Here is a 72,089-nt window from a genome sequence, read left to right as displayed (position 1 = left end):
GAGAAAAACACAATCATTTTAACAAATGTGTTTATAAATATGCTGATTTTTGAGGAGGCCTTCTGACTGGGAACGATCAGAGCATCCACACCAGCAACAACACATTTTAAAATGTATGTTTACAGGATATTATTTCCATAATTTTTTTCACTTCATAATTATTTGCCAATATTTGGCATATAGTATCTCAGAAATAACTTTTTTTTTGTTCTACACACTGCCACAGCTGAACACCCCATCCAAACGCTTCAGTGAAATTTGATTAGTATTCACCATTTTTAATGCACATCATAGTTTTAATGTTGGCATGCCATTTAATGTACATTATTATTATAGTTTTTATGTGGCAGCCTGTGGCTCCTAGTTTGAGAAGCACTGTTGTACGGATTTCTCTTAGTTAGAATACACTCCTGTTTTTAAATGTGATTGTGACTCCTAAATGTTTGCCAGCATGGTCTGAAGATGATCTGAGCCAATTTTGGTGAGAATCAGACAAACCAACTAGGACGAGTTTGAAAAAGTAGGTTTTTAAAAATCTAAAAATAGTGAAATAACTAAACCTTGTGATCCTTCTGTGCCATATAGTCCAAAAGATATAAGCATAAACATGAGTGGAAATTTGGACAAGTGGTGGCACTAGAGAATTTGAATTACAGACTCCAAATTTGCTATGGTGACTTTTCTCACTGTCCTCTATCAGTGTGCCAAATTTCACAACTTTCCCGCAAGCGGTACTATGGGCTGCCATAGACTCAAGAGCTTTTGTGTGTGTGTGTGTGTGTGTGTGCGTTGTGTTTTCTGTGGAGTTCTGTCATTTGTGAAGTTATGTTATTTCTTATTTATATGTTTAATCAAATGGTAACCTTAAACTAGAGCTACAAATGTTGTAAGTAGCATTTATGAAGAAATGTTTGAGGTTTAGCAGCCCAATAGTGTAGTGTTTCTTTAAGAGAGGAGTGTGCTGTGAGTACATGTGACCGGTGTCTATTAGTGAAAAGGAAGCATGAACTTCATTTAGTTTGTAATTACTTTTTTAACCCGGTGTGCAGTCACTTGGTAAGCTCTCTTAATTTCAAATGGTTTCTTGTCTGTTACGATGTACGCTTCATGTTGTTTGCTGTCACCATGCTATGTTGTTGTATCATTTTATGTTCATTGCACATTAAAGATAACATTATGGTTTGGTAGATCTAAGCAGTTTAGTTAACTGATAAAGATAATGCTATGTTCAAATGTTATAATTGGACGGGGTGGCGAAGCCATGGGACATAAAGTCAACATTTAGAATTATAACATTGTTAAATCATGTGTATTTGTTTCCGTTTTTAGTTTTGTAAATGTTTGATAAAGTATGAATTGCGGATCAGTATTTAACGAACTTCCTGGTTTGCTGCGGGTCATTTTGGAAGCTGTAGTTTTCTCCTTTTTGATAAGACTATGCATAGGTTCTTTGTAGGATTTGAGTATGGTGAATAATGTTTGAAGTGTGAAGCTTGCACATGAAAATTATGAAATGATGATTATGATATTATATTTTGATTAATGTTATTTATTGTTATTGGGCTATTGAGGTAAAGAACAGAGGCTGTTTGTAGTATGCACTTGAAAAGTGAAATGTTGTATTTCTTATTGTTTCAGGTTTATTACCTGGTTGCTTGGTTATCCTTGTGAAAAAAATAAACAAACAAATGTGGAATACAGAGTAATATCCTTTTGTACACTGGGTTGCCCTTTCCGTGGGAAGAAAAACGGAACAGTAATAAACCAAACGGTTCAAGTGCGGTAAGCCAAGTCTGCTACCGCCCTATCAGCATTGACCAGGAAAGGAATAGGTTGATTAGACCCTCTGTGTTAGTTGCTAGGAAAGGAAGATGGATTTGACAGAATTAATGGCCCTAAAAGGAAAGCGCTCAACAGCACAGTGCTCTTTCAGCAAGAGAGCCAACAGGCTGTCCCTCACTGTAGACCTCCTAGAACAAAAGGGTTCTTATCGACGAGATTAGAGCACTTAATGTAGACTTTGGAAAGGTGCACGACGCTGGACACGAATATGTTGACGCTCTAAGAGAAGTAAGAAGTGAGTAAGAAAAAGTAAGTAAAGAAGCGGCTCATGTGGAGGAGAAGATGGCAATGTGCCTTGTCACTTATACAGAAACGCTCCGGCTCGCTAAGGAGACATTGTGGTCCAAATTTGCTTATATCGACCTTGAGTTGTATGCCAACGGAGCAGAGGAGAAATGTACTGAAGTGGAAAACACTGATGTGAAGTTGTCACAGGAAGACTTTCAAGTCCTGAGAGAGGGTCTGGTAGAGAGAATAAAAATGTTTGAGCAGAAGGTGCTTGAAAGGGAAGGTCTTGTCTCTGGAGCCAAGACAACAGTGTATAAGCAGCAGTTATATAAACTGGTAAATAGATTGCATGACTGGGTGCGGAGTTGGCAAAAGTTGAAGCAGAAAGAAGAGGTCGAAGAGGTTGAAGATGTAGGTACTGATGGAGGGCATTGTGAGTTTGGTGAGGGGCTTTTAGAGCTGGCACACAGTCCCAAATTCCCAGTGTAATAATTCCCAGTGTATCCAGTACTGAAGCATCTGCATTTTCATATGCACCACCACAAAGCATCCCTGGCCTGCATCCTGGGACTTACTGCTTCAGACCACAGATTCTTGAAAGAACACGTCTGCCCAAGTTTCCGGGAGACATGACCGACTACTATCAGTGGAAGGCTGAGTGGAAAGAGCTGGAACAACTGGGAAACCCACAGATGATGGCTGGTGTTACAAGGTTCCACCTGCTGGCCAGTCTTGGTGACAGGTTGAAGAAAGATCTAGTTTTAAATAGCTGTGCATCGACGGATGAAATGTTCATGCGCCTCCACAACCGCTTCGGGAACAAGGCGAAAATCGTCCTGAAGATATCTGAGGAGGTTCAGGGCCTATCCACTGTAAAGAGAGATAATCCTAGGAAAGCAATTGAGCTGATCCAAGCAGTAGAGCGAGTCCTTAGTAACCTTGTGATTCTGGGAGAAGAGGAGGTTATAAAGAATCGTTGGGTAGCGCAGTCCCTTGAAAGCAAGCTGCCAAGCTTTCTGAAGGAGAAATGGATTGCGCACAAGATTAAGCCTGTGAATGGGTTTGCTCCACATAACCACTTTGACTGCTTATTGCATTTCCTGAAAAAGCAGGAGGCAATTCTGGAGGAGTTGGATCAGCTGGAGGTAAGCCCTAGAGAGGGAAGCTCTTCAGTGAAAGGCCCAGCAGATAAATCAGAAAAGGGAGTTAAGAAAGTATTCTCCAAAGCTACCTCAGTGCAATGCCTGTGCTGATGAGACACACGCTGGCAGGTTGATTGCCTGCAAAGCCTTTAGGGACATGGATCTCCAGAGGAGAAAGATCCATCTGAAGACCCATGGGACATGCAATCGGTGCCTGTGTTTCCACCTAAAGGATGGCTGTTGCAACCTGAAGTTCCTCTGCAGTAAAATGGACTGTCGCAAAGAAGAGCCTCACCACTATTTGCTCTGTCCCAAGTCCATCGCTCAAGAAAAAGACGCTGGCAGCGAGGCGCAAGGTACCAAAAAGGTGGAGACAAAAGGCCTCGGGCTGACCACTAAGCAAGAAGAGCTCCTGGCGAAAGTCACTCCGGAATTAAGAGCAGAACTTAGGAAGGCATTTTCCAACAAAGCCTCAACCATGATCTGCACTGCTGGTGGTGGACTGAAAGAGTACCCAGTTATAATGATGTTACTGGAAGTGACCACTAACTCAGGCCAGCTGATAGGCACTCTTATTGACCTTGCCTCTGACACTAATTATATAACAAACAATGCTGCCCAGCGCAGCTGGACTGATTGGTGAGCGCATCAAGTTAATGGTCCATGGAATTGGAGGGATGAGAACGACAGTCACAACCAAGAGATACTCCCTGCGACTAAGAGTGAAGACCATCAAGGGGATGGTAATGGAGCACAAACTGATCTGCTATGGCCTGGAGAGTATTGCGGAGATAAGCCAACCTGTTACTCCGCAACAACTGGAAAGGATCTTTCCTGATGTCGCTGCAGAGGAGCTTGCCCGCCCTGAGAATATCGATCTTCTGATCAGTCACAGGGAAGGTCGTTTAGTTCCACAGCCGTTCAAGTTGGAGGGAGATCTAGTCCTCTGGGACGGCCCATTGGGCAAAACTGTTGGTGGTACTCACCCTGATCTCTTTGAGGTGGTCGACTTAACGCTGCACCAGTCTGAAACTCACTTTGCAAGGTCTATGAGGACATCCTCAAGGGTGTATAAGGTTGTGGACATCAAAGACCTGTGTGGGGACCCTACGAGGATGGAAGAAGTGACCCTTAGCAGCACCACTGCCACGAATAAGGAGGTGTTTGAGTGGTTTAAGTGGGATAGTATTGGAGCAGCGTGTGACCCGAAATGTGGAAGCTGTAAGTGCAGCAAGTGCCCTCCGGGTGGCAAAGAGATGACCCTTGGAGAAGAAAGGGACTTAGAAAAGATAAAGGACTGTCTCTCTTACGTGCTAGCAGACAAACACAGTGACTCCTTATACTGGGATGCGGCCTACCCATGGAAAGTAAGTCCAGCGATTCTGCCAGATAATCGCCAAGCAGTGGAAGCAACTTTCTGGAACACTGAGGTTTGGCTGGCAAGAGAACCTGTGTGGGAAGCAGCGTATGGGGAGCAGATCCGTGATGGTATCAAGAGGAGCAGCTATCGAGCTCACGAAGGAAAAGAACAAGGCATGGAACGGCCCAGTCTGGTATATCAGCCATCTGGTTGCCTCGAATCCTCATTCCAGCTCAATGCCAGTGAGGATAGTCTGGAATAGTAGCCAGGAGTTTAAAGGGTTGAGCTTGAACAACCTCCTTCATAAAGGCACTGATGTCCTCAACTCGATCCGAAGTGTCCTGCTGAAATTCAGGAGCAGATTGTATGCTGCTCTTGGCGATGTTAAGAAAATGTATAATTCAGTGTGGTTGAAGGACGAGGAGGTCCCTCTCCATCATTTCCTCTGGAGGGATAAACCCGAAGACGAAATCAGTGTGTTTGTTGTCATCAGAGTCAACATTGGCGACAAGCCTGCTGGATGCATCACTCAGGTTGCCATGAGAGAGACGGCAAATTTGCCTCAGTTTACATCTATGGTTGAAGAGCGTCGGATCCTGACAGAGGACTGCTGTGTGGACGATATCTTGACGTTGCATGATGATCTCCAAACTCTGATTAAGATGACCAAAGGAGTGGAAGAGATCCTAAAAGCAGGTGGCTTTTCCCTCAAGCCCTGGGTCCTGACAGGCCAAAGTGGGAGGAGTGGAAAACCCACTGACTCTAGCAACGTCAGGTTAACAGAACCCAAGACCCTGATACTCCCCAACCAGATGCGGGATGAGGAGAATAAGGCATTGGGATTGGGATATGAACTAGAATCTGATAAACTCCGTGTGTTGACGTCGGTGAACTTCTCAAGGAGACGAGGAAAGATGAGGACCGGTCTGGATCTACGAGAGGATGAGATAAGAGGTAGAAAGAGAGTCCTTTCAGGAAGCAGGAAGAAACCATCCCTCCAAGGACACTTGGGACGATCCTCTTTCTTCACGTCTTCACGAGGCTGCAATAAAACTCTTTGAGCCATTTGTAAGGCTTGGCCAACTTAGATTCGACAGGAGTCTCACACCCCTTGGAGCCATAGGTTGCCCAATGGGGATCACGTTTTCAGATGGTAGTGAAGCTTCCTACAGAGCCGTTCTTTATCTATGGTGGGAGACAGAAGATGGAATTGTGGTGAAGCTGATTGAATCAAAGGCCAAGCTCACCCCTCTAGACCAGAAAGGTGATGTCATTAAAGCAGAGCTGTGCGGGGCTGTCTTTGCATCCCGCCTGAAGACATACTTCGAGAAGCACTGCTACATTAAGATTGATCGGTGGATTAATTTTGTCGATAGTCAGACAATCCTGGGAGCCATCCAGAAGGATAGCTATGGCTATCAGACATTTTTTGCAAACCGGATTGGAGAAATCCAAAAGGGTGGATCTGTAGATAGCTGGAGGTGGGTCGAAGGAAGACAGAACATCGCCAACCTCATCACAAGGGGGGCATCCCCTGAGGAGCTTGCTGAAGGATCAGTCTGGCAGGAAGGCCCAGAATTTTTGAAGTTGCTTGAATTAGATTGGCCTGGTAAACTGCCAGAGAGATCAACCCCCTTGTTGCTGAAGAGATCGGGGGACTTCGGAGGAAGGCGTTCTCGGCAGTGGTTATAGTAGGAGCCTAGCCCAGGAAATGGTAAGGCTCAACCAGTGTTGCGCTTGTGCGCCTTGTGGACCCCCGAAGGTTCAGTCCACTGGCACGGTTATGCGGGACCATCGCCTGGGTGAGACAAGCAGTAGAAATCTGTTTGGGAAACAGCCAGGCCTCAGTCCGGCCAAAGTGGGAGGCAAGACCATACCTGTCTGTGGGAAAAAGATCAACAGCTTTCAAAGATCTAGTTCTTGCAGCTCAAGAGGGTGTCGAGTTTCGGGATACAACCCTGGATCGCCTGGTTGTTCAGAAGGAGGAAAAGGCAGGACTCTTGTTCTGTGGAGGGAGAATTCAATGCTGGAATGAGGATAGAGTGGCTGTACCGCTAATCCCGTGCCAGTCGTGGCTAGAAACCCTACTGGCTAGGGAAGGCCTCTACCCTTCTACGGACAAGAAGGAAAGCCTGGATCATGCAGGGATGAAGGACAGTTAAGAAGGTCTTGAACAACTGTGTCACCTGCAGAAAGCAAAGAGCCAAGATGTGCCAGCAAGTAATGAGTGATCTCCCTCAAGAGCGTACCGGAAGAGCAAGCCCATTTAAGTATACAATACTTGACCTTTTTGGCCCCTTCGAGGTGAAAGATGCTGTTAAAAGAAGAACAAGCAAGAAGGTCTGGGGTATTGTTTTCTGTTGTATGGCCTTGAGAGTTGTCCATGTGGACCTCACTGATGACCAGTTGGCAGAAAGCTTCCTCCAAGCATACTCTCGTTTTGTTGCTCTGAGGGGGCATCCAAGGATATTATGGTCTGACAGAGGCACCAACTTTGTTGGTGCTAAGCCGGCTTTGTGTGAGCTGCATAAACATCTGGCTTGCCTTCAGGCTGTGTCTATAGAAGATGTAGCTGCTAAGAACGAGACTGAGTGGAAATGGAATTTTCACCCTGCAGATGCACCCCACAGGAATGGAGCTGCTGAGGCTGCTGTGAAGCTTTTGAAGAGGGCGCTCATGAGCCTCGGAGAAGCTACAAAGTCTCTCACATGGGGGGAGCTTCAAACTCTGTTTTATCAGGCAGCCAACCTGACAAACGAACGCCCAATCGATGCCAGAGCTCAAGAACAGGAGGATTCGGTTGAGTACTTAACACCCAACTCCCTTATACTGGGTCGAGCATCGCTTGGAGGAGATACTAGTGGGCTTGACCTAGAGTCCCCATCCCTGGCGTCGTTTAAGGGCTATTCAAATCAGTGTGGACCGGTTCTGGGCAAAGTGGAGGGAGTTAGCTGGCCCAAATCTGTTCATTCGACATAAGTGGCACCGAACAGTAAGGAATGTCAAAATTGGTGACCTCTTCTGGATTGCTGACCCAAATGTTTTGAGAGGTCAGTTTCGTCTGGGCCGGGTTCTGACAGTTTATCCTGACAGTAAAGGGATTGTCAGGGATGCTGATATCGCAACATGTGCTGGCTTCCCTGTTTCCTTGGTTCTTCACTGTCCATGATCGTTATCAGAAGAGACTTAAGAAGACTGATGGTTCTTCTCCCGGTGGAGGATGAAACTTATCAACCATGACACCCGCCTTTTACCAAACCCCTCTCTGTCATAGCTCTTACTCCTGTTGGCTGGTTGGTGTTGGCTGGTTGGTGTAAGCCTAGCGCTGCCACCATGCCAATCATATGGCACATACATGAAAAAGTAAGAGCATTCACATCCCATATATTGTATACCCGGGCAGTATATTATATACCTGTCCACGGAATGTGATTGTCTTGGACATTGGACTAAGTTGCTCTTCCATCTGTCGTACCTTTAATTAGACACTTATACATGGACGTTGTAGGAGAAAAAAAAAAAAAAAGTGGGGGTCCTTTGAGTGATTTTGGTAAGTTCTAGATCATAAGATCAGGAACGTAAGTGGGAGGTGTTGTGTTTTCTGTGGAGTTCTGTCATTTGTGAAGTTATGTTATTTCTTATTTATATGTTTAATCAAATGGTAACCTTAAACTAGAGCTACAAATGTTGTAAGTAGCATTTATGAAGAAATGTTTGAGGTTTAGCAGCCCAATAGTGTAGTGTTTCTTTAAGAGAGGAGTGTGCTGTGAGTACATGTGACCGGTGTCTATTAGTGAAAAGGAAGCATGAACTTCATTTGGTAAGCTCTCTTTTAAATTCAAATGGTTTCTTGTCTGTTATGATGTACACTTCATGTTGTTTGCTGTCACCATGCTATGTTGTTGTATCATGTTATGTTCATTGCACATTAAAGATAACATTATGGTTTGGTAGATCTAAGCAGTTTAGTTAACTGATAAAGATAATGCTATGTTCAAATGTTATAATTGGACGGGGTGGCGAAGCCATGGGACATAAAGTCAACATTTAGACTTATAACATTGTTAAATCATGTGTTTATTTGTTTCCGTTTTTAGTTTTGTAAATGTTTGATAAAGTATGAATTGCGGATCAGTATTAAACGAACTTCCTGGTTTGCTGCGGGTCATTTTGGAAGCTGTAGTTTTCTGCTTTTTGATAAGACTGTATGCATAGGTTATTTGTAGGATTTGAGTATGGTGAATAATGTTTGAAGTGTGAAGCTTGTACATGAAAATTAAGAAATGATGATTATGATATTATTATATTTTGATTAATGTTATTTATTGTTATTGGGCTATTGAGGTAAAGAACAGAGGCTGTTTGTAGTATGCACTTGAAAAGTGAAACGTTGTATTTCTTATTGTTTCAGGTTTATTACCTGGTTGCTTGGTTATCCTTGTGAAAAAATTATACAAACAAATGTGGAATACAGAGTAATATCTAGGGATGTGCACGGATAGTCGAACATTCGAATATTCGTTCTGCTCTAATTATTCGATAAATAAAAATGATATTCGAATTTCGCAAAAAAAAGAAGTTCACAATAAAACCTAATTTGGTCACTTTCTGTGATTCTCCACGGCATATTTGAAGGTGTATGCAAGCAAAAATTAATAATGAATGATTAAGGGGCCATTCACATATCGCGCCTAATAAGGCGTGGAAAAGGCTATGCGCTCCGCTTTCTCCTTCTTTCCAAAGCGCTCGGGCAGAAGCGCTCCTGAGGCGACGCGTTCTCTCCATGAAGACGCGGAAATTTCAACAAAGGATAAATGGATTTGCAGCACAAAAAAAATCGCTTTCAGTAGCTCTCCTACTAAATTTATTTCAAAATGGCAATCCATATACAGCTATGATCAGCTGTTCCTTCATCTTGGCTGAGCTTTCAACGTTGTTACAGGAAAGGATGAAGCTGAATGTTTAGTTCTTGTCACATGACCTGCGCTGCGCTTGCGGCATTCTGAAAGTTGAGATGTTTTTAACTCGATGCTGTGCGGACACGCCTGGAAAAAACGGGACCGCGTCGCATCGCGACCGCGTCGCTTCCATTATGAGCGTGCATACCGCGCGCCTACATTGGAAATAACGAACTTGAGCATGCAAAAGACGCGATATGTGAACGCCCCCTAAAAGAACTGCGGTCTTCTAGTAGGCTACTTCAAATATGCCGTGGAGAATCACAGAAAGTGATCCAAGAACATTGTTGCAGCATCTCTCAAGCAACGAATAAACACCGCTAACTTGGAGAATGCAGTGAAAACTCCTCTTCTCGCGTCTGCCCTAGACCCTCGGCACAAACATCTCAGGTTTCTCGATGAAAACATGAGAGAAGTAAGAAAAAAAAAACTTTTTTGAACATTATCAGAACATTTTCCTTGATGCGAGTGGTGCGGATGCAGTCGCCACAATGAAGAAGATGCAATGCCCACTCGTCGGTAAAGGCTGAGCCAGTTCTCCAGCGATGATTACAGAGAGTCCAGCCGAGACGAGTGGGAACCGTTCTTGCTGGAGCCATGTATTCCACCAGATGAGGATCCCATTCAGTGGTGAAACGAAAACACGAAGCGCTTCACAAAACATATTCGCTTAGCACACCGTTATTTGTGAGTCCCGCCAAGGTCTGTGCCGTCAGAGCACGTTTTCTCCGTGGCCGGCCTTATTGTTAACAGGAGCCGACTTTCCCCCGATCATGTTTACATGCCTGTATTTTTTAACAAGAACATTTGAAACAATAGAAAAAAAAGCAAAAAAGATTTGCTGACAGTTTAAAAGTTAAGTGTAAGCTACATTCTGTACAATAGCCAAATTGCTGCAGGCTGCTTTACGTTTTTTCTTTGTTCACTTTTTTTTTTTTTGCTTTTAATCTGTACTTTTGTTTGTTTGCACGCATTTTTAAAGGTTTTCAGCTACAAAACACGATGTGTAATGTTCAAGCTTATTGTGTGTAAGCTTGTTCAAAATGACGAAAACAAATGTTGCTGAAAAATAACGTCTGACTCATTAAACTTAATTTAAATAAACGAATATTCGAATATTCGTTTTTTGTGAGCTCAAATATTCGAATGTGATATTTGTGGAAAACGCCCATCCCTAGTAATATCCTTTTGTACACTGGGTTGCCCTTTCCGTGGGAAGAAAAATGGAACAGTGTGTGTGTGTGTTGATGTACCTGTTGATGGCTCTGGCCTGGACAGTGGTGAAGGCGAACTTCTCGATGAAGAAAACTCTGTGTGTGGAGAAACACAAACATGATTTAAACTCCTACACTCTCACTCCTTCACATTCATATGTTCTACATTCATATGTCTTTCCAGTTGATTTTCAATATGAACAGGACAGAAACTCACTGGCCCAGTCCAATGAATGGGAAGATGGCCACGTAATAGGCCACACAGACGATAAAGATGAGCCAGAGAGAGACGGGAAAGTCCTTGACGTCCGTCAGCTTGATGACTTCCCCTACATCACACACACTTCTGTAAAACAGTGTTTGACGGGACAGATGGCCGCCAGACACATAAACGTCTGCTCTGGATCATCTCACCAGTTTTGCCCTGCTCCTTCTTGAGGATCTTCTCTGCTCTTCTGTCCAGGAAGCCCAGAATCAGAGCACACATGAGGGAGAACAGACACGTGGACGCCGCTGAGAAACACCAGACAGCGTTAACTCAGTAGCTCTGTCACAGCACGATTCAAATGATAAAATAAAAACCTTGCAACTTATATTCAGGAATATCACAGGAATGTGTTTCAGCACGCAGGCCTCCACCCGGGTTAAAAACATGCTTATCTGACATTAAAGCTGAAATATGAGCTGACACACCAGAGAGGAACAGAAACATTCAGTGATTTAGTTCACAAAAGACTCAGAAAGACTGAGCCAGGCAAAGGAAAGCAGAAGTGAAACACGAGCCGTCGAGAAGCACATCAGAGCAGGATAACATCTCACTTCACAACAACATACTCAAACGAGCTCAAAACGAGAAAAGATACCGAATGTAGAGACTGAGCACTGCATGAAGATCGGTTTACAGACACTGAACTCACAAACAACAACAACTTCTAGCTTGCAAGCAACTAGAGACATCTATGTTCAATGAGGAAAGCCTTAAATATATTTCTAGGATTTTGTTTATGGATCTGTCTGATTTCTAGGGTTAGATAACACTGTTTGGAAATCCTCTGAGGGTTTGTAAGGAGTCTTGAAGGGCTCTCACCGATCATGAGTGTTATCCCGAGCGTGGTGTGTCCCGTTGAGCCCAGCATCGCCTCGATGCGGCCGTAAACCCAACCGATGACGTTCATGTTGACCGTGCTGCCCTGAACACACAGAGCATCCGCACTAATTATTGCTATTTATATTTGGTTTTCAAGGACTAAAATCAGAGATCACAATATCATTATAACCTTTCACATTGTAATAAATAAACTAATAAAACAAAATGGTACAAATAAAGCGAGCACTGACTGTGGCAACCTTAACATGTGAAAGGATACTACGCCAAAGGTATCGCTTTCCTTATTTCATGAATATATGATTAACCTAAAGAGTGAACGCTTCTTCATTCACTTGACTAAAGTCATGAGCTATATCATGTTCATGGACACGAGATAAAACTTGGTTCACTAGAACGAGACAACATTTAAACACTATTTTAAGAAATTTCCAATGCCAAAATATTGGTCTTTTAATCAAAAAAAGCAAAATGCTGAGCTCCACAAAACAACGTAGTTAACTAATCTAGAGCCATAAGTAACAATTATTTTGATAATCAAGTAATCTTCTGATAACTTTGATAAGCAAGTAATCACATTTTTTTTAGTAATTAAAATAGACCTAAGTAAAAAACAGGCTTAAGTATGACTACATTTATATATATTAAACTAACGATGAGGCAATAATAATTGGTTCAAATAAAGTGTCAAAACCAAGTATTCATATGGCTTTAATTGAGCAACACTGTTAAAATACATAAAGTAATGTGCTTATACATAATATGAACATAACTGACTTATGTGCATTAGGTATTATATCAAATACAGAGCAAGTGTTTAAACATTTATATCGAAATCACAATGTACAACAAATCGCATATAGAAATATTCTCCTTAGGTTTACGCTATACATCTAGTGAGATAACACAGTCTTTATCAAAAACAAAAATTAACACTGATTTCAAACAAGTACTTTTCAAGTACCTTTTCATAAATATGTTTTCAGGGGTTTTCCAGGACTTATATTTCATTTCAGGAAGTCAAATGCAAGCACTTTAAGCCCCTTGTATGAAGCCTGCTTTATTTTTGTTCAAATTAATGCAGCCTTGATGAACAGAAGAGACTTCTTTCAAAAACATTTAAATGGTAAAACCAACCCCAAACCTTTGAACTGCAGTATATTTTATGACATCAAATGCAGTTTCATGGAATGTGAAAGATCTCTTTTCTCCCAGCATTGTACATCAATGGTCATTTTTGGACAGAAGAATGAATCTTCACATTAACTCATCTGAATGACAATGACTCTACAGTGAATATAACTGAATTCACATCACACATCAACATTCAGATCATCTCCTTAAATCAAATTTTCAAAAGTGGTCTGAACAGGTGATGAATGCAGTCTTTACAGCTCTCATGTGACTATCATGTTCTCCATTATCACACACACACACAGATGGTTGCTCTCTTACCACTCTGGCCATGCTGAGCTGCAGGCCGAACACCAGATTGAGCTCTTTTCCCTTGAACCAGTTCACTGCATACGTGTTCTGAGCCACAGCCAGCGACTCTCCGCCGATACTGAACAGATCATGCATGTTTACACACAGACAGAGAAATACTAAATGCATTTAAATCACTGGACGGTGCTCACCCAAACACAAATCGGCCCAGATTCATCAGCCAGAAGTGATTGGCCAGAGCTCCAGCAGCAAATATGATCTGTGAAACAAGTCATGATCATACATAGCCATACTGATGATTTATTACCACTGGAAGGAAGCTTGTTCCCAACACAGAATAAAACACAAGAAAGGGTTTAAAAAACGAATTAACAGTTCACATCTTGCAATCATATTTTTTTCCCTTCATTTGGAAAAATAACAATACAGGTAATCATACATTCTTCTGAGAATTCTGAGTTTCCGTCTCACAATTTGTGATTTAAGGAAAATAATATAACTGCATTTTTTTACTTGCAATTCTGAGTTTACATATTGCAATTTTTTTTTCTTCACTATATCACACAATTTTTAATTTTTTTTTGTATTAGCTATATATATATATATATATATATATATATATATATATATTTATTTATTTATTTTTTTTTCAAGTTTATATCTTGCATTTGCATACTGTAAATACAATAATTGCAAGTATACATCATACAATTCTGAGTCTTTTTACATCTTAAAATGTATCTATTTTTTTCACCATGCAATAAAAGAATAATTACGGTTACTGTGATTTACTTTTATCTTGCAATTTTGACTTATTTCCCCCACAGGATTCTGAGTTAACATCTTGCTATTTCATTCCATATTCTGCTGATAAATTAAATTACAATCTAAAATGTTTTTTGTTTAGACCACACGATTCTGATTTTTTTCCACGTAATTGCCAGTTTATATCTCATTTATAAAATAAAACAAGGAATTGTGACTGTCACGATTAAAAAAAAAGGCAGAATCACTAAAAAAAAAGTTGCAAATACCTTTTTTCAATTATCATCCTGTGGTGGAAACAAGCTTCTACAGCACTGATTACACTGCGGTGTGTAATAACCTACCTGCCCTAATAACACAAACATTGAGAAGATGATCGTCCCCAGCCTAGAAAGAACAGATGAATGTGTAATCAGCTCAGTGAACACACTTTACTAAAGCAAACATGTGCTGTGATAGAGTCGAGGCATGATACTGTCACTGGAGAACAGCGGTGCAGTCACGTACTGTATATATGAACCTGTTCTTCACTTCTGTGCTCAAATGTGATTTAAGTGTGTGTTGAACTGGACCCACCTGATGCCAAACACCCGGTCCAGCAGAAAGCCCCCCAGGAAGCACAGCACAACATTAGGCCATGAGTACCACGCATACAGCTGCATGAACGAGGCTGTGTTCAGACCCATATCCTGAGACACACCAAACACACCCAGATCAGATCAGACCACAGTTAATAATCACATTCAAACACACTGCACATGTGTCCCAGCAGCACAGAAGCAGTCATCAGTGTCACAGACGTATATTTGTAGAAATAGACAACAATACATTGTATGAGTCACAATTATACATTTCTCTTTTATGCCAAAAAAAAATTAATTATATATATATATATATATATATATATATATATATATATACAGACACTAACAGTAGATAGACATTTATTATATAAACAAAAACTTTTATTTTGGATGCGATTAATCACTTTATAAGTGATTTACTATATATATATATATATATATATATATATATATATATATATATATATATATATAGTAAATGAAACTAACATTACCTATTCTATTTATTTTGGTCCAATTTATTTATTTATTTACTTATATAACTGGCAATGTGTACTGAATCCACACACACCTGTATGACTTGAGTCTGGAGAGCTGCGGGGTTATCATAACAAAAGTAGCTACCTGAAATACAACAAAATAAGAAAACAAAAAGATAATGATCAGAAAGAGAAAACAGAATGAGCACAATGGTAAATTAAGATGCTAAGTTTCACTTTCACTGAAATCTGACACCACTGATCCCAAACTCACAAAACACGGTAAAAGCACGGTAAGTTACTCTTTTTGATGTGACTATAATGCTAATATTTGCACATGTTTAATCTGTCGCGTGAATATAACGCTGTCCTGGTGTGTCTGAAAGATCGCGCTGGTCTCGTGACTCGTGAGGAACACGGTAACGTTACCGAAGCCCAGGAAGCACATGAAGACCAGGACCAGGATCCGGTGCAGCAGGTGAGTCGGGTCACACAGCGGGCTCAGGTGCGGAGACACGCCTTCATCATTTTCTTCTTCATCATCCAGCAGACCCTCATACTCCCGTCGGTCTGCCATGTTCACTGATCGCGGTCATGTGACAGATCTGCGGCGCGTCACGTGATCAGGAGAAGAAAAAGGTCATACATTTCTGGAAAAAAAACGCATAGGAAAAATAATAATAATAATAATAATACTCAGAAAAAAAAACTTAAAATGAAAAATTTACACAGGGTAAAGGGAATAGCTTGCTATTCATTTTAAAACTTACTTCAAAAACTAAGTTTGAGAGTTTTAGAATTCATTCATTATTCATTAATGAATATTTAGGATGACAACATAAAAACTGAAAAAAAAAAAAAAAACATTTACATACTGCTACATTGTTAAATGAAGAACTATGGGATGGGTCGTGTAATCGGTTTTTAATTTATAAGAACCGTCCGAACAAAGTGATTCACTCGAATGAATCAGACATTCGAACCGATTCTCTAGAATGAATCTTTCCAGAACTGCTTCTGAGAGAGCGAGCCGTTTTATGACGAACCGGTTCACTAGAATCTATCGTAGCCTACCTTTAAATGCTAAATCTGCGGAAAAGGTGATTTAGTATTTAGCAGCGCTTTACGAGAGATAGTCGACTGTGTGGTTGGTTGATTTGCTGTTTCTGCTGGAAGGTTATACGAATAATGAGACATTAATATCAGCGACTGTTGATATTTGATCACTGTTGATCATTAAGCGCTGAAAAAATAATATCAGAGTATCAGCTTTAATGCACTCATAAAAATAACTAGAGCATTCAAATGGCAAGCCTTTCAAAGAAGACAGAAGTACTCAAAGTGCATAACTTACAATGTGCGAAGGATGCAGTAAAACAACACATCTCTGGCCATAACTCTGAAATCAGGAATATCATACATGATAATAATTGATCAAATAGTTGTAATCTGGCTCAGATGAAGACAGCAATCCTGTGTTTGTGCTCTTGTTTTTCTGTTGATTAAGGAATAATACAAGACTTCACCTCACAAATGGTTGTCAAAAGCAAATACATCATAATGTAAAGGCTATCATATCATATTGTGCAGTGCTCAAGCAGAACATTAGATATGATAAAGAGTGATGTAATACTCAAGCAAAAATGCAGGTACTAAGTAAAAGTAAATGTGATTTCTTTTAAATAATCTTGCCAATGCAAAGTGAATTAAATTGCATAAAATGTTTTCTCAGGCAGATATACAAAGGTTTTAAAACATCCAGATGCAACAATTATCAAAGTGGAGAACAAAAATGCATTGTTAGTTTAATAAAATATTAAATAAAATAAGTCAATAATATAATTTTTTATTATAGTGGAACACAAAAAGTAAATCTTTAAAGGGATAGTTCACCCAAAATAAACACAATTCTGTCATCGTGTTCACTCCCTGATGTTCTTTCTTCTGTTGAACACACTGAAGACATTTTGAAGGATGATGCTAACCAACAGTTGCTGGCCCCCAGTGGACTTTCAAAGTATTTATTTGTTTGTTCATTCATTTTTTCCATTCTATTTAAGTCAATGAAAGAGCCATTGAGTGGTTTTGTCCCATGAGAAGTCCATCAGCGTACACATGGATCAATTGGTTATTACATATCTAGAAAATATGAGATTAAATTTTTTTAGATGTATAGATGAAGTACTGTAGTTTTCAACTTTCAACAACAACATCAGCTTTTCCTTTGACTACTTCAGTATACTCATTGTTACGTTCTCCTCCCAGTCTAGGGGTCAGGAGGGGAAGTAAAAAAGAAAAAGATGATATTTTAAAAAAAAAGGTAACGTTAAATAAAATTACGTGGAGGATACACTTCGGCCTCAGGCTTCAGAGTGAGAGCAAAAAGAAAATAAGCAGATTCAAGTACAAGAGAAAGTATTTATTTCTGTTATAAATTGAAATGGTTAACAAAGGATGGGAATAGATCTTCAGGAGAGAGCAGGGCCTAAAATAACAAAGAAAACCAGAGGCTAAATAAGGTTTAAGAGAGCTATCTGCCCTGTACAAAAACAGAGATGAAAATCAACAACAAAAACTTCCCTGAGCTCCCTCTCTAACCAAAAACAGGAGAAAAAGAATGTATAAAATAAAAAGGCACGCTCTCCCTACTTTTCCCAGATAACCCCAAAATGGGCAAAGCTTAGACTACCTACAATACCTTTTAGTTACCCACAGGTAAAGAAGTCAACACTAGAAAGCGTCCACTCGTCCACTGAGTCCACTCTCAACTCAAGGATAGACACAGGACTTCTCCAAAATACACAAAACACACAATCTCAGTCTGAGGCTGGGGGAGAAGTGTTCCTCTCCATAGGCTTCTCTGAGTGCTGTATTAATACTCTTCGGCTCAGACTCAGGCATACTCCCAGCGAGGTGCAGCTGATGGTAATTAACCTGAGTGAGAGTGAGTGAGAGAAACAGGGCAGACAAGCATTTTCTTACCACAGATTATAAAAAAAAAAACCCTGGGACGTAACACTCATCAATATCGGCTTCCATCACAGTGTGTCTTTTATAAGTTCCTAACAAAATCCAGACACTTAAAGACCTCCAGCAGGTGACTTCACTGAAGAGGGGAGGCAGATGTCATAATATCAGTTGTTCATCTGTAGATCTTCTTCCCGTGGTCTGTAGCGGTCGTTCCTGGAGGCTGGGCCAGATCTTGTTTGTTCAGATGTTGAGTGTGATCCGCACTCATCTGGAAAGCACAAGCTCATAAACAACAATTATTAGACGATTATAATTAGGCGACTTTAATCACTCAGCATCTGTGAAGTGGAGAACGACAACATGCACCAGTCCTGTTTAAGACTCTCATCAACAGACCACTGTTGAGGGACACTTTTACTGTTTTATAAAGTAAGCAGCACTGCACAGCAGTTCATGTGCTGGTCGTCCCCTAATTAGGAACCGAAGTAGATAAATATCACGCATGCTTTTTAAAATGGTATGTGACATATAAGCGTGCACATCAACCCGATCACTTTATTCAACATTCATGTAAACAGTACATTCATATTCATCAATCAGAATGAATTCATTCCGATAGAAGCAAAAAGCGTCCATGTAAATGTACCTAGTGTTTCTGAAGAAAAACTTGTTGCTTTGTGCAGAACTCAGAACTCTGTGGGCTGTTTGGGTGGTTGTTAGGGTGTTGCTAAGTGGTTATACTGTATACTGCACAATATTTGTGTCCCTGGAGCACAAAACCAGTCTGAAGTCTCTGGGGTATATTTAGACAACAATACATTATATGGGTCAAAATGATCCATTTCTCTTTTATGGCAAAAATCATTAGGATATTAAGTAAATATCATGTACCATGAAGATATTTTGTAAATTTCCTACCGTAAATATATCAAAACGTATTTTTTGATTAGTAATAAGCATTGCTAAGAACCTCATTTGGACAACTTTAAAGATGATTTTCTCAATATTTAGATTTTTTAGCTCCCTCAGATTCCAGATTTCGAAGCAAGTGACTCCCTTTATTAATGGGTGATCATGAATCATTGACTCACTAGATTCATATGAATGAAATGTCATGAATGAAAATTTGAATTTGACCCTTATGACTGGTTTTGTGGTCCAGGGTCACATATTTCTTATAATAAGGTTTATTTATTTATTTTTTTAAGTGGCTAGTGAAGGAGAAGAATCATCATGTGTTAGTTTAATATCCTTAAGATACTATTATAGTTAATATTTTTTAGCATTTTTAATTAGTTTTTAATATTTTATTAACAGTTTACTGTTTTTATTAGGCATGCAACAATGTATCGGCCAATAATCGGTTAAAAGCAACTATCTGCACAATTGGCAATCAGCCAATGATCATCAGGCTTTGTGCCTGTCACGTCTGATAAGAAACAAAGTCTCAGCTTTCACATCCTGTACATTTTATCACAAAAACCGAATAAATAGCAATTACAAGCACTTAAATGTGGCATGACAGATCATTGTAACAGCTTAAACTAGTGCAGAATAAACATGAATGAAGCTGTTAAACTAAACAAATGAACAAATGAAATGATTTATGTCTCGTGTAATGGATGAATCACGGTTTCAACTGAAAGACATCAATAAAACAGTTTGTGATCATTATGTCACTAAACATCATATTCACCTCTGGAAAGTTCATCATTGTTCACAGTTTGTTAGACAGCTACAAAAAACACTAGAGGGAGTTGAGTTCCTATTAATTATACATGCATGTTTAAATAAATCTCTCATGAAGACAAGTTTATTTGAAAACTACCTTGTGTGCAGTTGTAAAAAACATTTTTGAGTATGATTATCTGAATATAATAGTGCTGTTCTAACTTCTTAATGAGAGGCTCCTTGTATACCTTACAGCATTAGTTGGGAGAAATATTTTATTAAATATTTTTCTAAAGAAAATCAAACTACGGGTAGTTTTTTTTTAGTAGATCAAGTTAAACCAAATGAAAAATGGCAGCCAGATGCCCTCACGCCACCATACTGACCCTGTGATGAACTTATTATGACCCTGTGATAACCCTGTGATGACCCTGTAATTACTCTGTGATGACCCGCTGTGACTCTGTGATGACCCTCTGTGACCCTGTGATGACTCTGTGATGACCTTCTGTGACAACCCTGAGATGACTCTGGTGATGACCCCGTGATAACCCTGTGATGAACCTGTAATAACCCTGTGATGACCCTGTGATAACCCTGTGATGACTCTGGTGATGACCCTGTGATAACCCTGTGATGACCCTGCGATGACTCTGTGATGACTCTGTGATGACCCTGTGACTCTGTGATGACCCTCTGTGACTCTGTGATGACCCTCTGTGACCCTGTTATGACCCTGTGACTCTGTGATGACCCTGTGATGACCCTCTGTGACCATGTGATGACTCTGTGATGACCCTGTGACGCTGTGGTAACCCTGTGATGAACCTGTGATGACCCTGTGATGACCCTGTGATAACCCTGTGATGACTCTGGTGATGACCCTGTGATGACTCTGTGATGACTCTGTGATGACCTTGTGATAACTCTGTGGTGACTCTGTGATGACCCTGTGATGACTCTGTGATAACCCTGTGATGACTCTGGTGATGACCCTGTGATGACTCTGGTGATGATCCTGTAATGAACTTGTGATGACTCTGGTGATGACCTTGTGCTAACCCTGTGATGACCCTGCAGGGCCGGCTCTAGGTTATTTGGTGCCCAAGGCGAGAGAGCCCAACTCCCGCTGTCAGATGTTTTCGCGCCACTCCCAGTTGCTGAACAGCTGAGTTTGACAGCTGCCTGTCAGAGTGACTCAGTCGTTTTTTAGGATTGTAAATCTAATAAAAGAAAAGGACAAATACAAGCAGTGTGTGGACAGTGCACAGTAAAAGTGTACAGCGTGTGCGCAGCTTTCATAATACGATACATACATTTAATTATTTTTTTTTTTTAAATTCTGCAATTTTGCGCCCCGTCCAGCAGATGGCGCCCCAGGCGGCCGCCTGTGTCGCCTGTCGGCAAAGCCGGCCCTGTGATAACTCTGTGGTGACTCTGTGATGACACTGTGATGACTCTGTGATAACCCTGTGATGACTCTGGTGATGACCCTGTGATGACCCTGTGATGACTCTGTGATGACCATGTGATGACTCTGTGATGACCCTGTGATGACCCTATGATGACCCTATGTTCGTTCGTCATCTGGCTCTGCTCGGTGTTCATCTTCAGTTCTCTCTTCACAGCAGTTCAGTCAGTGTACTGTTTGAGTAAATGAATTACTCCGGGATATTAGTTTATTCTGAGGGAGTGTCAGTCAGGTTAAAAAAGTTAACAGCTTAAGTCATTTGTGGATTTATGCTTATAGGAGACGCGAAACGTTTCAAACGATACAGTTCGATTTGGTGAACTGGTTCAACCGATTCACTAAGAAGAACCGGTTAAATCGAATGATTCTTTCGCGAATCGGACATCATTGTAACTAATTACTGTTTTAAAGTAGGATGACCAACACTGATGATGACCCTGTGATGACTCTTTGATGACCCTGTGATGACCCTGTGATGACTCTGTGATGACCCTGTGATGACCCTGGGATGACTCTGTGATGACCCTGTGATGACCCTGTGATGACTCTGTGATGACCCTGGGATGACTCTGTGATGACTCTGTGATGACTCTGTGATGACCCTGTGATGACTCTGTGATGATCCTCTGATGACCCTGTGATGACTCTGTGATGACCCTGTGATGACTCTGTGATGACCCTGTGATGACTCTGTGATGACTCTGTGACCCTGTGATGACTCTGTGATGACCCTGTGACGCTGTGGTAACCCTGTGATGAACCTGTGATGACCCTGTGATAACTCTAGTGATGACCCTGTGATGACTCTGTGATGACCCTGTGATGACTCTGTGATGACCCTGTGATAACTCTGTGGTGACTCTGTGATGACACTGTGATGACTCTGTGATAACCCTGTGATGACTCTGGTGATGACCCTGTGATGACCCTGTGATGACTCTGTGATGACCATGTGATGACTCTGTGATGACCCTGTGATGACCCTATGATGACCCTGTGATGACTCTGTGATGACCCTGCGATGACTCTGTGATGACCCTGTGACTCTGCGATGACCCTCTGTGACTCTGTGATGACCCTCTGTGACCCTGTGATGACCCTGTGATGACCCTCTGTGACCATGTGATGACTCTGTGATGACCCTGTGACGCTGTGGTAACCCTGTGATGAACCTGTGATAACCCCGTGATGACCCTGTGATGACTCTGTGATGACTCTGTGATGACCCTGTGATGACTCTGTGATGACTCTGTGATAACTCTGTGGTGACTCTGTGATGACCCTGTGATAACCCTGTGATGACTCTGTGATAACCCTGTGATGACTCTGGTGATGACCCTGTGATGACTCTGGTGATGATCCTGTGATGAACTTGTGATGACTCTGGTGATGACCTTGTGCTAACCCTGTGATGACCCTGCAGGGCCGGCTCTAGGTTATTTGGTGCCCAAGGCGAGAGAGCCCAACTCTCGCTGTCAGATGTTTTCGCGCCACTCCCAGTTGCTGAACAGCTGAGTTTGACAGCTGCCTGTCAGAGTGACACAGTCGTTTTTTAGGATTGTAAATCTAGTAAAAGAAAAGGACAAATACAAGCAGTGTGTGGACAGTGCACAGTAAAAGTGTACAGCGTGTGCGCAGCTTTCATAATACGATACATACATTTAATTAACTTTTTTTTTTTTTAATTCTGCAATTTTGCGCCCCATCCAGCAGATGGCGCCCCAGGCGGCCGCCTGTGTCGCCTGTCAGCAAAGCCGGCCCTGTGACCCTGTTATGACCCTGTGATGACCCTGTGATGACCAGTGTTGGGAGTATTGGTGTTTAAGTATAACGGCGTTAATAACGGAGTTTAATTTTCAGTAACAGAGTAATCTAATTAATTACTTTTCCCATATTTGCAACGCCGTTATCTTTACTGAGAATGTAAAATGCCGCGTTACTACAATTTGGTTGAATAAAGCGCGAGGTGTCATGCTTTTGGCTACACACATCAGCTGCCTTGAGAGAGCAGGAGTGGGGATGATGACGCCGTTGCAAATCCGATGATGATTGGCTGGGTGGGCAGTGCCCTGCTTACGCTGTCTCACTGCACACTAGTGATGGGAAGTTCGGTTCTTTTCCGCAAACCGGTTCTTTCGGACGGTTCGATTCAATAAACCGGTTGAAAAAAACGATGCAACCGGTTATTGACTCGAGAACGAGAATCAGTTCATTGGTTCTCAAATCGGACGTGTCCAACAGAAATGATTCTTGGTTCAGTGTACTGGTGATCCGAAAACCGATGCAAACGATTCTTCGCAGTGTGCGTGTTCGTTCGTCATCTGGCTCTGCTCGGTGTTCATCTTCAGTTCTCTCTTCACAGCAGTTCAGTCAGTGTACTGTTTGAGTAAATGAATTACTCCGGGATATTAGTTTATTCTGAGGGAGTGTCAGTCACGTTAAAAAAGTTAACAGCTTAAGTCATTTGTGGATTTATGCTTATAGGAGACGCGAAACGTTTCAAACGATACAGTTCGATTTGGTGAACTGGTTCAACCGATTCACTAAGAAGAACCGGTTAAATCGAATGATTCTTTCGCGAATCGGACATCATTGTAACTAATTACTGTTTTAAAGTAGGATGACCAACACTGGTGATGACCCTGTGATGACCCTGTGATGACTCTGTGATGACTCTGTGATGACCCTGTGATGACCCTGGGATGACTCTGTGATGACCCTGTGATGACCCTGTGATGACTCTGTGATGACCCTGTGATGACTCTGTGATGACTCTGTGATGACCCTGTGATGACTCTGTGATGACCCTGTGATGACTCTGTGATGACCCTTTGATGACTCTGTGATGACCCTGGGATGACTCTGTGATGACTCTGTGATGACCCTGTGATGACTCTGTGATGACCCTGTGATGACTCTGTGATGATCCTCTGATGACCCTGTGATGACTCTGTGATGACTCTGTGATGACCCTGTGATGACCCTGTGATGACTCTGTGATGACTCTGTGATGACCCTGTGATGACTCTGTGACTCTGTGATGACCCTCTGTTACTCTGTGATGACCCTGTGATGACTCTGTGATGACTCTGTGATGACCCTGTGATGACCCTGTGATGACCCTGTGATGACTCTGTGATGACCCTGTGATGACTCTGTGATGACTCTGTGATGACTCTGTAACGGACATGCAGTTCATCGATTCATTGGTTCTGAACTAATGAATCACGGTTCGTTGAATCTAAAACAATGCAGGCATATAAACCCAACTCTCTCTAAACTAAATGCCTGGCCTGGCCCCAGCCTGGCTGGATTTAAATTATTTACGACACTCTGGACGAGAAATTCCACAGTCACGTGAGCAGCCTCAAAGGAGAAACGAAACACATTCCACAACACACACACATAAGCACACACAAACCTTTCTTTACGCTCTTTATGTAAGTCCTTAATAATATGTATTTTGAATAGGTTTGTGTATTGCATAAAATGGTTAATCCTGTTATGCGAGGATTATAAGTTGCTGACTTGTAAATTGGAAATGTTTCTCCTAATTTTAATGTTCTCAAATAGAATCATGAGTTGTAACCCTACCCCCGACCAGGTCGTAAAACTTTATGACCTAATTGACAGAACAGCAAAGCCAGATCACTGGTACCTTTTTATAACGTATTTCTAAACATTTTGACTGTGTTGCCATTTTGGTGCATTAGATGTTTTCTATAATCAAATTGGAGTATAATGTTTATCGTGTGTTAATCAAACTTTAAATGTGTGTAATTCTGCATATGAATGTAACGTTGTGTTTCTATCAGTTATATATGTTATTTTTGGTATCTGTTTAATCGTTATGCTTTGACGGACTCACTTATATAAAGGAAATTAATGAAAAATGTATTACTCTGGAATTACGAACTTGCTAGAATATCACTGCTGAAATCTGATAAGCCATAACTTATTAGAGTGGGTGGTTCCCCAGAGACAAAGGAACGTTTTTCCCGCTTCAGATCTCGGATGTTCATTGGTTGTTTACGCAAACAGAGGCGTGAACCAGTCAAGCCATAAGAACTGAAACCAGGAAGTTCCTCCCAGTTCTTGCTCTTCTTCGCTCTCTTGTCCCTGTCTGCTCCCTCTCAGCACGGCGGCTGAGAGAACAGCCATTCTCATGGCTCCTTTGGGAGCTTTCATCCCTGTTGTTTTCATTTCTTTTACTTACTAAGTTCCTCTCTACACGAGGAAGACGAATTCTGAATCATTACGTTTGTTGGACCTTTCAAATATCGCGCGATTCCGCAGCAGCCCCGGAAGACACGAAAGAACATGCCTAGCTACAAAGGACCATGCTCACACGCACGCTGGTCTGGCGAGTCACAAAGAGACACATGCAAATATCATTCTCTATGGAGATTTAAATGCTGCTTTAAGTTTGTCTATTACCTTTTCAAGGTGATTTGATTCGTTGTTGTCTTTCAAGGGTTACTGTCTGTGAGTTTGCAAAACTGAGCGTAACTCTGTGATCACGCCTAATTCTCTCACCTCTCTCACTCATTCTCTCTCTCTCTCTCTCTCTCTCTCCCTCATTTGGATTCCGTTGTCTTGTACAAAGTTACTGTCTGTATTGTCGTACGCGTATTTACTCTGTGTGATTTGTAGTTTGATGTATTATTAGTTCAATTATTAAAAACCAATATATATTCATGATTGCCTCTGTCTAAGCGCTCATATTACGAGTCAATGAAATGTCTGATCTTTAGCTACAAGCTCTTTACTTTTTAGTAACCTAAATTTCATAATGATAGGATAATGTGTTCATGGCCAGAGAATATTTTTCCTGGAATTATAAGAAGTGATAACTTTATTGAAAGTTGATAAGTTAATCTTACGGCCGTTTGCTGGACAAACCACTGTTTGATTTGCTGTAATTTACAGTAAGAGAGATCACTATAATTGACATGAAGAATGGAATATTGACATATTAATGAGTAAATTATAGTGCCTTGTAATGAGTTATTGATGTATACAATTGAACTATTTTTCATCTTCAATAATCGTAACGTAACTGTCATACGAGATATATATATATTAATCATATTCCTGATTAATTAGTAAAATTCCCTATATATCATTTGAGTTAATTATAATGTACAACCCAGTGCGGCTACAACCCTGTGATGACCCAGTCTTTTCCCCAGTATTCTGAATGAATAACATAGCAGCGCTGCATCTAGTGGCTTCAGCTGGATTAACAATGAGCATCATCATCACATCTCGTGTCCACTGATAAGACTTCCTGACACACACCTAACATTCGAATGTGGATTTGTATTTTAAATTCAATAAATATTCAAAATTCAAATTTGATTTGTTTATATTTGGACAGATCTTACTCTCATGTCGCTGGAAAAATCCCTGCTCAACCAATCTGATCCATAGGTTTAGAACCATTAATATGTAGTTATTGTTACTATTTTGAATGTGGTTTCATTGTAATATGTTAATGTAGTTATAGTAATTTTGTTGTGTGTTTTATTAGGTGACAAATTGTATTTATGACCTTAAAAAATCTTTAACTACACATACAAATGTCTAAATATTTGAGTGTAAAGCAAAACAATATGTATGATTATTCATATCTATGGTGCACTAAACTCCATCCGAGAGGACTGAACTTACACAACACAGCTGTTCTGAAGTTTCTCATCTCAGAGTAAGACTCACAGGTCAAGGTTTACCTCCGAGCTGAAATGAACCTCCTTATCGAAAAACAGGCCTCTGGTGCCTCATAGCATAACATTCAGATAAAATATCCTTTTTTTTCTAAAGATCTAAACCATGTAATGACATGAAGAAATACTAAACTCACAGATCTTTTTTTTTCCATGTCTCAGGAGGATAACAAACACCTGTGATTCACAACGATTTGCTAAAGAGCTCATTCCCAAAGAGTAGCCTTGTTAACAAGTTTGAGTAAGAGCAAAACTCATCAGAAGATGCAGTACTTTTAGTGACACGTTTTTTCTAGCAGAAATAAACTGCAGCAGAAAAGCTAGGTGCCATGTAGCATGTAGAGTGTAACTGCAACATTCATTACACATGTAGTGGAGTAAGGAGTACAGATGCTCATCCAAAAGTGTAGTGAAGTAGAGAGTAAAAGCCTTTGATACTCAGCTAAACGACAGAATATCATATCACACTCAAACCTGCTCGTTCTGAAGTGAGTGTGAGGTACAGTAAGAGACATTCAGAGTCACAGACCTGACAACATTCCTCTTTATTTCATTCAAACATCTTGACAAACAAAGACTGAGGATTTTGAAACATAGTAACAGGGAAAATAAAAGAAGGCCTGTTTCAGACCGCAGGCTTTGAGTTTTTCAGCCACTGTGTTAACAGAAGACCGTACAAACATCTGTTTTGCAGCTGTATAAATCAATGTGTAAATCAATATGATTTGACATGAAAAAGAAGAAACACCAGCACACTACAGGTGACACAATTAAACAGTTTGTCAGTGACCCACTACTGATAACCAGTTTAACACCAAGAGTAAACATTAAAAGAAATACTCCCCACAGTGACCTAGAAAGAAGTTATCTGTGTTTGTGGTGTGAAACAGACGCAAGAACTACAGAATAAAATCATCAGGGAGCTGATTCCTGTCAAGAGTTTTATTGTGATGAGCGTCACTGCTTCTTCCTGCCCGAGCCTTTAATCTGGAGGTCATTATACTGGGGTTGATTTCCTGCAGCTGCTCTGTCCTTTCTGTGAACACACAATAATAAAGAAACTTAAACATTATCATATTAAACAGGACAGAACTCATTTCAGTGCAAACTTATATTGTCTTTAATGTGACCAGAGCCGGACAGTAACAGAGTACATTTACTTGAGTACACTACTTAAGTACAATTTTGAGGGATCTGTACTTTACTCGAGTATCATTTTTGGGGAGTACTCATGACTTTACTCAAGTACATTTGAGAGGCAAATATTGTACTCTTTACTCCGCTACATTTCTATCCATAACCGCAAGTACACGTTACTTCTTCAGCCCGTCCGATCTTTCCGATCTTCCGATCTTTTTTTTTCTCGTCTCAAGAAATATCCATGTCCACAAGAAACCACAAAACGATGTAGTATACATGCCAGACCAGCATGTGGCGCTGTAATTCTGTCACAGAGATACACTTAAAACGGAGAAGACATGGACTTGCTCATAAACATTGCGTGTGGTACACAAACGAACATGGAATAATACATTTATTAATCCGTGTTAATGTTAGTTAATAAAAAAATACAATCGTTCATAGTGTAATGGGGCCTTTTATACGTTTTCGTGTTTCTTTAGAAATAATTAATGGACAAATGGAGTCTTTAATCGCCTCAGATGTAAAGTTATTCGCGGTCAAAATGACACCAAAATGAATGGGAGTCAATGGAATGCTAACAGCAGGTGGGGGTCCGCTAGCCAATGGTGGCGCCCAGGGGTGCTTAAAAAAAAAAAATGAAACCCTGCCCCCCTGTGTTTGACTAGGGGCGAGACGTGGGCTGATGACGTCATTTTCAGAAAATGTACGGATTCGCCGTCCAGATGAAAACGCAAAGGCAGCGTTTTCAAATATATCCACTCTGGGACCAGTTTAAAAAAAACATTGGTTTCACTCTTCCAAAACGCCAGATCCGTGTGGACAAAAACTCCGATCCCCTAAAAAAATTTGTGCGACGAAAAAAAAAAGGAAAAAATATAAATCTCGGAAACCCTATCAAACGTGATTGGATAGTGAAGGCGCCTCTGATTGGGAAAGCATATCAGCAATCACCTTCATCTTTCCGCAAAAGACTTCATGACATTTGATTGAATTGAAGTACAGTACACACACACACACACAGAGAGTTGTCACACGTAGATTGTGTGTGTGAGAATGGCGTTATTCAGCTGAAAGTTTTTTCTCCTGTCTTTGCCTGTATGTCAGTGTGAGAGGAAGGGGCTTAATACTGTCACTCAAATGAGCTGAATTTAATTTTTCCTTTCTTTGTACACTGACCTAAACACAGCTGATTAGCTGATTTTCTTTAATAATTATTTTCTCTTCTATGCTGCGTGTATAACACTGTCAGGTTCAGAGTTGTGTCAGAACATTGCAATATTGCTTTCTTTGCTGGTTTAGGTTTATTGATTTGATTGATGAAAAAACAGAGAAACTCACATGCACACAATTGTTAGCTGAATTTTCTTTTCTGATATTACACATTAATGTAAGCTGAGCATTTTCTTTGATGTTCTTGAGGATGCGGTGTGTTTAACACAGTCAGGTTCAAATGTGGGTGCAAAAAAAATCCATTAAAACTCTAGCAGAGGTTTGTCAGAGCGTTGCCATTGTGCTATTGCTTTGTGGGCAAGTGATAAATGTTAAATAAAGAAACATAGTAAGAAGATGAAAATGACTTGATTTTACTTTCAATTCCTTTTACATTCTCCAAGGTATTAACATTTTTCATAACTCCATGTACGACGTTTCTGTACATAAATGTAAGCACTTGTGGCAGTAGTAATGCAATATTCAGAAAATGTACTCTTGATACTCAAGTACTTTTAAAAACAAGTACTTCAGTACTTTTACTTAAGTACACAACGGACTGTAGTACTTTTACTTGAGTAAAATTTAGCAAGGGGTATCTGTACTTTTACTCAAGCAATGAAACTGTGTACTCTGTCCGCCTCTGCATAATGTGACCTTTGACATTATGGTGTGGTTCATCATGTGTCAGCTGGTTCTTTAAACAGCAAGCCTCAGGATGACTTTGGATGAACCTCAAATAATCTGTCTAACTCTGCCAGAAGGGCAGTTATTTAATATTAGTAAGTCATCTGTAGGCTTCCGTATGTCTGAAGAGCAGTCAGTAGTTAAAGATGCAGATGAATCATGATTTCTCACAGCATTCATTCCAAAACTGACTAATTCTATTCTATTCAACCTTTATTTTTACAGGCAAGTCATTAAGAACAGGTTCTTATTTACAATGGTGGCCTGACAAGTGGAATGACCACTTAGGGAAAGGGAAGTAGGGCTAAAATAAATACAGAACATTAGAAACACAGGTTAGCATTTACAGAAATACATTTTAAAACATCAAATGAGACACATGCTAAATATTTCATTCCAAAACTATTTTTTTCCCTAATTTGTTTGGTTTGGAAGGAAGTTTTTTTATTGTATTTTTTTCATGTATATTTATGTTAAATCTACATCCATTTATATTTTATAAATACTTATATATATATATATATAGATATATAAAATATATAAACAGCATTTTTTCTGAAATATATACATGCATGTGTTTGTGTTTATATATACACATAATAAATATACACAGTACACACACAAATATTATGTAAACAAAAACTTATTTTGGATGTGTTTAATCATGATTAATCGTTTCACAGAACTAGTTAAAGTATTTTTAAACATTTAACCAAACATTTTTGGGATGTTTTTAAATGTAATAATCATCAGAAACTCTTAACGCCAAGACAGTTTTTCACAATATTTTTAAGTGCCTTGCTTTTCTAAATTCTTTGACAAATTAAAAAGTTCTGCATCCAAATAGCAGGGATTTATGGACTTTGTACCCCAGTAGCATTTTCTTCCTATTTTTGATATGTTCAGTAGTAGTTTGTGTAGTGTCTGACCTGCGAGTGTCTGGTGGTGCTGTGATGGCCGCTCGGTGGACCGCTCGGTGTCTCGGTGCTTCCAGGCGGGACATGGGCGCAGAAGCCTGGAATCGGGACACCTCTCTCTGCCACTCCTCGTCGAAGGACTGGGCCTCTGCTGCGAAGATGAAACACAGCGTCAGAAACACAGGAATCCTGTTACGACTGGGACACAGGAGACGAGAGAGCCATGAGCAGTGTGAGTTTATTGGGTAAACCAAAATCAAAATCAAACAAGCAGGGGGTCATAACCAAAATCAGTCCAAAAAACAAACAAACAAACAAACAGGACCGCGAAATACAAGGACCGCGAGGAAACCAGGTGACGGAAAGTAAGGACTCCATGACACAGACAGAAAACAGACCGGTTTAAATAGACAGGATAATGACTATGAAAGTGAAGACACCTGAGTGCAATTAACAGGTGTGCAATTACCGTGATGAAGGGACAAAGCTATGTGGGAATTGTAGTGCCTGCGGTTGAGGTGCCTATGGGGAAGTGAGACCACTAGTGGACACCCAGGGAAACACAGACCAGACACCGTGATAACTCCACTAGATCCATGTTAAGAGACTGCTCACTGTCCCACAACAAACTGTCCAACTCAAGAGCTTTAAAAGCGTCTGTGCTACAGACTGGACTAATTTACAGCCTGGGGAAATAACGTTTTTTACGGTTCACACCACAACTATAATGATAAGGAACGATATCGCTGTGATCATAAAAAAAATTATAATAATTCAGCTGATGAACGATAAAACACTGACAGCCAATCAGAATCCATCCTGCTGTAACGAGCTCGAGAATTTAAAGCGGCAGACACATGTGTACTTAGAATAAACTGACAATATCGTTATCTTTATAGTTAGGGTTCTTGGTGTGGCCTGGAGTGTCACTAAGTATATGTTCAGCCTATTGTCAGCCTCTTATATGTATGCTTCTCATAAACAATTAGTGAATATGCATATAAACAGAATTTTAATTAACCGAGTGGAATAATCATCAGGGATGCACGATATATCGGCCACCATATCGATATCGGCTGATAAATGTAACATTTTCTGTTGACTAAGCAAACACAGTTAATAAAAAGAAGACCTGCATGCACTGAATGTTCACATCATCCCCAGAGAAACTCTTTCAATGCCTCCTCACTTTCGTCCATGTTCTGGAAGTCCTGCTTGAGCTCCTTCTCCCCGGTCTTCTTGTTCTCCTTCCTCTCCATGACGTGGCCTCTGTCCTGGATGTGATGGCCGATGGACATCTTCTGCAGTCCGCTCTCAGAGTCCTTCAGACTCTTCCTGGTCTCCTTGATCTGGACACACAGAAGCCAGCATCACGACCCTGATCTGCAGGAGGTGTGAGGTGTGAGTGTTTGAGAGCAGGACTCACTCCTCCAGGAGCACAGCGCGTCTGAGACGAGGCCTGGAACACTTTGGGCGGCTCGTCTCCCACTTTAGAGTACGTCATAACAGAGGAAGAGGAAAACGAGTGGCTGTTGGGGCCTGACGCCATGTTCTCCTGCAAGAAACAGACATGAAATGTTTCACACAGTCTTGCCAACTGATCTTTGCTAAAGAAAGGTTAAATAATCACAACGCAAAATTGTGTCACAGCAAATCTCAGCAAAAAATGTTACATTTGATTTGTTTGAAAAATGATATGCTTAATTTTAAAATAAATAACTGTATTTTTAAGTACCGTATTTTTCGGACTATAAGTCGCACCCGAGTATAAGTCGCATCAGTCCAAAAATACGTCATGATGAGGAAAAAAACATATATAAGTTGCACTGGACTATAAGTCGCATTTATTTAGAACCAAGAACTAAGAGAAAACATTACCATCTCCAGCCGCGAGAGCGCGCTCTATGTCTTCAGTGTAGACTACAGGAGAACTGAGCAGCATAGAGCGCCCTCTCGCGGCTGGAGACGGTAATGCTTTCACTTGGTTCATGTCAAATTAATTTTGATAAATAAGTCGCACCTGACTATAAGTCGCAGGACCAGCCAAACTATGAAAAAAAGTGCGACTTATAGTCCGGAAAATACGGTACACTGAATTAAACACACATTCTTCTTAATTATGCTTTAAGCAGTGTTTTTGGGTTACAGGGTTACAATGCATAATGTCCTGGAAAATTACTAGTAGCTTTTCCATCACACGCAGGTACAAGCTACTGACAGTGTATCATAAATGAACAATTATTCAATTATTATTATTATTAAATTAAACTGTTTAAACAGAAACAGCAGCTAACTCAATTCACGTGATGTGTGTAGTGCGAGGCATCTGTGGTTTTCTCTATTTGTGTAGTTTGGATGGAAAATGTGTGCTTTTTATTGTCTAAAGTTGCTAAATGTTGCCAAATAAATGTAAAAACTTGCTAAATTTGTTGCTAGGTGCTTTTGGAAGAAAGTTACTAGGGTACTCAGAAAAGCTGCTAAGTTGGCAACACTGGTTTCACAACAAAGTTTATTTCTGATAAATGCAACAAATAATCTTTTAGCAATCAGAATCACTGAATAACTTACAACTGCCATAACTCCTGATAACTATGAAAACAGCTCATTATAAAAACTCATTTAAAGAGTCCTTGCATGCAGGATTAATGAACATGAAGCACATAAACTGATTGACATTATCAAAATGGTCAGACTTACAAAACTTCTATGCATCGCCTCCATCCTGTTCCTCATGCTGTCCATCATAGCGAAAGGATTGCTAAAGAAATCCAGCTCCTGTTGACATTTATCACACACATTTAGGACCTTCACATGCAAGTGAATGAAGTACAGGCACTTCGGGGCACTGTAGAGTACAGCATCTAGAACCTGAGACGCCCCGGGGAAACTGAACTGTGAAACATGTCAACCGGTGTCCTGTAGTGTCACGAATTACACACCAATTTGTTACAAACGTTTTATACATGCATTTTCATTTCAGTGCATGCAATTAACATGCAATTAAGCGCCAAAAACATTACATTTAGTTCACACTTTCAAAGTAGCCTATATTATTTTCTTTTCCACTACATTATTTCTGTAATAAGTAAAAGTAGAAAAATATTTACACAAAGGATATCTATGTTGTCAGAAACTTGGTTTTATTGGCCAGAATAGTACAGCTATGCTATATCATTTCACAACTGTTTAATTGATCATTATGATTGATTATTTATTTTTGCATTATAGTGATGAGAAAAAAAGATTTGCTAACGTTTTGGGGGAGGGAAGTTATTAACTGTCAAAAAATGTAAATGAATTTTGTTTTGTTGTTTTTGACAGTTTTCCTGACATTCACCTGTGGCATCTATATGGACAAAATGGGAATACAATGGTAAAATGCATGAAGATGACATGGAGGTAAAGCCAACAAGTTCAAAGTCTTTATCTAAACATGTAGATAAGTGTGGAAACACAACTAGAAATGATGAGAACTGAAAACACCGGGCTACATACACTACACAAGGGCCAACACAGGGAACTAAATAGTGAACAGGTGCAACTAATTACAAATCAGAGAAGCAGCTGCAGAATCTCTGAAGGTTCAGCTACAGCACAGCTTCTTACAGTCGAGCTGTTTAAAACCATCATCACTCCTCAAGCTAATAAATTCCCTGGACAGCATGGCGCGGTGTATTTTTAACCCGCAGGAGGATGGGTCATGTACACTATTTTGGGTGGGTCCTGAGGTCACGACCCATTAATGCTGCATGCTATCACAGAGGAATGATTGACCAGACGGAAGACGACACGGTTCTGGGAATAATCACAGCACCAGCAGCAACATTTCTCAGCTTACTCTGTTTCTAAACGCCCATGTGACTCATAAGCTTTTATATGATCAAATGATGAAGAGCATGTGAAGTAAGCAACCAAATGGGAAATGTCGTAGTCCGATAACTGTTCACTTTTAACAAACTGAACTTTCTGGTCACCTACATACAGACCGATTTCAATTAGAATGAAAATTATTACTACGTTCCCGTGTTATTATTATTATCATCGCTCCTGAAACTTTGCATAAAAAATAAAACTTTTATTCAAAACATGAATAGGTTACATACAGAAATCGAGCAACACTCCTTTGATAATCAAAGAAACTGACATCACTTCAGATCAGCCACAGCTCAAGCTCACTGACAGAGTTTAAAATCATCTTATGATCACATTTTTTTTTTTTTTTTTGCATCAATACTGATATCCTTGTACTTCTGACAATGATAATCTGTTGTTTATCTACTGCAACCCTAATTTGACACTAACTCTAACCCTAAATGTTGAAGAATGACTTTAATGTCATGTAAAGTCAGTCAGATGATGTGTTTCTGTGTCAGTGGGTGATTTTTGACCAAAATAAGCTGCAGAGTGGACCAGACTTTATGCTGACAGTAACACAGGCTCTCGCTGGAGTTCACTCGGGGAAGGACACTAGTTCAGAAACAGATCGCAGGACTGTGAGGAGGATGGCATCAGATCAAAGTAATTACCAGGGATAAATACTGAGAGCTGGGAGATTACAGACAGACACGGCGACTACGTTTAGTGCTCTGAGCTGCCAGTGTTAGCATACAGCAAACAAACAACTTCTGAAAGCACCTCATCCAGCGTTTTTTTTAAGACATCAGCCCTGTTTTGGAAGTAAACTGTCCGGAAAATAGCCAGCTCTATTGTATTCATAGTTAGTAACTTGAACAATCCCCTAAACCTAACTTGTGTAACTTCAGAAAGACCTCTGAGTGCCAGAACTGTGTCAGTAGAACAAAGCCTCTCTGTTTTCTAAAAATACTCCGTCAAATAAAAGAGCTTGATATGGAGCAGTTCACGACGCTGTAACACAACCTACAATTACCCAGCTGCCAAATGTCCTGCATGAACCCTGCTTGCTGAGGAACTGGGCCAGTGAAGATGTGTGACTGGAGAGAGGCCTGTGATACTATGATAGTCATCTAGAAGGGGATGAACTGTGTGTTTAACTGCTCCGGGGTCAGTGAGGTCACACAAGCTAGCATAGGAAACACTCACTCGTCTGCTGCGGGCGTTCGGGCCGGTGCTGGGCTGAGCCACGGACCTGTGACCCCTGTGACGGCCGTCTGTGATGCTGGGCATGAAGCCCTGACCGAAGGGGTCAGAGAAGCCCATCATCTGCTGCATGCGCTCCTGATGCAGCTGGAACGGGTCGCTGAAGGAGAAGATCAGAAAACAACACGATGAATAACAATCATTATTGTGTTTGTGATATAGCTCTGATAGTTGTGACAGTGCTTGTGTTCAGATGAGCGGTGAAACCAGGTGACATGAACAAAACTACACAAGACACAATAAAGAAAATATGACCCAGACTACATTAAATACAGACTGGCTTGCAGCGAGGACAAGCATGATTTGTGTGTGTTGGGACTATCGGGAATCAGCGAAACAATCAGTCTGTGTCACGCTTATAGTTTCCTGTAGTTCATGATGATATGTTACACTTTAATGTCTGATTTTCAAACAGTGGCTGTGTTGAACTGCTGAGAAGCTCTGCATGCAATGATAACAGCAGAAGTGCCTACCTCGATGAGCTACTGAAGAACAGAAAGAAGAGAGACCAGAAACCTCATTACACTTTCTAAATGACAGCACAACACGATGAAGCACGCTGACCAGTGCATGCATCACTACAGTTAGTGATAATACAGGGATGAAGACTTAAATAAATGATCTCTCCATTGATGTGTGGTTTGTTCGGAGGACAATATTTGTCTGAGATACAACTATTAGAAAATCTGGAATCTGAGGGAGCAAAAACATCTAAATATTGAGAAAATCATCTTTAAAGTTGTTCAAATGAAGTTCTTAGCAATGCATATTACTGATCAAAAATTCAGTTTTGATATTTTTACAGTAATTTACTAAATATCTTCATGAACATGATCTTTACTTAATAGCCTAATGATTTTTGGCATAAAAGAGAAATGTATAATTGTGACTCATACATTGTATTGTTGTCTATTTCTACAAATATACATCTGTGACACTGATGACTGCTTCTGTGCTGCTGGGACACATGTGAGTCTGCATGGATATGATTAAGAGCTTGTGCAATAACACACCAAGTGAACGTAAATCAACAAATGCATTAACAATAAAACAGATTTATTTATTTCACAATTTAACATGGTTGGAAATGTACAGTAACATGACATTTATTGCCCTCAAGTGTGTGTGATATTGCCATATGTTACCTATAAATCGATTATAATTTTCACAAATGTAAATTTTATTAAAACCAAAAATATATACAAAAATCGTTGTTTTTTTTAAAATCTAATTTAAAAAGAAAACTTTTGTTTATATTTATCGATGGGTTTTAGGATAAATGTATATGTTCGAAACTAATATAGCCTGCCATTTGTAGACGTAGATGTTAATACACGAACTTGTTTTAATTTTGAATAAATTTCAAGTCACTTAGGCATATGCTTTTACTTCATATGACGACAATAGCCTATATTTCATGTTATATTAGCATTACGACATCTGCCAAAGGGTTGTCGGTTAACAAAACCAAACTTATTCTACTACTACTATCAAAAAATAATAATAATGACGTCAATATGATATGCTCTGAATCATAACACTTTGAAAAGTGACGCACTGGAGGTAATTTACAAGTAGCTGATACACTGATGATAAAGCTAGTGTAACAAGGCTGTGTTGTGTGTGTTTAATGTAGAAGTGTGTGAGACTCACGCGAAGAAGGGGTCGTCCAGGAGCTGTCTGCTGAAGAACATCCTGCAGCGCTTCTGAACCACGCGCTGCTGTTACCAACAACACCCCACACGGAGTGCGCACGTGACCCGCTCTCAGCGTTCTGATTGGCCGAACTGTTGTGTAACAGTGCTGTCATGGAAAGGCTTCTCGTTATCTAGAAACTTCCACATTTATTCCAGAATTCTGTTCACTGTCACGGCAGTGTGCGCAATGGTTTCTCCAGCTGACAGTTTTACAGTTATACTCTCACTAGCCTGTGAGTATATCACTATACTGTAACTGTGAACTGTAAAGGCATCGTTCAGACAAAGTTATAACATTATATCTGTCAATGTTGGGAAGGTTAGTACCAATTTCTAATGTTTTCAGCTGTTGATCATTTTGAAACATTTAAAGCAGGCAGGGTAAATCCTACAGAAGAGCTCACCACTTTAGAAGTCCTTCATCACTTGGATTAAGATTATAATCATTTATTTTTCAAGCAGAGTACTGAAGGCACAGTCATCACAAAATCAGAAGTTACTTTGAGATCCTTCTGGAGTTAAATACAGGTCATAAAATCATTGAAATCATAACAAGAAGTAGTTAAATAACTATGAAACTGTTTTAAAAATCGAATCTTTGCATAGCTCTGACAAGAAACACTGGCATCTAACAATGTCTCGAAAAAAAAATCTTAAAAATAAAGCATAAATAAGTCCACAATGGAAATAAAGTAGATATTGAATAAGCATGCATCTTATCATGTGTCCTAAACTCCTGGAACATTGCTCTCTTGTATTTTAGAGCAATCAATGCAATTTATGAAATAAATCAATTAAATCTGTATGTTTGTGAAAAAGTTTTAATCAGCTTTGTAATCATGAATATTTATTATCTACAATTTAATTACATTTTTAAATTACAATTACATTTATTTTGCAATTAAATGAATGTATCTAGTTACTCCCCGACACTGATATCTGTACAGAAGAGAGCAGGTCTCTGTTATCAGTCCACTGAAGGAGGTGTGTGTGAGAACATCCAGCAGAGCCCATCTGTCACACACACACACACACACACACACACACGCGCGCGCGGACACACACACACACACACACACACACACACACACAAACACACACGTTCAACCGTCTGTCAATACACAACCCAACATCTACTCTCAAACATGATGCATTCATACGTGCATGTGAGTGTGTGTGTGTGTGTGTGTGTGTTTGAATATAGGTTATGTTTTAAGGTAATGTCAGCAAACATCATTCACTCTAAACAGAATCTGATCCCTGAAGGATTTAGTACTGGTTTTGTTTGCATACATGTATATCTCCATGAGTCACATGTTGTGTGCTGAAATTCTATGCCAGCGCTGTGAACTGCATGATCTTTCTATTTTTAGCTCTGTTGATTAATAGAGCGATCAGGGATATTGAGCTGGACAGACTCATGACACACTGTGTTCTTTCTAGCACCCTCAGCTCATGTGTGTCACTGTGTTCAGAGGACAGGGCCCTCTAGTGACTCCAGACTGTAATCACAACTGTTGAAGTGTTAGTCTGTGCGCTCCAGCTGAAAATTATTTTTGAATCAAAAACCTCGCTCTCCCTTTTTATGTTGTTTACAATATGTAGATTATATGAATATGTATATTTTTTAATTATAGAATGCATTGTATAAAATTTAAGGTTACACTCTTACCAGCTTTCAGTTGAATAAACGTTCTGCCTCACTGCTCACAGGAAGAGGAGACTGTAAGGGCAAGATTACTAGAAAGGATATTAAAACTGCTGTGGTTTCTGATAATGAAGCAGACAGGAAAAATAACCCTGGAAATGTTGATCTGACACCAATGTACCATGTACCATTCCATGAACTGAACAGTTCTTTTATATATATATATATATATATATATATATATATATATATATATATATATATATATTACAAAATGAATTTTTGGCAGGTATGAGGAGAAAGCTGTTAATGACCAGCTGAATCGTGGAGGGTGTTGCAGTGGGCTCTGTTGGGCATCTCTAGTTTGGTGGAGGTCTCTGTCAGAGAGGCGTGTGGGAGCGGGTGCCGGCCCAGCGTGGCTGTGAGCTTCTTGCGGAAGACTCGACACAGGAAGACATAAATGAGAGGGTCCAGGCACACATTAGTAGATGATAGCCAGAGCGTGAGCTCTTTGGTGTAGTACAGCTGGTTTTGGGCCCAGCACTGGGCAGAAGTGTTGCGGGTCTGGCTGAGGGTGTAAGGGACTCGGGCCAGGTGGAAGGGTGCAAAGCACACAAAGAAAACACCCACTACCACAAACACCTGTGGAGGAGAGGACAGTTTAGTACTGGTTAACTCACTGTACACCAGAAACGTATGCATATTTTCTTGAAAAAAAAAAAAAACATAAATAAATACTACCTTCTCTAATCTTTTTTGTTATTTTATGGTTTCTCATTTTGTGTAAACATTTGAGTTAAGTTGATTTCTGGAGTACGCATTTCATCTTTTTTTTTTTATCAAAGTGGTCAAAATTTCCATATACTGAAGTTGTAGTACTGTAGTATACTGTGAAGTTGATGATTTAGTCAATGGCTTGATTGATTCACTTATGCCTAAATAGCGGTAAACCCATGTCTGACAAGTTTTGAGTTCAACTTGAATTGAAGCAATAGAAGAAAAACAATATTGAATTTTGAGTGAATTCTGAAGATCTTGAACACAATGACTAATCTTGTGCTCGAGAAATCTATAGAAGTGCATGTGACAGGCTACCTTTCTCGATGATATAAAATTAAACTTTAGCATTCTCCAGAGTGCCAACACAAGTGAGCAGATGTGTATTTGCTAGTATGTTATTGTTAGATTTATAAATAAGCTTTCGTTTGATGGTGCTTTTCACTGTGTGAGAAAATAGACGTGTGGCCTGAAAGCAAGAGAGAAGCATCAACGCCATGAGTCTCCTGCTGAATGTGTTGATATAGACCTGATAAACCATTGTGCCACAAAGAAATCTGTACATAAACTTTGACATATTACACTGATCTCTAAGCTCGATTTTCATGTTATGTTTATCAGGGTTAGTTTTTAGAAAGCACTGTAAAAAAAAAACTCTACGGTAAAATAGAGAGCTGTGGTTGCAAGAACTTTACCGTAATAAATACGGTAGCAACATTTTAGGTTTTACAGAATTATTTAAATTTACAGTAAAAAACGTATTTCATTAACTGATAAAATGTTAATATGCAATCCTATGAGTTAACTCATTTTATTTGCAGAAACCGACTGCACTTAAATTGGCCAATTGACGTTTGTTTATAAACTAATATTTACAATGTTTAAGTAATGCAATCATATTGGTGTTGAGAACTATTTTGCTTAAGTCCATCAAGAAAAAACGTCTCAGGTTACGAATGTAACCTTGGTTCCTGAGTAGGGAACTTCGAACTGCGTCCTCTAGGGGTCGCTATGGGGAACAGTGGACCCACGCCGCCATGCTGAGGGGAGTGCAGGCCAGAACCATGGCAAACACTAAGTACCAACTCTACCATTTCCATGGGAGTTGCCCCTGGGATGTTTAGACGGCTGTCCGTGACATTATCCCTTACGGCCAGAGGCCTAGGCTACATACCCAACTTACCTGTTAGGGCCTCGACCCAGGGTAGAGCTCAAGGCTTGGAATCAAGAAGGATTCCTTTAAAGGGATATGGCTAAGAACCCAGTATTTATACAAGGTCTCGCCTGTCACACAGGGTTAACCGCTTGCTCTCGCACAAGCTTGCTGAAAATTCTGTCTCAACAGATCCCTAGCAGCAACAACCTGTTTAGATGGGTATCCGAGGATACATGGGTGGAGTGGCGCCCAAGATGAATGGGGCTTTTACCAACTCAAGAAAGGCAAGGCAAGGCAAGGCAAGTTTATTTATATAGCACATTTCGTACACAATGGTAATTCAAAGTGCTTTACATAAAAGAAAGTAAAATAGTAATGAAGAAAAATAATAACAAGAATAAAACAAGCAATTTTAAAACTTTTTAAATTATTAAAACTGTACTTATTTAAAATGAATTTAAAACAGTTAGAAAATGATTTTACATAAAATAAAATAAAAAAAACAGTGAAAATATATATAGCAATCAGTTCGGACATTGCACAGTGCTCATTCAATAAATGTACAGCTAAACAGATGAGTTTTAAGTCTAGATTTAAATGTGACTAGTGTTTTAGCACATCTGATCTCTTCTGGAAGCTGAAGAAAGGGCATGAAGCAACCGTGCGAAGCCCTCTCCATAAAAGATTTAAGAAAGAACGCAGAGCACTAGCGTCCGAACTTACCACAGTGTGGATTTCAGAAAGTGCACAAAGACCTCGCGTGTACACTTACCATAACATGGATTTCGAAATACTGTTCAAAGGAGGGGCTCTCGTGGCACTCTGATCGAGCCTCTCACAAATGGAATGGTGCATCTCAAAACAGTATGTTTGAGAGTCATCAACCCAATCTGAGCGCTCTGGGGGAAAAAACTGAGAACTCCATCTCATATGAGAGGAGAACTCAGAATTTAGAGTAGCGCGCTCATAGGCGACCCTCCTTGGAGAAGGGGAGCGCTGCTAACTACCACGAGAAACACACAGATATCCCCATAACATTGAGGGAGCTCTGGATTGGAAAACGGTCTTAAAAACCTTGGTTGAGAGACCGGAAGCTACGAGTTGTGCCTTCTCAGAGATCACACCTACAGCCTCTAAACTCCATGTGGGGGCGCACCCTCCGCCTGCGAGAGGAGATCTCTCCTGACAGGAGCCTCCCATGGAATACCGTCAAAAAAGAGAAATCAGGCCCAGGAATCATACCTGGCCAGAACGGGGCTACTAACAGCAGCCGAACACCGTCCCGGCGCACTCTCTCCAGAAACTCCCAGGTGCAGAGCAATCGGGGGAAAAACCATACAGATGAAGCCTCGGCCATGTCTGTACAATGACGTCCAGCCCCATTGGAGCTGGATGAGTCAGAGGAAGCCAGAGGGGACAGTGCGATGCTCTCTTGAGTCGCAACAGATCCACCCGAGTCTGGCCAACCCCTACAACTCTGCTTCATCACCTCAGTGTGAAGCCGCCATTCCCCCGGGCCTCGGCCCCTGCCTCAACAGGATGTCTGTTCCCATATTAAGATGCGCAGGAATGTGACTGCTCTCAGCGAGAGGAGTTCTCCCTGGGACCACCGTTGAGGGACTTTAGCAGCCAGGAGGCCTGTAGGGTGACCTGGCCGGACATCCATGAAATTCCCTGCAGTGCTGATCCAGCTTTGAAGATCAGCGAGGCTCCCGCAGAAGCCTGTGACCTCGGCCGCCTAATACCGGAGCACTGTAAAGGGAACTCTCAGTTTTTTTTGTTTTTTTTTTAGTCAAAACATAACCACCAGCAATTTAATACACAAGTATATACAGAAAGGGTTACAATTTTACTTACCCACCCTCCTGTATCGGAGCCCCCCCTCAAGGGGCGCCTCATTTTTGTCCGGACCATCAGTAAGGTGGTTGTTCTGTGAACATAAAACCATCCAAAACATCATAAGTCCAGCATAGGAGACTGTTATGCAAGAAATTTCCCACCTAACCTCAATTAGGTGGAGAGCTGGTGGTTACAGGGGAATTAGGCAAAGGAGGATAAAAAACAGAAGTTAAAAAACACCCAAGGGAATGAGTAGCTACATTAGGTATCGCTCCGATTCGGACGAGAATGCTGCCTCGTCTGAATCACATCCCGCAGGTGCTGCTTACCTCCTCGTGACCCAGGATTCCTCTTACCCTTACCTGTCGGTGGGGGAGGAGTGCGAGCCGCAACACTAGCCTTCTGCGCCTGTCTTTGATCCTCAGATCGAGACGGGTCAGGACCCCTATATTGTTCGGGCTCGGACCTGGACCTTCGTGGAATGAAGGTTTTAAAGGCAGCTGAGCGCGCCCTTGCCTCCCTGAACTTCTCGACCACTTTCTCAATGGAGGTACCGAAAAGTTCGGAAGGCGAGACCGGAGCATAGAGAAGAAAGCCCCTTTCTTTCCTCCCGATGTCTGCCAGGTTCACCCACAGATGTCTCTCCGTTACCACCATGGCCGCCATAGACCTACCCATGGCGGAGGCAGCCTGCTTGGTAGCACGAAGAGAGAGGTCTGTGGTGCGGCGCAGCTCGGCGACCTGATCAGCTGAAAGGCCCTCGCCTTCATCCAGGTCCTTCAGCATGTCAGCCTGATAAGCCTGAAGCACTGCCATCGTGTGCAATGACGCCACAGCCTGACCTGCTGCTGCATATGCTCTGCCATTTAAGCGGGATGTATCCTGGAGGGGCTTAGATGGCAAAGAGGAAGATTTAAGAGAGGATATTTCCCCCACAGAGAGATAGCTAGCTAGCGTCTCTTCCACAGGGGGCATCCTCTCATAGCCGTTTTCGCGCATTGCCTCGATATTGGCATAACTCGTATGCTGAAACCGATGGATGCGAGAAGAAAACGGCCTCTTCCATTCTTTCTCAATTTCTGCATGTAAATCAGGCAAGAATGGAAGGCTCACCTGGGCTGGAGGGCTATGGTCAGACAAATAACGCTCGTCGAGACGACCTCGCAGCGTCACTTTGCTGGCACGCTTCCATGGCAAGTCCAACTTTGCCGTGGCGCGATCCATAACCTCTAACAGCTCCACATACGCAGGGCAGGAGGATTGAGGAGACTCAGCCTCAGCTTCTTCGCCACCCTCAAACATCTCCTGCTCTTCCTGGGCAGAACCCAGCAGAGCACAAACTTCAGTATCAGAAAGGGTTAATGACAACACATCTTCCTCCTGAAGTTCACTCTCGTCTGCCGCCAAAGAGCGCGAAAGGGAAAGTCCCTCTCTAAACTCCTCAGTGAGCCATCTGCGATCCCCACGAGCTCATTCTCCTCCGTGCCTCAGCAGCGGCGGGTCCCAGTGCACGCAGATCGCCCCCTCAAGGACATCGCGTGCGTGCTCTTCACCCAAACAAGAGACGCAAAGACTGTGTGTGTCATCAGGTGTCAAATAACGCAGACACGGATGTACACACTGTCTAAACGCCTTACTAGTGGATGCCATGATAAACAGAGAAAGATCGCTCTTACCATGGTCGTTCTCTCAGAATGCACACTTCAAACAAAACAGTCAATGAAGACGAAGAAGATGAATGACGTGCTCTCAGGGCGCTTATTTATAGTCGCGCCGGTAGTGACGTCAGAGGCTGTCGCCGTTTTTTCATTGTATGTGTTCCCCATAGCGACTCCTAGAGGACGCAGTTCGAAGTTCCCTTGAAAGGGAACTACTGATTTAAGAAAAGTAATTAAAATGAATAAGGGTGATTATAGTAATACACATCAAATATTAATATTCTGTATTGGGTCTGGGCTATAAAAGGCTCAGGTGTGATTCAGATTTCGGGATTCTGGTTTACTTAAGGCTGAGAATTGGCACCAGTAAAAAAAAAAAACTGTTTTGGCCCAGTTCAGGGCCAGTTAAGGTTTTCTGATTACTGGCTGAGATTCAGCTTCGGAATCTGAGAGGTACCCCAAGCATCCACCAGCTTTACCCCATTCGAGCTCCTCCGAACCATGCTGGAACACGTAGGGGAGATGCGGGAGTGGAGCGACATCCGGGAACACCTCGCCAAGGCCCAACAAGCCCAGCAACAGCACTGCAATAGGGCGGCCCAGCCACGGGAGTTCCAGCCAGGAGATCACGTCATGGTCCTAGTCCCCACGGCTGCCTGCAAATACCTGGCCAGCTGGCAAGGTCCCTACACCGTCACGGAAAGGATCGGCCCCTTCACTTACCGAGTCCGGCAGCCTGGAAAAAGGAGAGAAAACCAGCTATATCATGTGAATCTCCTGAAGCGCTGGGTCGGGGCCGTGCCCCGGCTCTCTGCCCTCGCTCACTTACCTGCTGTGGTTGTCGACATGAACCCTCACCTCTTGGCCGCCCAAAAGTCGGAGCTGGGGTTGGGGTTGGCGGGATACTATCACTGTTTTATCCCTTATTTCTACTTCTTAGCCTCTCCCCTGACAGACCTGACCAGGAAGGGGCAACTGGAGAAGGTCCGCTGGACCCCTGAGATGGAGACAGCATTCCAGCACATAAAAGCAGCCCTCACATCTTAGCCTGTGCTCAGAGCCCCCGACTTCAACCGCCCCTTCCTGTTGCTGACGGATGCATCCGACACCGGGTTGGGAGCTGTCCTTTCCCAGGTCCTTGACGGCGAGGAACACTCGGTATGCGACCGTCGAAATAGAGGCGTTTGCCGTTAAGTGGGTGGTCCTGGAGCTCTGGTATTACCTCCTCGGCCACCAGTTCACCCTGATTACCGACCACACCCTCTACAGTGGATTGCCCGAGTCAAGGACACAAATGTCATAGTGACTCTGTGGTTCCTCGCGCTCCAGGACTTCCACTTCACCGTACAACACCGTGCGGGGATGGCCAATGCGAACGACGACGTTCTTATAGGATATGGCAAGCTTTTGCAGGTGTGACACATGTCCCGAGCTCTCGTCAGCGTCACCCTGGAAATGGAGCAGTCACACCTGCACCTACTCATCACGGGCTGAGCAGCTACACCTGCACCCCATCAAGCTCTGGCTTCATAAGCCCCGGAGACGAACAGGGGTGAGATACGTCTCCAAAGACTTGGCTAACCACAACCTCTGTTATTTCCCCACAGACAGCCAGCCCCACCCCTCCCCCCCACTACGCACGGACTTCACGGTCCCACACAGCACTGCGCACGGAAGGAGGAAGAAAGAGAGAGAGAGAGGCCGAGCACCAAGCTCCTAAAACCCCTCACGTTGGTAATTTCTCCCTTCAACTCTTTAATAAAAATCCACCCTTCAGGGAACTTACCTGCATCCTTGTGCTGTGTGCTTCTTCACCCCGTCACATCATATAAAGCATAATTTCCCAACTACAACATTGTGGCCAGTAAAAATGCTGAGTGGCTAGTAATTTTGGAAAACCACTAGCCACCGTGGCTGTTGAGCAAAAAAAACTACAAAAGTTAATATCAAGCCCTGCATACTGCTAAACAGAAGGTTTGGTAACACTTTAGAAAAGGTTCCAATTCTTACTGTTAACTAATTGCTTATAAGCATGCCTATTATTAACATGTTCACACTGCAGGCAAAAGTGGCACAAATCTGATTTTTTTTAGGGTCAAGTGACCAGTTCAGACTTCTTCAGAGGTAGTGTGAACACTCAAATCTTGCCCAGATCTGATTTTTACCAATGTGTGAACCATTATGCACCGACGAGTTAGCCCTAGACACAACAGACACAGACAGTAACATTAAAAACTTGACTAGATATGGAGAACAGTGATGGACAGAGTCAGTGGAGGGAGAGTGGGGTGTTAGACCTGATTAATATTTAGGGAGATACTTCAATTCAAGCTAAACTAGAAGGATCCTACTGTAACCAAAAATAGCACACAAAATGAAAGAACAGGGACACAGGAGAACGTCGCTGAAGTGCCATAGGAAGGTGAAGAGTCTTAAAGGTAAATTTAAAGAAGCAAATGATTCTAACAACTGAAGCGGTCGTGGTCGCATCACCTGCCCACCACTCCTGGCTTCATCTACGCATCCACATAGACCTCTGTGGTGAATTTGCAGCTGTAAACCCACAAAAGGCCAAAATAGTCTCTTTCTCTTCATTCTTCTCCTCGATGCACATATTCTTCATGACCATATTCTACAGGTACATCCCTAATCCTGCCCAATTCCTAACTTATCAACTACCTGACTGACTATTAATAAGCAGAAAATTGGGAGTTTGAGGCAAAAGACATAGTTAATGGTTTGTTAATGATGAAAATTGAACTTTAAAATAATGTGTGAACAAATGTATACAGTATGTCTCCATTAATCTACGTACATTGTTTCCCTGAATTAGATTTTCCCATCAAAGTTACTGGAGGCAGAACAACAGCAACATTTCCGAACTTAACACTTTAGTTTTAACTCAAATCTAAGACCTATAATGGATGAGTCGGATAAGACATCCAAAAAGTGAAGTGTTGGTGTTATTAAATTATATTTCCTGCATCTTTACAGAATGTTAGTGTTTGGAGGTAACAGAAAGTGCACTATACCTTAGATGTGGTCCGTTTGCTGGCTGTGTCACTGCTGCTTTGTGACGCACGGTATGATTCAAACACTTTCCTGCTGATGAAGGTGTAGCAGATGACCATAAGTGCTAATGTACCCCAAAAAACAACCTGGCAGAAGTAGTTAAAGCCTTCATGCCACATGAGTCCCATCTTCCCCTTCATCTTGGTGCATCGCAGCTTAGCACCAGAGGAAATCTGTGGCATGTGGTTACTCAGGATAACGTTTGGCAGAGCCAGTGACAACATGACCACCCAGATAACTGCACACAGTATCTGACCAACTCTGACCCTCTGAAGAGCACATTTCCCAAATGGATGCACGATTTTTAGGTACCGGTCCAAGCTGATCAGTCCGAGGAGAATGATGCTTATGTACATAGTGGTATAGAAGAGCACAGCTGAGTACCGGCAATGAAAAGCCCGGAGCTGCCAGGAACCCAAGCCCGCATCGGTCAGTGCCTTCACAGGCACAGTAAGGGTCATCAATAGATCGGCCACAACTACATTCTTCAGGTACACGACAAACGTTGAGCTGCTGTGGATTTGGAAGAAAATCCATGCGGCCAGACTGTTCAACACCAAAGCCACCAGAAAGAGAGCCGCGTACAGGCAAGGGAAGAGTACAGACGTTACTCTAGTGTCCCTCTCGCACTTGAGTGAAGCATTCACCTGACTCGTGTTCATCTTGATGCCTGGAGGAAGAACGTCAAAACAGCTGAATGAAGTGTTGGAAAACACTTGATCAGTTTATCCACATACAGCTACAAACAGCACAACTTCATTAGTATAATGGGAATAACATTATGTTCAATGGGAAAATTCTTGAGTTATGATGAACACACTAATGTACTTTACAAAGATTATCCTGTTCTGTTTAATTCTATTGAAAAATCATTGCTAAAGCAAATAGAAGAAACCAGAAACAACAAAACCAAAGAATGCTTATAAAAAATAACAATGAATTTTGACACATTGCAATTCATTTGGAGAGGAAGTGGAAACAAATACATATCTACACACAGACATATATTACAATTACATATATGCATGCGAGAACAAACACTCACCAGGAAAAGCGTTTTAGAGCCTTGTGAGAACAGCTCAAAGAGGAATTAATAAATGACTTAACACTTTCCGGCAGCTGTATCCACAGTGCAGTATGTGGTTCTGTGTAACTGCACACACAGACATGCACAAAAACACAAAAACACACACACACACACACACACACACACACACACACACACACACACACAGTGAGAGAGAGAGAGAGAGAGAGAGAGAGAGAGACTTTGTGACTTAGTGTGGACAATACCACATACTTCTATTGACTTTATATAAAGATAATTGTAATTAATTTGAGGTTTCAGTCAGATTTGGCTCAGTGCTAAGGACAATTCCCTAAATGTTTGCTGAGTATGCACACAAACACAGTTTTGCTCATGTACAAACACACACACACACATACGGGTTTATGTGTATTACAAGGACACTTCAGCCCAAACCAGTTTTTTGCTGTATTAGGGAGACACCCGTTTCTACTTGCTCTATAGTGGTGGTGCACATCCAAAAAATAAGTTTTGGCCACACAACACAGATTTCACTTCAAAATTAATTTACACTCAACACAAGTGATATTGTAACAAACTTACAAAATACACAATTATGATACAAACCTTTATTATGAGGACAGAAGCTATAATACACATACACATACCACTATCATGTATTAAAGGGACACACATGTATTAATAGGGCATATCTAAAATTACACAAAATTAAGGCATTGAGTATTAAAATGACATTGCTGACCTGAGGACAAATGGCTTAGAACTTCAACATATCTGTGAACCCTTATGAGACTACTGTCAGTCAAACCCTTCTGGTCACAAAGTTCTGGCCTGTTAATAATGCCCTGAATATTAAAAAATCCTTTAAAGGGTAGTAAACAGTTTTCTGACTTCGCTCCTAAACTTTGAAAGCCACCACAGCCTTGTTCAGAATTTAGACACACTTGATCAGTTTAAGTCTATAAACTCATCTCTTTAACCAAGCATACACATAATTCAATAAAAAAATAATAATAATAATGCTGCAATAATTAGCTTAATCAGAATCAAGAGTAATTATTTTTCTGTTCATCTTTTTCACTTAGTGTGTATGTGTGAGCTTTATGTCTTCCAATGTCTTATCCTTGGACAACCAAGCCATATATTTTTATATGCACCCCCAGGTACATATTTAAATGAAACCTTAAAAATGCAAACACAAACGTGAAAACATTGTGTATTATAAGGACAAAAGTGATTTATGAGGATGTGACGTGATGTGGAGGGGCGGCTGCCATACGTGAGGGAGCGGAGGAGTCGGCGCCGTTCGCCAGGGGGCCGGAGCCTGGTGCCTCCGTGAAGGAATCCGGAGGAGCAGGGAACGGGGTACTCCTGCCGGCTGCCCAAAACCGGAGGTTCCCGCCTCCTTCTTCCCGATGATTATGAAGGTTTTATTCATTACAGAGGACAAACGGTTTAACAAAGTGAAGACAACATTGCTGAAACTGGTAACTCAAGGCTTATCCAGGTACTGCGAGTCACTGTGACTGGTGCAATTTAATAACATTTATTAAAATAATAATATATCAAAATAATTTGATTTGATTTTAAACGGACAAAACTTATTTCAAATCAGTTTGTGTTCCTGTAGTTATTACTGTGGCTGTAACTGTACTAAGCAGAAAAATGGTACGTCCAGCTAGATGTAATCGCAAAATTAACCTCTCCAGGGTGACTCAATGTATTTTGTAATAACAACCAGCTGTCTGTACATTTTACCTTATATAGCTTTGTAATGACATGTATTCTGTGATATGAATGTTCATCATTTGCATTTACATGTATTCATTTGGCAGATGCTTTTATTTAAAGCTACTTATAAGTAGTAAGCAGTGTGCAGCTATCACTGCAGAACAAACAGGGGTAAGGTGCCTTGCTCGAGGATACTTCAGTCGTTTCCTGCTGCCTCAGAAAATCTGAGGGAGGTGGACTGGTGGAGGATAAGGGGGAGGGACGGAGGGCCAGGTCCATAGAGGGAAACAGAGAGAAACAAAAACAAAACAACAACAAAACAAAGAGGCCAGGAAGAAACTGAAAGTTCAGGGGCCCAGGGCAGAGCCAACAGGGCACGAATCCAGGGTGGAGCAGGTGGAACTGGAGCCCACCGGGATGGCGCAGAAGACCACCACCTCCATGTGGTCGAGACAGAGGCCCACCAGGGTGGTGCAGAGAACCACCACAGCCGAGCAGACAAGACAGAAGCCCACCAGGGTGGCGCAGAAGCCCACCACAGCCATGCGGTTGAGACATAAAGCCCACCAGGGTGGCGCAGAGGACCACCACAGCCGTGCGGTCGAGACAGAAGCCCTCCAGGGCGACGCAGAAGACCACCACAGCCGTGTGGTTGAGACAGAAGCCCACCAGGGCAGCGCAGAAGACCACCACAGCCGTGCAGTTAAGACAGAAGCCCACCAGAGCGGCGCAGAGGACCACCACAGCCGTGTGGTCGAGACAGGAGCCCACCAGGGCGGCACAGAAGACCACCACAGTGGGATCGATGGCACAGGAGAGCAAGTCTGGTTAGGTAAGCCTGAAATAAAGAACATGAACAGGTTAAGGGTGGCCTCCGTGGCCCTGATGAGATGGTAGATGGCTCTGGTAGTTCAGCAGAGACATGAAGAGGCTCTGGTAGTTCAGCAGAGACGTGAAGAGGCTCTGGTAGTTCCGTGGTGATTTGACTGGGTTCAGGAAGATCAACTGTGGTTTGACTTCATTCAGGAAGATCAACAGTGACTTGACTTTGCTCATGAAGATAATTGGTGACTTGCCCTTGCTCATGAAGATCATTGGTGACTTGCCTTTGCTCATGAAGATCATTGGTGACTTGACTTTGCCCATGAAGAACACTGGTGACTTGACCTTGCCCATGAAGAACACTGGTGACTTGACCTTGCCCATGAAGATCATTGGTGACTTGACTTCTGAGGTCTAACTGTGGTAGTGCTTGACTCATGAGTGTTAATGGTGACTTGACCTGACTCAGAGCGGTCAACGAGGACCTGACTCGACTCTGGAGGGTCAACGGGAACCTGACTCAACTCTGGAGGGACCACGGGGACCTGGTCAGTTGGGACCTGACTTAACTCTGGACGGTTACCTGTGGCTGTCATCTTGTGCAGTGGCAAAGGACCGGCGGCCATCTTGGGCAGTGGCTCTGGCCTGGCGGTCACCTGGTGTTGTGGCGCTGGGCCAGAATATATGAGAATATATGGAGACCATTTCATTTCAATAGTCTAATTTATTCAAAAGTTATTAGCATTTTTTTGATATGTCATTATAACTCTTGACCACAGGTGGCGCTGGCCCCAAACTTTTTGAGTACCTTCAGGGCATGGAGCCGAATATTTTTGTAATGATACGATAATGCGTTCAAAAATACAGCTTTTTAAATCATAATTCAAAATGGCTGATGCCTAAAATGGCTGACACGGGACAATTGAATATCATTCAACTCGACATGACTCACTGATTCTAAAGAGACCAGTTGTTTGATTTTTTTGGCAAACCATTCAGAAGTTATAACCAAAAAAAATAATTTTTCATATCTCCTGACCACTAGGTGGTGCTGCATCGAAGCACTGCAGGTAGTCTCAGGTCATGGCTATTATAACACGCACCAAGTTTGGTGTCAATATGCCAAACCGTTGCAAAGATATAGCCTCACATCCATTCTTGAGTGCTTTTCGTCTAATTTGTTAACATGTCATTTGAGAACGGTTGGACGAATCAACTTGAATTCCATAACTTTTTGCCAGCATTGTCTGAAGATGATCTGAGCCAATTTTCGTGAAAATCGGACTAACCGTCTAGGATGAGTTCGAAAAAGTAGGTTTTTCGAAAAATTGAAAATAGCGAAAAAACTATACCTTACAATATTTGAATTTTGGGGTTAATTCGACTTGGCATGAGCCAACATTTTGGACAAGTGCTGGCGCTAGAGAGTTGGAGACTTCAAATTTGCTATAGTTAATGTTGGGACTTTCCCGTAATCAGTCCTATGGGCTGCCATAGACTTGCGGCGGAAGAATAATAATAATAATAATGCCAACGGATACAATAGGTGCCTACACACCTTCGGTGCTTGGCCGCTAAATATGAGGACATTAAACACAACACATACCCCAATCTGACTGCAGTAACCCAAACCTGGATCTTCACCCAACCCCCGCAACATGACATTAACACTAAATATGAGGACATTAAACACAATTTGTGGTCCAATAAGGGAAACGCCTATATACTGCACGTGTAAGCAGTGTATTGATAATGTGGGAGCATAAAGGGTTTATTCACTATAGGAGAGAGTGATTGACGTGTGATGCAATCATTTTTTTTCCTTTTTTTAATATTTGTGAATGGCGAATGAAATGTATAGCTTGAAGCCCTTCTCTTTCACTGTTGTCGATGTATGACCTCTGTGTGGATGACAAAACTCACTTTGTTAACTGTAATCCCAAGTGCATTTTGAATCAAATGAGTGTAAAGCGCCATTGTTCCCTATAGACCAATTATTGGTTTGTAATCATTCAGGATGCGCACACATCATGGTTGCAGAAAACCCATTAGAGATAGAGAATTACATGGATACTGTATAAAATTGTTAGGTTTAAAAAGATTGCCGATTATATTGATTAGATGTCATTTTCAGAATTTCCTCTGCATATTACAAGAGCTTGTCACTTAGTGATAAGCACTGTTATTCAATTAAATTGACGTTAGATAGTGGGATAGTCTTAAAAAATGTAAAAAAAAAAAGTAAATTTTATTTTATATTTCAAAATTCTGACTTTATTTTTGCAGTTTTGAGATTATATCTCACAATTCTAATAAGGAAAAACAACTTGTCATTCTCTCTTTTCCCCTCAGCTTTCCCCCCCTCAGAATTGACAAACTCACTATTTTTAAGTGGAGTTATAAAGTGTGAATTTGTATATATAAACTTGCATTTGCGAGGAAAAAAAAGTCAGAATTGTGAGATAAATAAATGTTATGTAAAAATGTTAATAGTAAGGTATGGAGGGCTAATACAATACATCATTGAACATCAAATGTGAATATTATGTAGACCTATTGTTTAAATCAAATGTATGCTTTAAAAGTAGAGCAATCAGCAGGTTTTATGAAATCGGTGGTGAAATCGCTGTAGCTCTCCAGGAGCAGGATTCCTTTAACCTTATTAATACCATTATAGGTTACACACACACTTCACACTTACTATCTGTGATGTTTTACTCCCATCTCCACAGACGAGTGAGGCAGGTTCTTCGGTCTCTGAAGTTATCTGTGTAGATTATCAACAAAGTATACTAAAGTATCACAAACTCTCAACATGATTAAAGCTTAGGTTTGAATAATTATTTAGAGCAAAATAACATTTAAGAAATAAGTGTTTATACCTGGTGTCTCCAGGGCCATTCAGAATCTCCATCGTTATAACGGATTTCTTCCCCAGGACTAATGTCGTTTTTAGCAAATAAACACAAATGGGGCTTTTTGTCTACTGTGATAATTTTCACTTTGCTGTTGGGCTTCACGTGATCATCATTCACAAGACACCCTAAAGAGCCATCTTCTTTGGCAGCATTAACCCTGGACCATAATGCTACTATAACTAAATGTATAATAACAGATTCAATTACACAGCACGTAAATTTAAGTCACTAGTTTACCATTACTGTTGCTATTACTTGCAGAAAATGTAGTTTGTATTTCTGGTTGACTTATAACTGTATATTCGTAAGACATTGTACATTAAATGACACCATAAACATACCATAATTGTTTTCCATTACAATGGAATTCAAATAAAAACACTTCGAGTGAATTGTCATATAATTTGAGTCTTCTTTCATATTCCTCTTTTTTATGACTTGTCCTTGATATTCAATCAGAAAATCAGAAAGTGAGAAGTGGTGAACACTCCCGACCTAACATAGAATTAGTCTGATTAGTCACAGAAAAGTTTTAACTAAAGATTTAGAGCATGGTTGGAAATCCCTGACTTAAACATAGGTCTGTGTTACTTACCTTTGAATGAATGAATATATTTTGCTTCAAATCCACCCTTGTCTTTACACATTGATGCATAATATACTGCCTCCTCTTCTGGGTTTTTTTTTTATGTCTCCTGGGCCTTATTCCTGACATTTTCTACAAAGGTCCAGAAAAGCAAGACATTTTTTGTGGAATTTATTGTTTTATACATAAAATCATCTTACATAATGAAAGAAACATTCTGTGAGAACATATGAAGCTGAAACATTAAAGAACTGAAACCTTAAGAACATCATTTATAACTCATAGTGATCTATAAGCTCAAACTAAGTAAAATGACAACATTAAAGTTATCATACAGTTACAGAAGCTGTTGCATTTCTCAGGAATACACAAATAAGTATTTCAGTAACATTAACATTCAGATTAGATTAATGGATTACAGTAACAGCCCGGGGCATACATTTTATCTGACAGTTGGGGGGGACAATAAACATAACATTTATTAAGAGCAATTTTTGAAGGGGACACAAATAATAAAGCAAAATGTTTTACTTATAAAGGATATATATATATATATATATTTATAATGTTACACAGAAGAAAACCTTAATAAAATAAAATATAAATAAAATAAAATAAAAAATAAAAACTACTATTATTAATGTAGCATGGAGACTGTGCCATATTCTCATTATTTCTCTTTGGTTCAATGAAATAACTGACTAAATTGACCAAAACACACAACAGTAAATCTATTAGCCTTATTACAGATATGCTTATCTCAATGTTAGTTGTAGCTGGTGTGGGTGACCAGGTGTTGTGCCCAATTATGATCCCCTGGCAAATTATTACCCCCCTCGTTCAAATACCTACCTGATTGCCTAATCAACCCCACCCATAATCCTAACCCCTCCCCCAAACCTATTAGGGTGGTAATAATTTGGCAGGGGGTCAGAATTGGGCACAACACCTGTATCCAACAAGCTAATGTTACCGAACAAGCTAGGTAAAATTAGAATCGCTAAAATTGCGAACTCACGGGGAAAAAATGATCAGTTATCATCTTTTTGTTGTTGTTATAACTAATTTCTCAGCATCGTCAGTATTAAACAGAAAATAATAACTTTATCCAATGTTTTTGAATAAAATAGCCTTGACAGCCTACTTACTGGAGCTCCTCTCAACCAGGATAACCCATCCACGGCGAAAAGGCTTCAGTCAGGTGAGAGAAGAAGGTTCAGAGTGCAGTGCTTTTTATATATAACTTAGTAAATGTAATATATGGCTATTATTTTATACTTAGATTATATATTTTCCAATACAGTCGTCGTTGTAGATCTGTGTTAACATGGCGTGAGTTTGAAAAATTCCAACATTTTGAATACTTCTGGCGGTCAGCCAATCAGAAGCCGCGATTTGAGGAGGGTATAACTGCAGCCTGGAGATCTCCAAATAGGGGAACTCCAAAACGGGGTGGGAGCTCCAAAATAGGGCGTGGCTTCCTCTCATTGAGGGACAGGTGCATGACACGCATGCAGAATATTTCCCCCAATCCACTTCAGTGCAAACTCCGCCCATAGCTTATTCTGAAGTTTTTATTGGTTGTGTCAGTTAAAGTGTTTCCTACACTATGCAACAAAAAGTGCTAACCCCTAAATCTACCCCACACCTAACCTTAACCACTGAAATTGATTGAATGGCGGAATTGGCGCTGATGTTGTAAAGAAAGTTGCAGTTCAGGAGATAAACAGTTAATAAGATTATGCGATATGAGACTCACCGGACATTGACACTTTTTTAGTTACACCAAGCATCACTACTCCCTCCTAGCCTGCGAATTTCGTGCCCCGGGACGGCCCTGTTGCTTGGAATATAACAATAGAGTAAAATCTTTCCCCTCTGCTGTGACGGCTCCTGAGTGATTCCCGTTTACATCATGAAGCAGAGGTTCAGACTTGGGTCCAAACACCACTGGCCACAAGCTTTGGCCTCTAATTTAATGAAGAATATTTATTTATATAGAATATTTTATTTTAGATGAACTAGAAACAATGTTTAATTTATAAAGGTTTATTTTGAACTGTAACTCCTTAACAAAATGCTGAAGCCACAGCCAATGGTGAAAGTCTTTGTGAAAGAAGACTCCACCCCATTTTGGAGATCCTGCCTACTTTTAGAGTTTAGGCCCCATTTTGGAGATCTCCAGTCTGCAGTTATACCCACTTGGGCGATTTCATTCACACGTATTAATAATTAATGAGGAGGCGCAGTACCATGTCCGGCCTACAGAGGTGCACTTCGGATACACACGTCAAACACAAATTCAGGTTTATTCGACTTATAAAGACAAGTGGAGAAAATTTGGATTTCACTTCTACATTGTCCCAATTATGAAGCACAATACTGCCACCTGGGAGCTCAACCAGGTACTAGCGATGGAATAGTTACACGTGGTGTTATCATAAGAGAACTGTTCATTTTAAATAGTGCAGGTTAAATATTGCGGTTATCGCAAGTACCGGTATATTGTCACATGATATCAATAATTGTTGCTTTGAATATCATGGTTATCATCAGTACCAGTAAATCGTCAATACCCTTAATACCCAATACCCTAAAACAACATACAGAACTACGGAGTATGATTGCAACATATAATAATTGCTGTTAATAGTGTGACTTCATTACATCTTTAATTGATTTTCCGTACATTTCTGCCATATGTACATTAACTGAAAGTCATCACTGATAAGCTACTACTAAATATATTATAGAAACTTAATTTTCTGTAAAGCTGTTTTGCAAAAATTTGTATAGTGACAATCCGCTGTACAAATAAACTTGAACTGAATTGTATTATTAACAACCACAGTTTTTCCAAAATTACCACACTTGTACAGTTATACTGCAAACCCAACTGAATTTCCTAAACAGTATCTGTTTCCTAATACTGCATTGTGAAAAAGGCTCAGCAGAAGTTGCACTTCCATTGACAGCAGCTGATGCAGCTGTTCTTAGCAGTCACTGAGTCTTTCACGTGCATCTCTGTAATGGCTTGGCTTGACCACCAAATAGGACAAAAGCAGAAGGTAAAGGACCACTTGAGGATCACTGGAATTATCATTGGAGCACCATTGTCCATCATCCTTATACAGCTCAAGGGTAGTAAAAACACTGTGCAAGACTCAACATTTCCTCATGAAACCAAACTTCAGGAACTCGCAAAAATCAGTTAACATTGCAACAAAAGAATAAACTTTCTAATCTGAAGAGAAGATCTTAAGGAAAACGATATGCTCAACTGGCCCTTTTCCCATCCTTCAACCCCTCTCCTTCCTTCCTGGGCGCATGGCCCAGGTCACTGAAAACTGACTTAGAAGTGTCAAGAGCTGAAGTTACTATACTTACGTACAGCTTAATATGTCTAAAGAATACACGATCTTAACCCTTTCATGTTTGTTCTTGTTCTAAAGGTCGATTGGTAAAATGGTCTCACAGCAGCCATTCATGTAGAGTTCTGTTCTGCTGCTGAGGGGTGTGTCCTCCTCAGGGACTTTGAGAATATTTTCCAATCTCTGGTCAGATGTGACCCTTGGGTCACAAGAAACTAACAAACTAAAAGGCATTTTTTATGTTTTCAATTACAACTGATTTGAAGACTTCTTTGTTCTAATTTGGGTACAAAAGTGAATGGTAAAACACTATCTGGGGATTCTTTAACCAGAAAACACCCACACAGTGTGTTAGAATTCAAAATATTAAAAATAATCAAATATCTAAATGAATACATAATCAATATTTGTAAAAAAAAAAAAAAAAAAAAAAAAAAAAGAAATACAGCTTAAATGTATTGATCACGTGAAATTGGTATCAGATTAGGGTTAGGAGCTAGACTAAAAGGGGTCTGGGCTAAAATGGGACTTTTTCAGAAGTGTACAGCATGGATGACATCAAATATTACATACTTAATAAATATGTAGTTTCTTGTTTTTGTTCAAGAATCACGTACATTGTTTTTTTTTTGTCACACTATATGTTCAATGCATCAAGTGTGTTACCCTTTGCCTGTTTTCAAAAATAGTTTCAGTGAGTTTTAATTTGAATGTGATTTGATCAAACTCAAACTATGTTTCCAGTTTTAAAAAGATGGTTTGGTCTCCAGTGGTTTTCACAGCTAATCTGCTTCACAGCAGATTTTATCTTATTCGTTTTGGATAAATGTGTCTGCTCAATGCATAAATGTAAAGTGACATATACCTGACACAATAAAACAACTTCCCTACAAATTAATAACTACTATGAACAAGCAGGTTAACATGCATGCAATTGCTCAGCAGTCTTTCTTCCTCATCTCACTTACTATGTATAAATCTAACTCAAGATTCTTGAGTGCTATCTAGTGGTGCATTAATGTAAGGACATCACAGAATGCAAGCAAAGAGCACTGCATTTATAGTCTCTAAAAGACATCTCAGTCAAAGGCGGAGCGTATGTAAGGCCACGTTTGAGGACTAGAGACAAAAAATGCCCCTGCACAAACAAATATAATCTATTACGTATGTTGCTAACAAAGTGAATATGAATAGACAGTGTTGAATGTGGCATTAAATTAAGATCTTCTCATGTTGCGCATATCTTATTTTAGGCGTTTTTACAGTGTTGCACATTTTACCCAATCACACACAATTCTGTTGAGTTTAGGAATGCAATGGCAAAACAGAAGCATTCAGATGAGTCCTTGCTGATAAATCAGTTTTATTGAGTGCATGCTTACTGAATTATGGACTCTTGCGAATTCCCTCATCATAAACAACAAAGCACAGATGTATATACAAAGAGATTAATTTCATAGTTTATACAGCTTTAGTGATTATAACGATAGTTTTGTTTTTTGAGAAAATCAGCTGAAACAATAACTATAAGAATAACTTGAATCTTGAATCTTAAGAGTGCTTATTAAATTCAGGGCTGCTGCTGGCCAAATGGGTGCCCTAAGCAGGATTGTATTGTTGTGCCCCCCTTTCCTCAAATATGGTGATGGGAAAAAACACATACTATAGGGGTGAAAATAGAACTTTAATCAAGTAAAAAAGTAAATGAACAAATTGTATTATTTACAAATTACAATTGTAGCTCTCGACATTTACCTATGGCTATAACTTTATTATGACTCAAATTTATTTTATAGTCTCAAGCATTCAGAAATCATGCAAAAGGAAATTAAGCAGTTTTACTATGATAAAACCATGGTTTATTTTTGTAAGGGGTTGTGATATGCACGTTTTTTGTTGAAGAAATTATAAAGGATGTGTCATCTATGGCAAAAAGGTGGCCAAAAATAAAAGATCAAGTGAATAATTGAATTAAATGTTTGGTCAGTAGTCTAAACAAATATTTGATTAGCCTTTTTCACACTGGTTTCACACTTTGGTTCACCAACGCAGGGTAAAGTTACTTCCAGTAACAATGGCGGAGTCGAGGAGTAAGTGTTGCTGTAGCGTCCCTCAGTGCACTAATTCTAAACAAAAACAACCATATTTGAGTTTTCACGGGTTTCCTTTAAACGAAGACCACAAAAAGAAATGGATCTTTCTATTAGACGAGAGGTCTACTTTCGTAATTCGGCGAGGTAGCACATATGTCTGTAGTCAGCATTTTAACCGCTGCCGATTAAGTTCCAGGAAGTTCGCGGCTGAAAGTTGGTTTCATTCCCAGTCGTTTTCCGTGGAACAATTTCCATGTACCCCCTCAAAAGCTGTCAGCTTTTGAGAGAATTGCTTTGCGACTTGAAGTGGACGTTCGTGTTCAGGAGCAGCAGGTGGTAGAAACTGCACCTAATGAATCCATTCTAGTTGAGGAACATGATTACGCGGCACAACCACCTCAAGGTAAACTTTTTTTTTTTGCTTATTGGTTATTCTATAATTGCAGGGACATTTGTTGTCCAAAGTAAAATTTCCAAGCCTTTTCAAATAGTTTTTCAAATATTATTAATCATTTTATAATTTTCTCATTGTCACTGATCACATGATGTAAAAGGCCATAACAATATAATATTTTCTGTAAATAGTGTCTTGTATAGCTGGAAATAATGATCTCTTGTTGAAATGACAGTGATATATGTGTGTGTCTGTGTATGACTCAATTCTTAAATTTACATTTACATTTACATTTATTCATTTAGCAGACGCTTTTATCCAAAGCGACTTACAGATGAAGACAGTGGAAGCAATCAAAAACAACAAAAAGAGCAATGATATATAAGTGCTATAACAAGTCTTAGTTAGGTTAACACAGTACACCTAGCATGGGATTTTAAATAATATAATAAATAAAAAGAAAACAGATAGAATAAAAAAATAAAAATAAAAAAGAACAGAGCAAGCTAGTTAGAGGTCTTTGTACATACACACACATACATAAACAATTATATATATGAACTTTCTGAGCGCAAGGAATTGTAACTAGATTATTTATTTTATTGCAACGTTACATTGACCTAAAATCGTTTTTTCAACGTGTACCACTTGCATAAACACTGCATCCATAGGCAGCAGTATTAGTCGTAGGGGCTGCCATCGTTGTTTCGCGTGCTGTGTGACCTCGTAACCCGGAGTACATCGGACTAGTATGAGACACGAGTTCACGGGTGGGAAGTCACGGGTTTGATTGCCGTTCCAGTGCACTTTCACGGGTTAAATTTGGAAAAACACGGTTACGGGTTGCCTGGAACGTAGCATCATACTAGGCTGAGGCTACCTTTCCTCGACTTCTCCCCAACGTGACGTCATCACCGAGTTGCGTAAAAAAACATTAATACCAAAAACTTAAAAAAAATAGGTCTTTAAGACCATTTTTGAGACATTTTAAAAATTATATACATATCTTGAGTGATTTATGTACCCATTAATCGAAAGTGGTGGTTAACCTGCAACATGGCCTTTAAAAGACGAAAGTAATAAATGTTACAGACATATTATCATGGAACTGTTCAGTCTATTATTGATTTCCACTTCACTTTTATCCAAGGAAACAGAACTATTTGCACTGTATTTACAGTGGGACAATATTCATACAATACTATAACCTAGAAATAATTTAAAGGGGTCACTTGCAAGTCACAGCAGCACGAATTATGTGCCCAGCCACATCTGTTTCAAATATTATTCTAATTAACAGTGAGTGGTGGTTTCAGACATTACAGTGCCACACTTGCACTGACTCTTATTCTGTCTGAAAGAATGAAAAGACAGCTGAAGGCGGAACGATTCGACCAATCAGATGAAAGCAGCGTTTCAGCGCCGCCCACAAGTGCGCATGAAATATTGAAGCCATAAACCGATTTGTTAACCCCAAATGACAAAATGAGATATAGAGCCAAAAACTCATTTTCCGTTTGTTAAACTAAACGGAAAAACGAATAAACGAGCCATTTTTCCATTTCTCGTTATTGAATTCTAAATAGGAAATGATAGGGCTTTGGTTCTTCTAGCGATTTGATTGGAGACCAACAGCCAATCACAATTGACCTTTAATTTTCCGATTGGTTGATTTTGTGGCACACTTGTAACGCTGTTGTAAGTTGAGCGAGCGTGTGTCAAGAGTTGTGCGTGCACAGAATTAAGAGGTTGAGAGAGAGAGAGAGGGACTTGACAGGAGCGCAGAGAATAAGTTTGTGAGAGAGCACCTGAGTAAACTGCGTGAGAGGGGTTATTACTGCACGTTAATATGAATAATAGCAAACAAGAAAATACATTTATTGAGCACGGAATCGTTTTTTCTTTGCTCAAGCGAATTTTTTTTTTTTTGCGATTTTGTTCATTTCTGTTCAAAATATAATGTAATGTGCTTGCAAAATATAGTTCTCTGTGCTCAAAACGTACAATTACTCCCTCAGGATTGAGGCACAAAAATAACACCACACAAGTGTAGCCTGCCATTTGTTTACATTGCAAAGGTTTTCAATTTTAGACAACTACAACAGTAATAATAATATTAATCACTATATTGCAGTGTATTAGTTTTTTTTATTTTTTGTATTGATATTTAAGGTGGACTTATTGATTAGGTGTAAGAGTAGTAGTGATGGTTAAAATAATAGATTAATTCTGAAATAGTAAATTGAGCCTTGTTCCTAGATGGACAGAGAGTGGAAAGTAATAGATCAAATGATGAGATGGAGATAGAGGAAGAAAAAGAGGGAAATGTAGAGGCACAAGTGACAGGAAGAGAGCAGGGAAAAGCAAGCCAGGAGACAGAGGCTGGTAAGAAAAGAGGAAAATGTAGAGGCACGAGTGTTTTCTATAAGTACTTGATATTTTGAACAGCACCATTTAAAGCCTTGTTCCATGTGCCCTTTTTATACTTTGAGCACCTTTCCTCCAAAGGTCTCTGCACAGCCCTGTTCAGAGGGAGTGTCAGCCACGTTAAAAAAAGGTTAACCGATTAAGTCATTTGTGGATTAATGCTTATTGGAGATGCAAAACTGTTTCAAACGATTCAGTTCGATTTGGTGAACTGGTTCAAAAAGATCCGGTTACATCGAATGATTCGTTCGCGAACCGGATATCACTAAACTGCAGTGTTTTGAAATCTCACACAACAGACATGGAAGAGAAGACAATGCTTAATAAAGTCATAGTTTTGTAGTTTATGTATTTTCGATGCTTTAACAAATTCTAACTGACCCTCTGATGTCACATGGACTACTTTGATGATGTTTTTCTTACCTTTCTGGACATGGACAGTAGACCGTACACACAGTTTCAATGGAGGGACTGAGAGCTCTCGGACTAAATCTAAAATATCTTAAACTGTGTTCCGAAGATAAACGGAGGTCTTACAGGTTTGGAACGACATGAGGGTGAGTCATTAATGACATAATTTTAATATTTGGGTGAACCAACCATTTAAAGTTTGAGCATATTGTTTGCAAACTGCAATTGATTAATTAATTAAAAACAAAGTAGTTGATATGCTGTGTTGTTTTTGTTGTTTAGTAGCAGTAATATGCAGTTGTTAGCCGTGTCCACTGTGCTTTTTGTTGGCTTTCATGAGACCCCCCTTGAAATGACCAGGACTCCACATTGCCCCCCCCATCCTAAATTGTCTGGAGCCGCCACTGCATGCAAGTAATGATCAAGTAAAATGATTTCATTATATAAGCCCGGTTACACGTGAAGGTTCATTATGTGGTGGTAGATCACTCTTTATGATAATAAACAGCAGAATGGAGACAGAAGACTTCCTCAAGCGGCACTTTTTACTGAACACCGTCACAACAACAACACTTCCTTAAACACAGCCTTTCACGTGACGTCACTAACCAATCAGAAGCAAGGACTTAGACTGAGATAAACGTGAGTGAATTCAGCAGAATATCCTTACTGCATTAAACATGTAAACACATAAAGGTGTAAATAATTAACTGACTAAACATTGTAAATATACTTCTAGTATATTAACTCAAATATAAATCATATTAAATTCTAAGCATTACAGCTTTCCAATATGAAATATGAACTCCACTTCTAAACCTTACATTTCCTCCCCCTCCCACAAAAGAAACATCCCCGTTTCCCATCAAATAAACAAGTAACAGTAACCACAGCAATAAACCAACTGTATCAGTTCAGAACATAGTCCTTCAGGAATCTTGGAGGTCTAACTGAATGTTTCCCAGGGCGTAGCAAAAACCCAGAAGCCTGAGGAGTGGAGGGGACAGTGTCAAACTGGCCTACTGGGCCAAAGGAGGGGGCTGAGCAAGACTGAGTCAGGGGAGAGCGGGATTGGGAGTGTGGTCGGGGTTGTGGATGGCCAGTGGGAGGGACTAATGAGGGAGTATTGCCCTGGCAAGATAAGGTGTAGCTCCTCGTGGCTGCAAACTTTAAAGGCTTAAAGGGCAAAGCACCTGATAATGCAGTCAAATGAGGGAGTTGAGACTGCAAAAAGTCACGTGTAGGTGTCTCATGTCCACAATCTGGCACAGGAGCATAGTAGGGTCTGAGATGGTTGTAGTGGACAATCTGGGACTTATCAGACTGATCCAGGAGATCCTTTATGTCACTCCAGGAGAATCCACATCAGATCCTAGGCACTCTAATATTTCAAAGGGGCCTTTCCAATGAGGAGCAAGTTTTTGTTTTGCTGTAGTGGGGTCATTTAACCAGACAAGGTCTCCCGGAACATAGGGAGTGTGCTTAACACTCTTGTCATACTGTCGTTTCTGCTGATTGTGGGCATAATCTCTGTTCCATGCAGCAGAACTGAAAGCGGACTGAAGTTTCTGTGTCAATTGTGCAACATAGTCAGCAGGAGAACCGGTAATAGACAAAGATGGTGTGTTGTTAGGTAACAGCATGTTGACAGGCATCCTGGCTTCATGACCATGTGTGAGGAAGAATGGTGTGAATCTTGTTGTAGAGTGTGGGTTGGTATTGTAAGCCAAAGCAACTTGGTTGAGGCAGTCATCCCATTCCCCAGACGGCTGAAGAAGTGTCTTGGCTAACTGATCAATAAGTGTCCTGTTGAAGCTCTCAATCATGCCGTCACACTGAGGATGATATGGGCTGGTTCGTGTTTTCTGCACGCACAGCAGGTCACACAGATGTTTCACCAGGTCAGATTCAAACTGACGTCCCTGATCAGTGTGAAGCATTTCCGGGATACCATGCTCACAGATGAAGTTTTCAAACAGACATTTCGCTACTGTTATGGCGCGCTGGTCTGGAATGGCATAAAGGTTGACATACTTGGAGAAATAATCTTGGACAACAAGCACATACCTGTTGCCACGACTCGTGATGGGGAGCTCAAGTATGTCAGCTGCAACCTATTGGAATGGCTCAGTAGCAACAATTGTTTTCATTGGAGCTCTCTGATAAGGTGTGGGACTCCGTCTGGCGTCACATGGAGTACATTGCTTGCACCACATCTTGATGTCACGTGACATAAAGGGCCAGTAGCACAGCTGATGAGCATGTTTCAGGACCTTATCAGCAGATGAATGACCAGTTACAGGATTTCCATGCAGCATCTGCAGAACAGTGTCTTTCAAAGCATGAGGGACAATCAGTTGATGGAGCACTGATCACTCCACCCTACACTACCTGCTCCTCTGCTTGTGTCTGTTCAATAAACCATTCTCTCTGTTACTCCTCAGCCTCCCGAGTGATCCGTAACAATGAGGAGGAATTCTTCAGTTGTATAATTATTAATGAGAAATATTGGTAACAAATCAGTTCAGAGACCAATTCTGACTATTTACTAATTGCTTATTAGCATGCATATTATTAGTATATTGGCTGCTTATTATCAACCATCATGGAATGGAACGCACAGGTTTGTGGGATAGTGTGACGAGTGGGGCAGGGCCGAGGGATGTGGGAACACGAGTGAGGCCGGTGGAGTGATTGGGAAATCCGCTACACCTGCGACCCACCACCGGTCTCGAGTCCCACAGAGGAGATGGAAGGATATAAAACTGGAGCGACGACAGTGAAGGACGAGAGAGGACCAGGCCTGGGCTTTTAGTTGTGTTTTGGTTTTTATTTGCGTGCACCAGTCGTCCGTGAGGGGCTGGTGCGCTGTTTTGTGTTTATTTGGTTATTAAAGTTTCATTTGATTGTCCGCTGGTTCCCGCCTCCTTCTTCCCGATGATTACGAAGGTTTTAATTCATTACAGTGGATTTCCCAATCACTCCACCGGCCTCACTCGTGTTCCCACATCCCTCGGCCCCGCCCCACTCGTCACAGATAGCAAAGGCAGTGAAGGACACATCTATGCTGCCTTCAAAATTTTATCAGAAGAAGGTACCTCCGGAGACAGGAAGTAAAGCAGAATTTGGATTTGAACATGCATTGGTGCCTTCCTGCCTTGGAATGCTGCATCCAAAGGCAGCATTTTAGTGTTTTTGGATGCAGCCTAAATATCTCACTGATGGAAGCACACAGAAACTTGAAAATGGTCTCATTTAATAGAAGAGATCATAATCTAAAAAGATAATATAGAGTATTTGTGGCTCTTTGCAGCTGACTGAAGCAGAAGTACAAGTAGTAATGTGACCCATACGAAAGTTTGCTAAGAGGTAACAAATTCCACGTTGTGATTCTATTGAAGATCATTCGATCTGTGATTGTCACACAATGTAATAATTTACATAGTCAAATTCCTGAGAATTAGAGCTTTCTTGTGAAATAGGACTTTTGTGAAAAATATATAAAATACACAATCTTAGAAAACATTATTTTGTTAGGCGGAAATTCATGTGTGAAATGAATACATTTTAAGCTGGATTTTCTAGAGAGACTCTAAGCTTTCAAATGAACCCATATATGGGCTATTACCATGTAAGGAAGGCTATGTAAATGTAGCTGTCAGGATATAATCAGGACTCAGAGGTAAGGTGAATTCAGTACAGTGATTTATTGAGTGAAATATATACAAGTGCGGTGAATCCGTGCTTCCAAGTGATCGTAGAATCTTCACTGAAGATATATGTGCTTGGATGATCACATGGAGTGGGATATCCAGGCAGGTAAGTTCGCTAAGTTCCTTTTAACGTCAAAGCTACAGTGCAGATCGACTGTTCCTGTTGGAAGCTTGATGGGGATCTGTGGTGCAGGTGAGTGCTTTTATACTGTGGTTGATTGGATTGCGTGATACGTGGCAGGTGTGGCTGGTTAGTACTCCGGTGACGTGGATCGTGGCTGATTGGCAGGGGCCGGCTCTGCCCAATCCCTGACACTACCCTCCTCTCCCCGGACCTAACTCTCCGACGTCGTGGAGGTCTACCTCTAGATTGTGGAGCAGGTTTTTCTGGGTGCTGAGCGTGAAAGTCTGTGAGCAAGTTAGGGTCTAGGATACCTTGGCGAGGAACCCAACATCTCTCCTCGGGGCCATAATCCTCCCAGTCTACGAGGTACTCCAATCGACCGCCATGACTTCAGGAGTCCAGGATCTCTCGTACCGTGTAGATGGGCTCGGCTTCAATAGGTGGCAACGGGGGTTCTTCGTCAGGGACCGGGTCTGCGGAAGGAATAAGAACAGAGGGGTGATGTGGTTTTAAAAGAGACACATGTAAAGTTGGATGAATCCGATACTGAGCAGGTAAACTTAACCGGTAGGTGACGGGATTTATCTGTCTCTCTATAGGGAAAGGTCCAATGTATTTAGTTCTCAGTTTCTTGCAAGGTTGTCTCAATCTAATGTCTCTGGTTGATAGCAATACCAGTTGCCCAGGCTGGTAGGTAGGATGTGGTCTTCTGTGAGCGTCAGCAAAGTGTTGGTGACGATTTACAGCTTGCTGGAGATGTTGATGAGCCTGATCCCACACTCTTTTGCTGTTCTCAAACCAGGTATTAACCGAGATGACCTCTGAAGGTTCACCGGACCAAGGAAACAATGGTGGTTGGTAGCCTAGAACACATTGGAAAGGGGTAAGGTTAGTAGAAAACTGACGGAGGGAATTTTGAGCAAATTCTGCCCAAATGAGGTTCCAGATGTTTTGGTTTTGATGGCAGAATGTTCTGAGGAATCGGCTTATATCCTGTATATTCCGTTCAGTTTGTCCGTTGGCCTGAGGGTGATAACTGGAAGTGAGACAAACTGTAACATTGAGAAGAGAGAAGAATGCCCGCCATACTCTGGAGATGAATTGAGGTCCTCGGTCCGAGACAATATCCTCTGGGATTCCGAAGTTCCGGAAGACATGCTCAAAAAGCATTTCGGCAGTTTCAAAGGCTGTGGGAAGAGCTCGCAAAGGGATTAGTTTACAGGCTTTAGAGAATCTATCAATGGTTACAAGAATGCAAGTTTTGTCATCAGAGGGAAGAAGATCAGTGACAAAATCAACTCCTATGTGAGACCATGGACGATGTGGGATAGGCAAAGGAACTAGTTTTCCAGTAGGTAATTGTCTAGGTACTTTGGTGATTGCACAGAGAACACAAACCTGTATGAAATCTTGAACATCCTCATGCATCCTTGGCCATCAGTACTTGTTCTGTAGCGAAGCTAGAGTCTTACTTACTCCTGGGTGTCCTGTACCAACTGAGGAATGTGTTTGTGATATGAGGGCTTTGCGGTGTTGCTCTGAGACGAAAATCTTGCCTTGTGGACATTGCGGAGGTGGAGGTTGGTGACGAGCCCCTTTCTGGAGCATTTTATCCATGTCCCCTTGGATGGAATTAACAAAGATCTTCGTGGATAGGATAGGTTCAGGATCTTCGTGGGTTTCTTCCACATTATAAAGCCGTGACAAGGTCTCTGCTCGGGGATTCTTTGAGCCTGAACGATAGGCGATTTGGAAATGGAATCTCATGAAAAATAAAGCCCACCGGGCTTGTCGTGGATTGAGTCTTTTGGCTAGTTTAAGGTATTGTAAATTCTTGTGATCTGTTAGTACCAAAAATGGTTGTCTGGCCCCTCTAGCCAGTGTCTCCACTCCTCCAAAGCCAGTTTGACTGCTAAGAGTTCCCTGTTTTCTATATCATAGTTAACTTCTGCAGAAGACAATTTCTTGGTGAAATAAGCACAGGGCATGGGTTTAGTGGAGTATTCCGGACATTGGGACAAAATGGCACTGATGCCAGTAGTGGAGGCGTCCACCTCGACAATGAACTTCTTTTCAGGGTCTGGATGTTGAAGGAGTGGAGCTGTTGTGAATGCTGTTTTGAGACCTTGAAAAGCCTCTTCAGGTGTCCATAGTAAGTTCTTGGGTTTCCCTTTTAAGAGTGAAGTGAGGGGTGCAGTTAGCATGCTGTAGTTGTGGATGAATTTGCGGTAAAAGTTTGCGAAGCCAAGGAATCTCTGGAGCTTTTTTACTGTAAGCGGAGTAGGCCATGATGTTATAGTGTGCGTCTTCTTGTCATCCATCTTAACTCCATCTTGGTTGATTATATATCCCAGGATTTCCATGGATTGTTGGTGAAATGCACACTTTTCAGCCTTTACGTTGAGAGAGAATTCTCGTAATCGTTGGAGCACTTGAGCGACATGACATTGATGGTCTCTTTCATTAGAGGAATAAATCAAGATGTTGTCATCAATGTAAACAAGAGCAAAGCATTTTAAGGACTCACGGAGGACCTCATCCATGAAACTTTGGAAGACAGACGGAGCATTTACAAGACCATACGGCATCACTAGATACTCGTAGTGTCAAGCAGGGGTGATGAAAGCTGTCTTTCACTCATCTCCTTCCTTAATCCTCACCAGGTTGTATGCACTCCTCAGATCCAGTTTAGTGAATATACGGGCGTCTCGGAGTGGTTCGAGAGAGGAGGGAATTAGTGGAAGAGGATAGCTGAATTTTACCGTAATCTTGTTTAAGGCTCTATGGTCAATGCAGGGTCTTAATCCTCAATCCTTCAATTCAAGTTTATTTGTATAGCGTTTTTTTACAATACAATTCGTTACAAAGCAACTTTACAGAAAATTATGTTTCTACAATATTTAGTAATAGCTTATAAGTGGTGACTGTCAGTTTGTGCATGTATGACAGGATTTTTAGAAAAATTAATACAAGACGTAGTCAGTCAGACGATGAACATTATTAATATTATTAATAATTAATAATTATTATTTGATGCAGTCACACTTGTAGCAATATTTGTTAGTTCTGTTTGTTGATTCAGGGTTAGCATCATCTTGGGTCCTCTGAGGGTCAGCATCATCTCTTCTCAGGTGTTCTGGATCCAGACTGGAGCTTGTGTAAATCCTAGTTTGGCAAAACATAGAAACAAATAGAGACATCATTAGCATAGCTGCTGATCCAACAAAGTAAAATTAATTAGTTTAACCCAAGCTAAAGAATAAAAATGAGCATTTGATCAGATGCAACTACACTCACAATTTAAGATACATTATTCAAATGCTTGGCAAAGAAGAAGCTAGCCTCTGCTGGAGAAGTAGATTGTCAGATGTAACCCTGTTTGAGGGCTTCGTCAACGTACTCCTTCATAGCTTTCTGTTCAGGGATGGACAGAGAGTATATCCGACCTTTGGGGATAGCTTCTCCAGCACTGTAAAACCCGACAAGTTAACTTAACTCAAACCGTTTGAGTAAACCGATTGCCTTGACTGTAACACCCATGTTAACATGTTAATGACATTGAAAATACTCTTGGCATAGAGCTTGAGTCTGTCAGCCAGTGGCTGGTAGACAATAAGCTTTCTATGCATCTGGGCAAGACTGAATTAATTTTGTTTGGAACAAAAAGGAAACTAGCAAAATCAAAAACTTTAAAGGTGATGTGTAATGGGTTTGAAATTGTATCCAAATCAAGTGTTACATATTTGGGTCTAGTGCTACAAAACAATGTTATTTGGTACCTATTAAAAGTACCCTCCCGTACTCATATAGGTAGGGAGGAGTTTACAAGAGCTGGTCTACTACCTGTACATCTAAGAGTAGAACAACTTAAGTTAAATCATATGTTTAACATTGTTAATGGTTATGCCCCCAAATATTTATGCTCTAATGTAAACATGGTCCATACGCAGCATGGCTATAATACTAGGGCCAGCATCCGCTCTTGCATAGTTCCTAGAGCTACAAATGCAATTTAAAATTCTTTTTTTTATACTGGTATCATGGCATGGAATAGTTTGCCTACTGTTACAAAACTCCTATCATCAAGAGGAATTTTTAAATCACAGGTCAAAAAACATTTATGGGACAGGGTAAATTAGTTATTGAGTCTTTACAGTGTTTTTATTTTGTTTTAGTTTTTTTTTTACGTGATGTTTTTTACCCTCCTCTTCATATTGTATGGGTTTGTTTTTGTTTGTTTTTTATTTCTTGTCTATTGTGTTTTCTGTTTATTGTTTAACTGTGTGTAACACCAAGGACCATGCTGGAAATAAGTATTTTTACTTTTGCATGTTATCCTTTTGGATTACTGTTTCTTTCTTTTTGTACCGGTTTGATCCATAAATAAAATCAATCAATCAATCAATCAATCAATCAATCAATCAATCAATCACCCGACAAGTAAACTTAACTCAAACGGTTTGAGTAAACAGATATCCTTAAGTTATGTTAACTCAAACCATTTGAGTTAACCACACAGCAAAATCCCCAGTGTTAATTTAACACTCTGAGTGTGGACTCATATAAACA

At 40.7% G+C, this 72,089-nt stretch overlaps 3 protein-coding genes across 4 annotated transcripts in view; all 3 read right to left on the bottom strand.

The window, feature by feature from the left end:
* The window catches only part of mfsd1 (major facilitator superfamily domain containing 1), a 23,554-nt gene extending 7,823 nt beyond the window's left edge, over positions 1-15,731 (bottom strand). For both annotated transcript variants that reach the window (XM_059514986.1, XM_059514987.1), the window contains exons 1-10: positions 15,553-15,731; positions 15,216-15,268; positions 14,637-14,749; positions 14,405-14,447; positions 13,487-13,554; positions 13,305-13,413; positions 11,832-11,934; positions 11,159-11,257; positions 10,962-11,073; positions 10,784-10,840 (exon numbers count right to left, since the gene is read on the bottom strand). In XM_059514986.1, the coding sequence (XP_059370969.1) occupies positions 10,784-10,840; positions 10,962-11,073; positions 11,159-11,257; positions 11,832-11,934; positions 13,305-13,413; positions 13,487-13,554; positions 14,405-14,447; positions 14,637-14,749; positions 15,216-15,268; positions 15,553-15,700 (905 nt within the window). In that variant the 5' untranslated portion in view covers positions 15,701-15,731. The remainder of the gene's footprint in view (positions 1-10,783; positions 10,841-10,961; positions 11,074-11,158; positions 11,258-11,831; positions 11,935-13,304; positions 13,414-13,486; positions 13,555-14,404; positions 14,448-14,636; positions 14,750-15,215; positions 15,269-15,552) is intronic.
* Positions 15,732-27,492: 11,761 nt separating this feature from the next.
* LOC132108305 (myeloid leukemia factor 1-like) lies at positions 27,493-37,808 on the bottom strand. Its single transcript, XM_059515008.1, has 7 exons — positions 37,689-37,808; positions 35,979-36,135; positions 33,615-33,692; positions 32,344-32,472; positions 32,107-32,266; positions 30,930-31,068; positions 27,493-27,997 (listed from the first exon to the last, which is right to left on the bottom strand). Exons 1-7 carry the CDS (start codon positions 37,727-37,729, stop codon positions 27,919-27,921), a joined length of 783 nt encoding a protein of 260 aa, XP_059370991.1. The 5' UTR covers positions 37,730-37,808; the 3' UTR covers positions 27,493-27,918.
* A 1,846-nt stretch (positions 37,809-39,654) lies between these two features.
* p2ry13 (purinergic receptor P2Y13) lies at positions 39,655-49,036 on the bottom strand. Its single transcript, XM_059515243.1, has 3 exons — positions 48,928-49,036; positions 47,843-48,552; positions 39,655-40,022 (listed from the first exon to the last, which is right to left on the bottom strand). The coding sequence occupies exons 2-3, from the start codon at positions 48,542-48,544 to the stop codon at positions 39,687-39,689; spliced, it is 1,038 nt and encodes a 345-aa protein (XP_059371226.1). The 5' UTR covers positions 48,545-48,552; positions 48,928-49,036; the 3' UTR covers positions 39,655-39,686.
* Between the last annotated feature and the right edge of the window lie 23,053 nt (positions 49,037-72,089).

The sequence above is a fragment of the Carassius carassius genome, chromosome 28, assembly GCF_963082965.1.
Source record: "Carassius carassius chromosome 28, fCarCar2.1, whole genome shotgun sequence".
NCBI lineage: Eukaryota > Metazoa > Chordata > Actinopteri > Cypriniformes > Cyprinidae > Carassius > Carassius carassius.
This window is presented reverse-complemented; position numbering and strand designations above follow the sequence as displayed.

Coding starts and splice junctions, on each gene's coding strand:
- LOC132108305 (XM_059515008.1), bottom strand. CDS start 37,729: ATGTTCTTCAGCAGACAGCTCCTGGACGACCCCTTCTTCGC. Junction 32,473..33,614: donor AGGCGATGCATAGAAGTTTT/GTAAGTCTGACC, acceptor TGTTTCTTGCAG/GAGAACATGGCGTCAGGCCC. Junction 32,267..32,343: donor CGCGCTGTGCTCCTGGAGGA/GTGAGTCCTGCT, acceptor CTGTGTGTCCAG/ATCAAGGAGACCAGGAAGAG.
- p2ry13 (XM_059515243.1), bottom strand. CDS start 48,544: ATGAACACGAGTCAGGTGAATGCTTCACTCAAGTGCGAGAGGGACACT. Junction 40,023..47,842: donor GCAAACGGACCACATCTAAG/GTATAGTGCACT, acceptor TCTCCTCCACAG/GTGTTTGTGGTAGTGGGTGT.